This window comes from Panthera leo, chromosome B2 (genome assembly GCF_018350215.1).
Source record: "Panthera leo isolate Ple1 chromosome B2, P.leo_Ple1_pat1.1, whole genome shotgun sequence".
Taxonomy (NCBI): domain Eukaryota; kingdom Metazoa; phylum Chordata; class Mammalia; order Carnivora; family Felidae; genus Panthera; species Panthera leo.
The window spans coordinates 29563556-29629639 of NC_056683.1; the positions used below are offsets into that span (position 1 = coordinate 29563556).

General features: G+C 40.7%; 2 protein-coding genes across 2 annotated transcripts; both read left to right on the plus strand.

Annotated features, from left to right (window-relative positions):
- Window positions 1-17969: 17969 nt before the first annotated feature.
- On the plus strand, window positions 17970-35056 carry LOC122220649 (histidine-rich glycoprotein-like). The gene is made up of 3 exons (XM_042940365.1): window positions 17970-18048; window positions 18932-18951; window positions 34064-35056. The coding sequence occupies exons 1-3, from the start codon at window positions 17970-17972 to the stop codon at window positions 35054-35056; spliced, it is 1092 nt and encodes a 363-aa protein (XP_042796299.1).
- A 6785-nt stretch (window positions 35057-41841) lies between these two features.
- Window positions 41842-43843, plus strand: LOC122220650 (protein PBMUCL2-like). Its single transcript, XM_042940366.1, is given in 4 exon segments — window positions 41842-41952; window positions 41955-42042; window positions 43057-43265; window positions 43400-43843. Coding segments are annotated over 4 exon segments (852 nt in total).
- Window positions 43844-66084: the final 22241 nt, after the last annotated feature.

The window sequence follows — 66084 nt, forward strand, 5'->3', positions numbered from 1 at the left end:
TGATTCAATATTTGCAAATCAATCAACATGATACATCACATCAATAAGAGAAAGGATAAAAAACTATATGATCACTTCAATAGATGCAGAAAAAACATTTGATAAAATACAACATCCATCCATTCATGATAAAACCCCTCAACAAAGTAGGTTTGGAGGGAACATACCTCAACGTAATAATGAAATATAAGAAAAACCCACAGCAAACATCATACACAGTGTTGAAAAACTGAAAGCCTTTCCCCTAGGATCAGGAACAAGACAAGGATGTCCATTGTCACCACTTTTATTCAACATAGTGTGGGGCGCCTGGGTGGCTCAGTCGGTTGGGCATCCGACTTCAGCTCAGGTCATGATCTCGCAGTCCCTGAGTTCGAGCCCCGCATCAGGCTCTGGCCTGACAGCTCAGAGCCTGGAGCCTGTTTTGGATTCTGTGTCTCCCTCTCTCTCTGACCCTCCCCTGCTCATGCTCTGTCTCTCTCTGTCTCAAAAATAAATAAATGTTAAAAAAATTGTTTTTAATTAAAAAAATAAAAACATAGTGCTGGAAGTCCTAGCCACAGCAATTGGACAACAAAAAGAAATGAAAGGCATCCCAATTGGTAAAGAAGAAGTAAAACTTTCACTATGACAGATAACATGATACTATATATAGAAAACCCCAAAGACTCCACCAAGAAACTACTAGAACTGACAAGTGAATTTAGTAAAGTCACAGTATAAAAAATCAGCATGCAGAAACCTATTGCATTTCTATACATTAACAATGAAGCAGCAGAAAGAGAAATTAAGAAAACAATCCCATTTACAATTGCACCAAAAATAATAAAGTATCTAGGAATGAACTTAACCAAAGACCTGTACTCTGAATACTAAAGAACTGATGAAATGGAAGATAACAAAAAGAAATGGAAAGACATTCTATGCTTATAGATTGGAATAACAAACATTGTTAAAATGTCTATGCCCCCCAAAGCAATTTACATATTTAATGCAGTCCCTATCAAAATACCAGTAGCAGGGCACCTGGGTGGCTCAGTTGATCGAGTGTCTGATTCTTGATTTAGGCTCAGGTCATGATCCCAGAATTATGGAATAGAACCCCACATTAGGCTCTGCACTGAGCATGGAACATGCTTAAAATTCTCTCTCTCTCTCTCTCTCTCTCTCTCTCTGGCCCTCTCCCCCATTCTTTCTCTCTCTCTAAAAACAAACAGGGGCACCTGGGCAGCTCAATGGGTTGAGTGTCTCATGGTTCATGAGTCACAGGTTCATGAGAGCCTGTGTCAGGCTCTGTGCTGACAGCTCAGAGCCTGGAGCCTGCTTCAGATCCTGTGTCTCCCTCTCGCTCTGCCCCTCTCCCACTTGTAGTCTGCCTCTCTCTCTCTCTCAAAAATAAACATTAAAATTAAAAAAAAAAAAAAACAAAGAAAAAACACACAAAACACACAAAAAAACCAGTAGGATTTTTCACAGAACTAGAACAATCTTAAAATTTGTATGGGACCACAAAAGGCCTCAACTAGCCAAAGCAATCTTGAAAAAGAAAAACAAAGCTGGAGGTATCACAATTCCAGACTTCAAGTTATACTACAAACCTGTAGTAATCAAATCAGTATGGTACTAGCACAAAAATAGACACATAGATCAATGGAACAGAATAGAAAATCCAGAAATAAACCTACAATTATATGGTCAATTATCTTCGAAAAAGAGGAATGGATATCCAATGGGAAAAAGAGTCTCTTCAACAAATTGGTGTTAGGAAAACTGGACAGCTACATGCAAAAGAATGAAACTGGACCACTTTATTACACCACACACAAAAATAAATTAAAAATGAATTAAAGACCTCAATGTGAGGCCTAAAACCATAAAATTTCTAGAAGAGAACACAGGCAGTAATTTCTTTGATATCAGCCATAGCAACATTTTTCTAGATATGTCTACTGAGGCAAGGGAAACAAAAGCAAAATGAACTCTTGGGACTCCATCAAAATAAAAAGCTTCTGCACAGCAAATTAAACAATTAACAAAAGTAAAAGGCAACTAGTGAATGAGAGAAGATATTTGCAAATAACATATCCAAAATATATAAAGAACTCATACAACTCACCACCCAAAAAACAAATAATCCAATTTAAAAATGGGCGGAAGACATGAATCAACATTTCTCCAAAGAAGATATATATATGGCCAACAGATGCATGAAAACATGCTCAACATCACTCATCATCAAGGAAATGCAAATCCAAACTACAATGAGATATCACTTCATGAACTTAGGAGAATGGCTAAAATAAAAAATACACACAAAAAACCAACAGGTGTGGTGAAGAGGTGAAGAAAAAAGAAAACTTATGCACTGTTTGTGGGAATGCAGACTGGTGAAGCCATGCTGGAAAACAGTGTGGTGTTTCCTCAAAAGTTAAAAATAGAGCTAGGATCCAGTAATTTCACTACTGGGTATTTATCAAAAAAAAAAAAAAAAAAACAAAAACACAAATTCAAAGGGATAAATGCACCCCTATCTCTATTGCAGCATTATTTACAATAGCCAAATTATGGACGTGGTCCAAGTGTCCATCAAGAGATGAACGGATAAAGAAGAGGTGATATATTTATACAATGGAATATTACTCAGCCATCAAAAAGAAAGAAATCTTGCCATTTACAATGACATGCATGAACTAGAGAACATAATGGTAAGTGAAATGTCAGACAGAGAGAGACGAATGCAGTATGATTTCACTCATATGTGGAATTTAAAAAAGAAAACAAACAAGTAAAGGGAAAAAAAGAGAGAGAGATAAACCAAGAGACAAACTCTTAACTACAGAGAACAAATAGAGGAGAGATAGGTGGTGGGATGGGTGAAATAGGTGATGGGGATTAAGCAGTGTGCTTGTCGTGATAAGCAGCCTGTGATGTATGGAAGTGTTGGATCACTATATTGTACAGCTGAAAGTAATGTAACAATGTATGTTAACTATACAGGGATTAGAATTAAAACAATATAAAAAATGCTATGCATATTTGTATGTTGTTATTTTGAAATAATACAATGATAGTTTGAAAATTATCGAGGCATAGCATTTTGCATAGCATTTTCTTTTTTTTTTTCTTTTTTCTTTTGAAAGAGAGTGACCAGGGGAGGAGCAGAGAGACAGGGGGAGAGAGAATCCCAAGCAGGCTCTGCACTGTCAGTGGGGAGCCTGGTGAGGAGCTCAATCCCACAAACTGTGAGAAAATGACCTGAGCCAAAAATCAAGAACCACCTAGGTTCTCCTGAAGGCATAGCATTTCCTAATCGTAAAACAAATCTTATAAATTTAGTATCACTGCTTTTTCCACTGAGGTTGCAAATTGTAATTTGTTCAATAAAACATATATTACCAAATAGTTACAGGTAAATTCAAGTTTAGTAGTTTAAATTCACAAGTTCAGATGTCTACATTTATTAGTAATGGTATCTTTTAGTGTGTTTCCTTTTTATTTATTTTTATTTTTGGTTTGTCAGTCAAATCCTTATTTTATTCTGATAGAAGATTCGATATTGTATAACTACGTTTCAAGCATGTTAGTGAAAATATTTGTACATTGACAAATTAAATAACGCTTCGTTTTTTTACTGTCTTTGTTTTCCTTTCACTTGATTTCTTATTTAAAATTGTAATGAAGTAATAGCTAGAGGTACATGTTTTACTTCAACAATTCATACACAGATTTCAAAGTCAACCCAAAAGCCAATCCAGAGAGAGACAGATTGTGAGCAGAGAGGGGTAGAGAGAGAGGGAGACACAGAATCCAAAGCAGGTTCCAGGCTCCGAATGGTCAGCACAGAGCCCAATGTGGGACTCAAACTCATGAATGGCAAGAGCTTGACCTGAGCCGAAGTCGGATGCTTAACCAGCTGAGCCATTCAGGCGCCCCTCATCCAGATTTTTTAAAATGTTTATTTATTTTTGAGAGAGAGAGAGACAGAGCACGAGTGGGGGAGGGGCAGAGAGAGAGAGAGAGAGAGAGAGGAAGACACAGAATCCAAAGCAGGCTCCAGGCTCTGAGCTGTCAGCACAGAGCCTGATGCGGGGTTTCAACTCATGAGCTATAAGATCATGACCTGAGCCAAAGTCAGATGCTTAACCAACTGAACCACCCAAGCACCCCCAAAATTATTTTTTAAATAAAAAAATATTTTCCTCAATAATTTCCTTGTACGTCAAAAGTTCAAGTTCATTGGTTATGTGGGCTGCTGTATAAGTAGGATGGTTACAAGAATTAAGTCTTGGATATGAACAGATTTAGTTGCTGATTGACTACATGATCTTAGCCAATATATTTATTTTTTAAGTCTTGTTTTCTTTACAGAAAGGGAACTTTAAAATCTTTTTTTGTCTTTCATGATTTTATTTAAATTCAAGTTACCTTGGCAATGAGAAAGAATGAAATATGGCCTTTTGTAGCAACGTGGATGGAACTGGAGAGTGTTATGCTAAGTGAAATAAGTCATACAGAGAAAGACAGATACCATATATTTTCACTCTTATGTGGATCCTGAGAAACTTAACAGAAGACCATGGTGGAGGGCAGGGGGGAAAAAGTTACAGAGAGGGAAGGAGGCAAACCATAAGAGACTCTTAAAAACTGAAAATAAACTGAGGGTTGATGGGGGGTGGGAGGGAGGGGAAAGTGGGTGATGGGCATTGAGGAGGGCACCTGTTGAGCACTGGGTGTTGTATGGAAACCAATTTGACAATAAATTTCATATTAAAAAAATTCAAGTTACTTAACATATACTACAGCATTAGCTTCATGGGTAGAATTTAGTGATTAATCACTTGCATATAATACCCAGTGTTCATTACAACAAGTGCCCTCCTTAATGCCCATCACACATTTACCCTATCACCCCATCCACCTCCCCTGCAGCAACCCTCAGTTTGTTCCCTATAGTTATTAGTGTCTTATGGTTTGCTTCCCTCTCTGTTTTTATCTTATTTTACTTTTTATCCCCTTCCCCTATGTTCATCTGTTTTGCTTCTTAAATTCCACATGAGTGAAATCATATGGTATTTGTCTTTCTCTAACAGACATATTTCACTTAGCATAGTACACTCTAGTTCCATCCATGTCATTGCAAATGGCAAGATGTCATTCTTTTTGATGGCTGAGTAATATTCCATCACATATATATCTCACATCTTCTTTATCCATTATGTCAGTCAATGCACATAGGCTCTTTCCCTATTTTCTTCCCATATTTTGGTTACTGTGGATAGTGCTGCTATAAACATTGGGGTGCATGTGCCCCCTTGAATCACTATTTTTTTATCCTTTGGATAAATACCTAGCAGTGTAATTGCTGGGTCATATGGCAGTCCTATTTTTAACTTTTTGAAGAACCACCATACTGTTTTCCAGAGTAAACTGGCTGCACCAGTTTGCATTCCCACCAACAGTGCAAGAGGTTCTCCTTCCTTCCTCTGCATCCTCACCAACATCTGTTGTTTCCTGAGTTGTTCATTTTAGCCATTCTGACAGGTGTGAGGTGGTATCTCATCATGGTTTTGATTTGTATTTTGTATTTGTATTTTAATTTGATGATGAGCGATATTGTGTATCTTTTCATGTGTGTATTAGCCATCTGGATATCTTCTTTGGAAAAGTGTCTATTCATGTCTTCTGCCCATTTCTTCACTGGATTTTTTATTTTTGTGTGTTGAGTTTGGTAAGTTCTTTATAGATTTTGGATACTAGCCCTTTATCTGACATGTCATTTGAAAATATCTTCTCTCCATCCCCTCCCCCCGCAAAAAAAAGAAAAAGAAAATATCTCCCATTTGGTTGGTTGCCTTTTAGTTTTGTTGATTGTTTTCTTTGCTGTGCAGAAGTTTTTTTTATCTTGATGAAGTCCCAAGAGTTTATTTTTGCTTTTGTTTCCCTTGTCTCTGGCACATATCTACTAAGAAGTTGCTGCGGCCAAGGTCAAAGAGGTTGTTGCCTGTGTTCTCCTCTAAGATTTTGATGGTTTCCTGTCTCACACTTAGGCCTTTTATCCATTGTGAACTTATTTTTGTGTATGGTGTAAGAAAGTGGTCCACGTTCATTCTTCTGCATGTCACTGTCCGGTTTTCCCAACACCATTTGCTGAAGAGACTGTCTTTTTTCCATTGGATATTCTTTCTTGTTTGTTGAAGATTAGCTGACCATATAATTGTTGGTCCATTTCTGGGTTCTCTATTCTGTTCTGTTGATCTGTGTGCCTGTTTTTGTGCCAGTGCTGTACTATCTTGATGATTACAGCTTTGTAATACAGCTTGAAGTCCAGAATTGTGATGCCTCCAGCTTTGATTTTCTTTTTTAACATTACATTGGCTATTTTAGGTCTTTTCTGGTTCCATACAAAACAATTTTTTAATATAATTTATTGTCAAATTGGCTGACATACAGTGTGTAAAGTGTGCTCCTCGTTTTGGGGGTAGATTCCTGTGGTTCATCGCTTACATACAAAACCCAGTGCTCATCCCAACAAGTGCCCTCCTCAATGCCCATCACCCATTTTCCCCTCTCCCCCACCATCCATCCACCCTCAGTTTGTTCTCTGTATTTAAAAGTCTTTTATGGTTTGCCTCCCTCCCTCTCTGTTTGTAACTATTTTTTCCCCTTCCCTTCTCCCATGGTCTTCTGTTAAGTTTCTCAAGATCCACATATGAGTGAAAATATATGCTATCTGTCCTTCTCTGACTGACTTATTTCACTCAGCATAATACCTTCCAGTTCCCTCCATACAAATTTTAGAATGTTTGTTCTAGCTCTGTGGAAAGTACTGGTGTTATTTTGATAGGGATTGCATTGGATGTGTAGATTGCTTTGGGTAGTATAGACATTTTTACAATATTTGTTCTCGCAATCCATGAACATGGAATGCTTTAGCATTTTTTTGTGTCTTCTTCAATTTCATTTATAAGTGCTCTATAGTTTTCACCATACAGATCTTTTACTTCTTTGGTTAAGTTTATTCCTAGGTATCTTATGGTTTTTCATGTAATTGTAAAGGGATTGATTTCTTGATTTATCTTTCTGTTACTTCATTGTTGGTGTTTAGAAATACAACAGACTTCTGTGCATTGATTTTATACCCTGAAGCTTTTATGAGTTCATGTATCAGTTCTAGCATTTTTTTGTGTGAAGTGTTGCAGGTTTTCCGTGTGGAGTATCATGTTGTGTGTGAAGAGTGAAAGTTTGACTTCTTCCTTGCCAATTTGGATGTCTTTTATTTCTTTTTGTTGTCTGAATTCTGAGGTTAGGACTTCCAGTACTATGTTGAACAACAGCGGTGGGAGTGGACATCCCTGTTGTGTTCCTGACCTTAGGTGAAAAGCTCTCAGTTTTTCCCCATTGAGGATTATATTAACTGTGGGTCTTTCATATATGGCCTTTATGATATTGATGTATGTTCCTTCTATTCCTACTTTATTGAGGGTTTTTATCAAGAAAGAATGCTGTATTTTTCAAATGCTTTTTTTGCATCTATTGAGAGGATCATATGTTTCTTATTCTTTCTTTTATTAATGTGGTGTATCACAGTGATTGATTTGTGGATATTGAACCACCCCAGCAGCCCAGGAGTAAATCCCACTTGATTGTAGTGAATAACCCTTTTAATGTACTGTTGGATTCTATTAGAGCTAGTATCTTGTTGAGAATTTTTGCATTCATGTTCATCAGGGAAATTGGTCTGCAGTTCTCCTTTTTAGTGGGGTCTTTGGTTTTAGAATCAAAGTAATGCTGACATCATAGAATGAGTTGGGAAGTTTTCCTTCCATTTCTATTCTTTGCAATGATTTCAGAAGAATAGGTATTGCTTCTTTTTAAAATGTTTGGTAGAATTCCCCTGGGAAGCCATCTGGACTCTTGTTTGTTGGGATATTTTTGATTACTGATTCAATTTCTTTGCTGATTATGGGTCTGCCAGATTTTCTATTTCTTCCTGTTTCAGTTTGGGTAGTTTATATGTTTCTAGGAGTTGATTCATTTCTTTCAGATTGCCTAATTTGGCATATAATTGCTCATAATATTATCTTGTAATTGTCTGCATTTCTGTGGTGTTGGTTGTGATCTCTCCTCTTTCATTCATGGGAGGTGCAGAGAGAGAAGGAGAGAGAGAAGCTCAAGCAGGCTCCATGTTGTCAGCCCAGAGCCTGACACAGAGCTTGAATCCCTCAAACTGTGAGATCACGACCAGAGCTGAAATCAAGAATCAGATGCTCAACCAACTGAGCCACCCAGATACCCCTCTATATTCATTTTGATAAGTCTGGCTAGGGGATTATCAATTTTGTTAATTCTTTCAAAGAACCATCTCCTACTTTCATTGATCTGTTCTACTGTTTTTTTTCTATGTCATTTATTTCTGCTCTAATCTTTATTATTTCCCTTCTCCTGTTAGATTTAGTTTTTATTTGCCTCCTGCTGGATTTAATATTTTTTTGCTGTTCTTTATCCAGCTTCTTTAGGTGTAAGGTTAGGTTGCATATTTGAGACTTTTCTTGCTTCTTGAGGAAGACCTGTATTGCTAAAGTTCACTCCTAGGACAGTCTTTTCTGAATCCCAAAGGTTTTGGATTGTCGTGTTTTCATTTTCATTTGCTTCCATGTATTTTTAAAATTCTCCTTTGGGCTCATGGGTGGCTCAGTCGGTTAAGCGTCTGACTTCAGCTCAGGTCATGATCTCGTGGTCTGTGAGTTTGAGCCTCGCATCAGGCTCTATGCTGATGCAGCTCAGAGCCTGGAGCCTGCTTCGGATTCTGTGTCTGCTTCTCTCTCTGCCCCCCCCCCCCCCACTTGTGCTCTTTCTCTCTCTATCAAAAATAAGTAAATGTAAAAAATTTTTTAAATTCTCCTTTAATTTCCTAGTTAATCCATTCATTCTTTAGTAGGGGATGTTCTTTACCCCCCATGTATTTGTGGTCTTTCCAATTTTTTTGTTGTGGTTGACTTCAAGTTTCATAGCATTGTGGTCTGGAAATATGCATGGTATGGTCTCAATCTTTTTGTAATTATTGAGGGTTGATTTGTGACCCAGTATATGATCTATTCTGGAGAATGTTCCATGTGCACTTGAAAAGAATGTGGATTCTGCTGCTTTAAGATAAAATGCTCTGAATTTGTTTGTTAAGTCCATCTGGTCCAGTACATCATTCAAAGCCATTGTTTCCTTGTTGATCTGCTTAGATGATCTGTCCATTATTGTGAGAGTTGTGTTAAAGTCCTCTACATTATTGTATTATTATCAATGAATTTCTTTAAGTTTGTTATTAATTGATTTATATATTTGGCTTCTTTCAAGTTAGGAGCATAAATATTTACAATTGTTAGATCTTCTTGTTACATAAACCCCTTTATTATGATATAGTGCCCTTCTTCATCTCCTATTACAGTCTTTGGTTTAACATATAACTTGTCTGATATAAGTGTGGCTACTCCAGCTTTCTTTTGATGTCCATTAGCATGATAAATAATTGCCACCCCTACACTTTCAATCTGGAGGTGACTTTGGGTCTAAAATGAGTCTCCTGTAAGCAGCCTATCAGTGCATCTTTTGTTTTTATCCATTCTGATACCCTATGCCTTTTGATTGGGGCATTTAGTCCATTTACATTCAGAATAATTATTGATAGATATGAATTTAGTACCATTGTATTAACTGTAAAATTGCTATTCCTGTAGATTGTCTCTGTTCCTTTCTAGTCTTTTTGCTTTTGGTCCTTCTTTCCCACTCAAAGTGTCTCCTTTAGTATTTTTTACAGAGCTGGTTTAGTGTTCACAAACCCTTTTAGTTTTCACTTGTCTTGGAAACTTTATCTCCTCTATTCTGAATGATAGCCTTGTGGATAAAATATTCTTGGCTGCATATTTTTCCCATTTAGCACATTGAATATTTCCTGCCACTCCCTTCTGGCCTGCCAAATTTCAGTCTGCTGCTAACCTTATTTGTCTACTCTTGTAGGTCAAGGACCTTTTGTCCCTAGCTGCTTTCAGAATTCTCTCTTTATCTTTGTATTTTGCAAGTTTCATTATGATATGCTGTTGTGTTGACCTGTTTTATTTTATTTTATTTTTTATTTTGAGGGGAGTTCTTGGTACCTCTTGGACTTGAATGCCTGTTTCCTTCCCCAGATTAGGGAAGTTCTCAACTATAATTTGTTCAAATAACCTTCCGCCCCTCTTTCCCCCACTCTTCTCTTTCTGAGGCTCATATAATAAGCATATTATTTCACTTTATGGAATAGCTGAGTTCCCTAAGTCTACCTTCATGATTTAATAGTTTTCTTTCCCTCTCTTTTCAGCTTCATTATAGTCCATAATTTTGTTTTCTCTATCACCTATTCTCTCCGCTGCTTCTTCAATCTTCATTGTGATTATATTCAGTACCTTTTGCATCTCAGTTAAAGCATTTTTTATTTCAGCCTGACTAGTTTTTTAGATCTTTTATCTCTGCAGCAATGGTTTCTCTGGTGTCCGCTATGCTTTTTTCAAACCCAGCTAGTTTGTCTTATGACAGTTGCTCTAAATTCTTGTTCAGATATATTGCTTATATCTGTTTTGAGCAAGTCCCTGGCTATGATTTCTTCTTGAGCTTACTTTTGGGCAGAATTACTCTGTCTTGTCATTTTGGCTAAGTTTCTGTCTCTTGCATGTTTTGAAAGCTTGTTATATTTCCTGCACCTTAGAGTGCAGTCATACATTGCCCAGGACCTGGCATTCAGGAAGTGTTTCTGGTGTATGCTGTGTGCACTCTGCTGTTGCATTTTGGCTGCTTTTTCCCACTGGTCAGTCCTCTGAAGAGCTCCTCTTTGCTTGCAGTGGGGAGTGTTTGGACCTGTACCCGCTTGATTTGTTTGTTAAATAAGCCTAGAAAAAAAGAAAAAAAGAGAAGGAAAAAAATCCTGATCCAAAAAAAAGAGAAAAGGAAAAGTAACAAAAAACCAACCAAACAAAAAACTATAAACCTGATTCCAAACAAAAAGAAAAAGAAAGAAAAAGAAAAGAATAAAAGAAGCCTGATCCAAAAAGGAGAAAAGGAAATGAAGCTAACAAATAAACAAAAAACTATAAGCCTGATTCTAAAGGAAAAAAAAAAAAAAAAAACCAGAAGAAAAAAGAAAAAAAAAGTAAGCCTGGTCCTATTTCCACCAAAACTTCAGGTGCCATTTTGAAGCACTTGATGTTCAGTACACTTGGTGTATTTTGGGGTGCTGGCTGTGGCGTTCTGGAGGACAGGCTCCCTGCACTGTCTCAGAGTCAGTCTTGCCCTCAGATGCCAGGCACAGCAAGGCTGGATTTGGTGTAAGCAGAGTGCAGCCTCAACTGGGGGCCACTTTGTTGCTCTTTGAAATCCCACCATGTTGGTGACAAGAGGAAAAATGGTGCCACTCCACTCTCTCATCCCTGGACAGGAGATCTCACACTTCCTGCTGCTTAGGGAGCACTCACAGAATAGCGAGGTCATCAGTGAACCCTGCGCCAAAGCTCTCCTGCGTTTTATCTTTGACGCATAGCTAGGATTCAACACTCCAAATCTTAAAGGACCCAGCATGGGGTAGACCCCCCATCCCTCCCCCCCCCCCAGTGTAGAGTCTCTCCATGCTCTGTCTGATGTCTTTTGTCCCAGCAAAATAGTCCCACATCTGCATGGTGTATGGAATTTATGGTGTAGCACTGTGAAAAGCAGCGACCAGGTTATCTACCCTCTGTGCATGCCTCAGTCCCCTGCTGATACAAGGCCATTTGCTGGCACCTGCTGGGTTTTTTGTCCTATGAAAGGCAATATAACCTCTTCCAAATGTTCTACAGGAAGGGGAATGTTCTTTCCCAGTGCGTCCTGGAGATCTCTACGCCATGCTATGCACTGTGGGGCCAGAGCCCTCCTTCTCTCCAGGAGCCCACTCCACGGCTCCGCTCCAGACAAAGCTGTGCACTTCCAACCTAAGAGTTTGAGTTCCACACAGTTTGCAAAAAACCTGCGATGATACTCAGTATCCCTTACTCCCTGGTCTGTGGTCCAGAGAGGTTTTTGTCTTGTGTGACCCAATGCCGCACTTTCTCAACCCCTCATTCTCTTCCTTTTCTCTCCACAGAAAGGGTTGCCTCTCCTCTGCAGCTCCACCACTTTTCTCTCCCCCAATTCACATCCACGCATCTCACGCCTGCCAAGCTGTCTCCCTCCAATGGTGGAGATCCTTCTGCCAGTCCTCAGATAGATTTCCTGGGTGTTCCAAGTGATCTGACCTCAATACATCTGTGTTTGAGGGACAAGGAAAGCAAGGAGTCCCCCTACTTCTCCATCATCTTAACTCATCCCTGTTTCCTTTTTAAATGGATGACAGAGCATAAACTGAGGATGGAAAACAAAAAGGACAACATGGTGAAAAAAACACACAAAGCATATCTTTAAAAAAAAATTTTTTTAACGTTTATTTATTTTTGAGACACAGAGAGACAGACCATGAATGGGGGAGTGTCAGAGAGAGAGGGAGACACAGAATCTGAAACAGGCTCCAGGCTCTGAGCTGTCAGCACAGAGCCCAACAGGGGGGCTCGAACTCACGGACCGCGAGATCATGACCTGAGCTGAAGTCGGAGGCTCAACCGACTGAGCCACCCAGGCACCCCAAAACATATCTTTTGGTGCATGGAAGCATGATATCACAGCCAATAAAACTCTTTCAAGCAAAACATATTAGAGTGGAATAAGGTGGAACAAGGAAAATATTCATGGCACAGAAGGAATTATGTGAGATTTTTATTGTTGAAGATAAACTTGCTTATATGCTATTAAAAAGGATATTGGTGACTATTGAGATGCTACAGTATTCAGAGTCTGAAACATTTTAAAAAGTAGTGAAACTTTTATTGTTTCAATGTTTATATTTACAATATGGTAGAAATTACATTATTTGCAATTACTAAACTTATTATTTAAACACTAGATTAAACAGAAACAGATGAGGGAATATACAGTTTTTCAAAATGCTTATTGAGAATATATGAGTGGAAAAGTTGAAGACCATTGCTCAAGCACACAAAGACATTTCCATACAGTGGCTCAAGGTATTTGATGAAGTCTTAACAAACTCATGAGAGAGCTTCACTCTCAAATCCAAGGATGACAGCTTCCATCAGGGGGCCAGCTTGTAGAACGATGGGTCACAGACTTAAATAATCTAGGTCTGTATTTCATAGAAGACTGTGTTTCTTTTTATGCTATTTTCTGATAAACCATATGTCATATGGAAAGACAGTTTTGTGACTCCTTATACTGACAAGAATTCTGCTGGAATTGAGGATTCAGAAAAAGAAAGGAGACTCTTGTCCATTCAGTTTGGAGAAGGACATGTTGAGGTTGGAAGACAGGCAGTGAGAAGCTGGAACTCAGGAATTTCCTAAATAAAATGCTCAGCACAAGAGAGAGAAGGAAGAATTTCACATCTGCACTAGGTCTTTACAAATCGCTCACTTGACATAAGTACTTGGTTCCAGAAATTCCTTAAGCTGTGATAAACTAATCTCTTACTCTGCAAAATAAACAGAAGTTCTAAGCCTTCAGCCTCTGCATTTTCTTTCCTTCATAGTCATCAGAACTGTCATCTCCAAACAGGCACTCAAAAAAATGACCTCTGACCAGGTAGCTGGTCCTAATGCATTAACTCAGGCAACTTACTCTTAACACATTAACTCTTCTGACCTGTGCCTTCTCATGACTATTTCATCTATTTTTTAATACACCACATGGCTGGGTCTCTCCAGCTTCTGTGGTCATATATTTTAGCTTTCCAAGAGTGACAGCTCCAGAATTTCTATATAGGGTGAGGTTGTGAATAGGCAACCTGACTGCAAGAAGATAGGTATAGAACCAACCAGACTTAAAGCCCTGTTTGTGCATGAAACACTAATGGCTAAAAGCACATAGTCTGAAGCTGGCTTCTTAGTTTACTTCCTGCTTATGGCACTTATTAGCTTTGTGAATTTGGCCAAGTTACTTGCTATCTCTGTGACTTAGTTTCCTCATTTATGAAATGAAGACAACAGTAGCACGGTGTCTTAGGGTTGTTGGATGCCAGCACAGGTTCCAACTGGCCAGATCAGATAAGAGCAAGCTGAAGAGAGACCTGCTTGAAGGACCCAAGTCTTTTCTCCACACTACCATTAGGAAATATAAATTCCCCTCAGAGGACATGTGGAAAAAAAGTGGAGGGGAGACTCCACTTGAAACTAGAAAAACAGAGAGGGGGCAATGTAATTAATATGGGCTGGAAATTTACCTACAAGAGTCCTTTAAGTTTTTCTTTTTTTTTAATTTTTAAATTGAGGCTAACATATATAAGGCTAACATAAAGTGGACACATCATAAGTATTCAAGTTGTTGAATTTTAACCTATGCTTAGACCTTTATATCCTCCATCCAGACCCTACTGTGAAGTATTCACATTGCTAAATGTAGTCCCCATCTGTCAGCATACAACATCTTATAATATTATTGACATATTTACTATGCTGTACCTTTCATCTCCATCACTTATTTATTTTATTACTGGAAGTTTGTATCTCTGAATCTCCTTTATCTATTTTACCCATATCCCCACCCACCTCCTCTCTAGCACCATCAGTTTGTTCTCTGTATTTAAGAATGTTTTTGTTTGGGGGCTCCTGAGTGGCTCAGTTGGTTGAGCATCTGACTCTTGGTTTTAGCTCATGGTTTGTGAGTTCACGTTGGGCTGTCTACTGCCAGTACAGCCTGCTTGGGTTTCTCTCTCTCTCTCTGTTGCTCACACACACAGTCTCTCTCTCTCTTTCTCTCAAAAGTAGATACGCTTTAAAAAATGTTTTTTGATTGTCCATTGTTGTTGCTTTTTAAATATTCCATTTATAAGTATGGCATTTGTCTTTCTCTGGCTTATTTTACTTAACATAATGCCTTCTAGGTCCATCCATGTTGTCACAAATGCCAAGATCTCATTGCTTATTATAACTAAGTAATATTCCCTACATATATATCCATATACTGTGTGTATGTGTGTGTGTTTGCATTGTATAACACAGGAGGCAAGGATATACAATGGAAAAAGACAGTTTTTTCAATAAATGGTGTGGGGAAAACTGGATAGTAACATGCAACAGAATGAAAATGGACCACTTTCTTACACCATACACAAAAATAAACTCAAAAATAGACTAAAGATCTAAATTTGAGACCTGAAACCATAAAACTCCTCTAAGAAAACATAAAAAGTAAGCTCTTGGATATTGCCCTTAGCAACATATTTATGGATATGTCTCCTCAGGCAAGAGAAACAAAAGCAAAAATAAACTATTGATTTGCTTTCATATCTTGGCTCTTTTAAATAATGCTGCAATGAACATAGTGGTGCATGTATTTTTCAAACTAGTGTTTTCATTTTCTTTGCATAAATATCCAGAAGTGGCCACTCAGCATTTAGCCTCATCTAAAAGCTACAACCTGACTGCCTTCATTTCATGCATAACAATCTGTGGGCTCTGCTCAGGCAGGGACAGTATGCTGAAGGTCCCAAAGAATCAAGGGGGGATTTGCACGTGAGGGTCTCAGCTCAAGTGTCCTACCGTTTTGGTGTGACCTCCCCTTTACTTTCACCCAGCTGAGGGAATGCTTCTGGGGATATCTGTCCAGATGACCTCTATGTTTTCAAACAACACATTTTCTCCTTCATCTGAGCTCCAACAATCCTTCATGTTAGAGAAATGATATGCAGTTTCTGTTTGTGTTGCCTCCTTAACATGTGTTAGATTTTAAGATTCACCTAGGCAAACAGCAACAAAAACCCCACAGAAACCAAAAGACTGAGGACCCTGATTAGCAAAATTCTTGAGGAAAGAAGAGTGTAGAGGTGATTGACCAAAAGATTCATTCAACACAGAAGCACAAGTGACTCAGCAGGCGTGCCCACAGCATCCACATTGGGGGTGGGGGGAGATTAACTGCAGTCTAGATACCAGTAGTTCTGCAGACTTAAAGGAAACAAGAATGACAAATTCGCACAATACTCTTAATTAAATATAAAAAATGCAAAAATTAGGGTTATTCCTGAATAAAAATTAATGTATTTTAGGGAGGACTACAACTCCTGGGTCCACCATAGCCTCTGAGCCCTCCATACCCTTGATCACAGCTGCCAGGCACACTACCAAGACAACCACGGCCTCAGGAGACACCACAGTGTGTGTGTCCACAATGGGCTCCTCCCACAGGTCCTCAGAGCAACTCAACGTCTCAGGCCATCGAGGTCTCCACCACAGCTTCTGAGACCACACAACCATCACCACAGCCTCTGAGGCCACCACACCCTCCACCACAGCATCTGTATCCACCATGACCTCTACCACAGCCTCTGAAACCACCACAGGCTCTGAGACTACCTCAGTCTCCCGTACAGTTTCTGAAACCATGAAGTCCTTCACTACACTGTCTGTGCCAATGATGGCCTGCACCCCAGCCTCTGAGACTACCGTGTCCTCCATAATAACCTCTGTGCCTACCATGGTCTACAACTCAGGCTCAAAGATTACAACAGCCTCTGAGACCATCATGGCCTCTACCACCACCTCTGAGACTACAATACCTGCCAACACAGCCTCTGATATCAGTACAGTTTCCACCAAAGCCCTTGTGACAATTTTGAAGTCTGTGCCTTTTGCAGTCACCCCAATAACTGCTGACGCCACAGCATCTCTGTCCTTCACAGCCTCTGGAAGCACTGCTCCCTCCATGACGACATCTGTGCCCACCACAGTCTTCACTACAACCTCTGAAATCATCACAGGCCCTAGAGCCACCATAGATTTCACCACAGCTCAAACACCACTGCAGAGTCTGTGTCCACCACAGGCTCTGAGATCACCATGCCCACAGTGGCCTCCTCCTTTGCCTCTGAAATCTCCATAAGCATGGACACCACCATAGCTTCTACTATAGCTACTGAGATCATCACACCTTCCGCTACAATGTCTGTGCCAACCACAGCCTTCAGCATAGCCTCTGAAGTCACCATCAGTTCTTCAACTACCCTAGTCTCTCAGATAACTTCTGAGGCCCTCAGGTCCACCACTGCAGCATCTGTGTCAATGATACCCTCTATCCCAGACTTTGAGGCCTCTGGAGTCTCTACCAAGGTCTCTGAGACCACCACAGCCTCCACAATTACATCTCTGCCCACCACAGGCTCTAAGAACACAGCTTTTGGGACTACCATGGCCTCCACCACCACTTCTGAGACCACCATGGCATCTACCACGACTGCTGATACCACTAAGGCCACCACTGATCTCTCTGACAGCAGTGTGGTGTCTACCTTGGGCCTCTGAGGCAATGACAGTATCCACTAAAGTCTCTGACACCAGAAGAATCTGTGCCCTCCACAGCTATTCCAATGTCTGGAGAGACCCTAACTGTCTCACCTACAGCTTCTTTTTTTTTCTTTAACTCACCCCTTTATTTTAAAAAAATATATTTATTTATTTTGAGAGTGAGAAGGAAAGAGAGATAAAGTGTTTAAGTAGGGGTGGGACAGGCAGAGAGGGAGAGAATCCCAAGCAGGCTATGTGCTGTCAGCATGGAGCCTGATGTGGGGCTCACACTCACAAACTGTGAGATCACGACCTGAGCAGAAATCAAGAGCCTGCACCTAACCAACTGAGCTACGCAGGCACCCCTCAATGACAGCTTCTATGGGCACCATAGTTTCTTTCTCAGAATCCGGGTCCATCATATATTCTTCAACAGATTCTGGCAACACCGAAGCCTCCACCTCACCTTTTGGACATACCACAGCCTCAGAGGTCACCACACCTTTTACTTTGGCCTTATCACCTACCTTGGCCTTTACCTCTGCCTCTGAGGTCCCCACAGTCTCTACCAGTGTCTCTGGACCTTTCATGGTCTCTTCTATCACCTTGGTGCCCACCAAGGTCACTGACTTTTCTACTCAGACCATCACCAACACAGCTTTATCAGGTACTGACCACCATGTCTTCTCTAAGCACACACATTTACCTCCAGTGACAACCATCACCTTTTTGCCTGTTTCTGTCATTTCTGCTCTAGACTCTAGTCAAGCCACCACTCCTCTTAGATATAATTCTGTTCCCTCTTTTTGAATCTTACTTATTTCTGTTCTGGTCTCACCTTCTTTTGCTCAGTGTCCCTCATTTCCATCCCAATCAGATTCTTTGCAAATAACCGTCCCCCCACCCCAACACACACACATTAATTATATTCCATCACTTCTGCCTAGAGGGAACTCACCTCAACTGCGACAAACATCTCAATTTGTTAGATGCTATCACTTCTGTGCCAAGCCCAATCAGCTCTGTCCCACCCACCGCCTGTGACATTGCCACCTCATCTTCAATGTATTGAGCGCTGGCCCAGGGGCTGCTAACTACACTTCATGGACCAAATCTGGCCTGTTACCTGCTTTCTCAAATGAGGTATTATTGGAGCACAGGTGCACGTACTCCTTTACGTCTATAGCTGCTTTCCAGCTACTTTGCATACTTGTGAGAGAGACTTTGTGACTCAAATAGCTTAAACATATGCCACCTGATGACACTTTACAAGAAGAAGTTTTCCAACCCTTGCTCCAAGTTTAAGACCAAAGTGATTTTTTTTCATATTCTTCCACTTGCTCTGAATAAAATCACCTCTGCACTTGCCATCAGCACTCATGGAAAATGTGATTCAACCCATTTTGTTCTGAGCCACTCACTGCTATTCCAGTGACTGACACTGCTCTTGTAACCACTTCCAGTCTAAGCACAACCCTTGCTGCCAATGCCACCTGCTGTATGTATTAGTTCCCCCAGCCTTATTCTGAGCCAGCCTCTCCTGTCCCTAGGGCCAGACTCCTCCCTGTGGGTCAGGTTCTTCCACATGAGTTCTGAGCATACTCACCTCACCTTTGTTGACCACCACGATTGTGTTAGATTATGTAACCTGTGCTCCCAGCCATGGCCACTGTCTCACCCCTGAGTAAATCTGAGTCCATCATCCCGTCCTCCAGCAATGTCCTTATGCCCAGTTGAGTACATCACAAGAATATCAGACTCTGCCCCTTTTATCCCTTCTCTATTTGGGTGATCACTTCTAAAATTGAATAAATCTTCTCCTACATCAATCACAGTCACATTTCCTCAGTCTTAGCCTTCACTATCACCAGTGGACATAGTCTACGTCCTCTTCTCTAAGACACTCACCTCTACTCTGGGGACCATGGCCTCAGGTGAATCACTTTCTAACATCTCTCCTCCCACCACAACAGCTCTTCTCAAACCACCACTCCCATTAGTGCGCTAGATCAACCTTTCTTCTCTAAGTACACCCGCCTCCCTTTTGATTACCTGTTTCCTAGGCACCAGGACTCTGGAATCAGGCCAACTACCCCCCCCCCCACCCCGTCACCATGGCCCTTGCAATGGACTCTACATCCCCTGCCACCAGGAATATCGTCCCTGAGAGAGCCCCAAATGCTCTGACCTGGGCACATCCACTATTGGAGCACCATCTACCACCTCTGTTCCAGGTACCAGGAACACCAGGATGAGATTCACCCAGGAGTCAATCTCCACTCTTGGAAGAAGCATTACCTCCCCCTAAATAGGCCCAGTCACCACAGGCACAAACACAGTTACCAAGAGTCAAATGCCAACAAATGAGAGTAAACAAGTGGATATTTGCACCCCTGGGGCATCATCCTCATCTCTCTGTCTGGAGTCATAGCGGCTATTGGACTGTTAGTGGGACTGAGTTTTGGGCTGGTGAGTATCAAGGTTGAGTTAATAGAGGAGCCTGCTAAGAAGGCAGAGTATGAATGGGAGAAGAATTCATGTAGATAGTGCCATTAAGATATCCAGAATGAGAGAGAAGAATAAATTGGTATGCTACGAGGAAAAGAATCACCTAGTACACTATAAAGACTACAGAGAATGATTAAATGAGGGAAAGTGATAAATTTAAGGAAGAAAAAGAAGAGAAAAATATAAAATTAGGACTAATGTGAAAGGATATTTTGTGAAAGGGGGAAAAACAGAAGGCATTTTTTCAGAAATCATGTCTCTTAATGAAACAAAATCTGGAAGTAAAGCTGTTTTAGCACTGGAAGAAGAATCTCCAGGGAGTAAGGGATGGTTAGGCCCTCACCTTGTTTACAAATTTCCACTGCAAATGTTAGTACTGGTTATCCAGGCAGAGATAGTCTACCTTGGCTTTTCTCAGCTCAGCTTTTAGGCTGGCAATGTCAAAACATTTCACTAAATCTGAGAGAGAACAGGAAAGAAATAAACATAAAGAAAACAGGAAACATGGGGATGTTCAGCCGCCCATAGTGCAGTTTTCCAATGTTATATACTAACAAGCACTCTGCAGTTCCTAGTTCTATCTGGGCTAGTCAATCTCTGACTTCCCACAGCATCTCTGCTTTCTGGTCTTTATCTTTCTGTAAATACATATTTGTACTATTCTGATTTTGAAATTTATTTATGCTTTTCCTGTTTTCTGTAGTTTCTGTTACTAAGCTCATATTTGAGGAATGATTCAGAGAACAATAGGTGGTGTGCAGAAGTATGTCACACTGCCTCACAAGAGACTGTGCATCTCTTCCCAACTCTGGGTTCAGGAATGTCACTTTGGTAGTTTAAAATATGCTGTGGTGGAAGTATTTATAGCCTAGAAACCAGAAAATTCTACATAATGTCTTTTAACCTCTGGAGAGCCAGTTGTTAAACAATCACCAGTAAAAATAAATGCAACACATTCTGCAGCCAAAAGCTGGCATAATCTAGTCAATTTACTAGCATTCTTTAGTTCAGAATTTTCAGTCTGCCTCCATACGTAGGCTAAAAAATAAAGTCCCATCATCCAGGAATGACTTCCTAAATTATTATTTTATGTGAAAAGTTAACATATAATGAGAACTAAATTTATTGAGTTTTTACTAAGCGTTAGGCTCAGGTCTGAGTGCTTAAAATGCATCATTTCATTTCATTTGCTCTACAGTCCTAAGGGGATATTATAGCCACCTGATAGACTAGGAGCCTGGAGCTCCATGATCTTAGTTATTTGCTCCAGCACATACAATCTCAAAGCTCTACATGAATATATTCTAAGGTCTCTCAATTCCATGCACCTGTCTTCAGCTTCCTTAGCTGACTAACAAATTGAAAGTCTCTCTTAAGTGAGTCTCCACAATTTCACATATAGATGTGCATTCACTTTTTTCTTGATAGTCCAATAGTGCATAAGCTTACCATGCTGGAAAGGATGTATTAATAAAGTGACAAGGAAAGTTGTTTACTCAGATAGAAATATGGGAGAGACAAAGACACAATAAGGATGGTAACAAGAGGAGAAAATAGGTGGCTCTGAAAAGTAAAAATCTGACAGTGAAAGAGATGATAAGGGAGATAAAGGAGAAGAGATAAGGTTGGTGATAAGAGAAAAGATAAATTAATTTTATAATATTATTATTTTTTTCTTTTTTAGACGGACTTTTACTTCCCCCTGATAAATAGTGGTACTTACTACCCTCATGACTACAGCCTTGACCTTGGTCTGGACCTGGATTATTCAGAACTGGGCTCTGGCATGTTCCACAGCCTGGAAAATGAATTGGTCCATGGAGGAGCACATGGCTTTGGACACAGAGTGGGCCATGGTATCAACCATAAATTGAGCCATAGCTGTCAGAGTGGTTATGGCATGAATCATGACAGAAGTTATGGACATAGAAGAAGCCATTACAATAGCCATTACCACAGAGGAGGCCACTGAGGAAGCCATGAAGTGGGCCACAAAGGAAGATATCATGGAAGCCATAGCAGGGCAAGATGGTCATGGCCATAAACTGGATAATATAGGAAAATATAGAAAACGAAAGGTTGAGAGGGTGTCATGGGGGAAAAATGATCATGAAATGATTAAAATGAAGTTATAGGGGCACTTGGATGGCTCAGTCAGCAGAGCATGAATTCAAGTCCCACATTGGGCACAGAGTCTACTTTTAAAAAAAAAGTTAAAATGGAGTATAAAAAGGTTCTCAAGGAGCAAGGAACAAGGTCAAGGTCAAAAAAGAATGAGCAAAAAGATCTCAGAGACCTTGACCAACATTGGGAAAAATCAAGCAAAGACTAGGTTTAGAGTAGATGCACAGCTTTACCAGGCTTGGAGATGACTTCAAGTCAAAGCTTTCTTGAGTTCTACCTGAGTCTCAGACTGTATTGTAGGGAGTCATAGTGATCATCCGCAGCACTTTTTCTCTCCTATCTCCCACCACCAAGTCATGGTCAGTGTTTCTCATCCCTATGTTTCCTCAGGGTGCTATAAATGTTACCACACAGTTCTAAGAAGCAAAAGCACAAAGTAAGTATATTATCAGGACTACAGGCTTATTTGGTTTCCTTGTTTTCCTGTTTGTTCTTTTAGTATTCACTGATTTTTTTTTTTTTTTTTTTTTTTTGTGACTGCTATGTTCCAGGAGCTATCCCAGGAGCATTTAAATACATCATCATTTAATCCTTAAAAAGTATGAGGATGAGGGAAGATGGCGGTGTAGGAGGATGCTGGGCTCACCACGTCCTGCTGATCACTCAGATTCCACCTACACCTGCCTAAATAACCCAGAAAACCACCGGAAGACTAGCAGAATGGATCCTCTGGAGCCAAGTGCAGACGAGAGGCCCACGGAAGAGGGTAGGAAGGGAGGAGAGGTGGTGCAAGATACACGGACTGGCGGGAGGGACCCGGGGTGGAGGGGCAGCCCGCTGGCCAAGCAAAGGCCCCAAATCTGGATTGCAAAAGTGGAGAGGCCAGATGGAGTGTGTTCTGACAGCAAGCAGGACTTAACATCTGGGAGGTTATAAGTTAACAGCTCTGCTCAGAGAGCGGGAAGGCTGAAGGACAACGGGAGGGAGAGTTGTTGAGCCCCGGATGACAGAGCTCAGCTTGGCAGGAAACAAAGGCGCTTGCCAGCGCCATCTCCCTCGCCCATCCCCCAGCCGAAATCCCAAAGGGAGCCAGTTCCTACCAGGGAACTTGCTTGCACTGCTCAATCACCCAACGCTGTGCTTCTGCGGATCCATCCCTCCAGCGGCGGGTCTGACTCTCTCCTGGGGCCGCAGGGCCCCTCCTGAAGTGGATCACTGAAGGATAAGCGAGCTGAGCCTACCCCTCCCGCCTGTGTGCACCTCGCCAATCCACCCCAGCTAATACACCAGATCCCCAGCACCACAAGCCTGGCAGTGTGCAAGTAGCCCAGATGAGCCACGCCATCCCACAGTGAATCCCGTCCCTAGGAGAGGGGAAGAGAAGGTACACACCAGTCTGACTGTGGCCCCAGCAGTGGGCTGGGGGCAGACATTAGGTCTGACTGCTGCCCTGCCCACCAACGCAAGTTATTCAAGACAGCACAGAGGAAGTGCCCTGCAGTTCTGCACCACTCCAGGGACTATCCAAAATGATGAAACGGAAGAATTCCCCTCAAAAGAATCTCCAGAAAATAACAACAGCTAATGAACTGATCAAAAAGGATTTAAACAATATAACAGAAAGTGAATTTAGAATAATAGTCATAAAATTAATCTCTGGGCTTGAAAACAGTATAGAGGACAGCAGAGAATCTATTGCTACAGAGATCAAGGGACTAAGGAACAGCCAGGAGGAGCTAAAAAATGCTATAAATGAACTGCAAAATAAAATGGAGACAACCACGGCTCGGATTGAAGAGGCAGAGGAGAGAATAGGTGAACTAGAAGATAAAATTATGGAAAAAGGGGAAGCTGAAAAAAAGAGAGAAAAAAATCCAGGAGTATGAGGGGAAAATTAGAGAACTAAGTGATGCACTAAAGAGAAATAATCTATGCATAATTGGTATGCCAGAGGAGGAAGAGAGAGGGAAAGGTGCTGAAGGTATACTTGAAGAAATAATAGCTGAGAACTTCCTGGATCTGGGGAAGGAAAAAGGCATTGAAATCCAAGAGGCACAGAGAACTCCCTTCAAGACGTAACTTGATCTTCTGCATGACATATCATAGTGAAACTGGCAAAATACAAGGATAAAGAGGAAATTCTGAAAGCAGCTAGGGATAAACGTGCTCTAACATATAAAGGGAGACCTGTAAGACTCGTGACCAATCTCTCTACTGAAACTTGGCAGGCCAGAAAGGAATGGCAGGAGATCTTCAATATGATAAACAGAAAAAATATGCAGCTGAGAATCCTTTATCTAGCAAGTCTGTCATTTAAAATAGAAGGAGAATAAAGGTCTTCCCAAACAAACAAAAACTGAAGGAATTCGTCACCACTAAACCAGCCCTACAAGAGATCCTAAGGGGGATCCTGTGAGACAAAGTACCAGAGACATTGCTACAAGCATGAAACCTACGGACATCACAATGACTCTAAACCCATATCTTTCTATAATAACACTGAATGTAAATGGACTAAATGCGCCAACCAAAAGACATAGGGTATCAGAATGGATAAAAAAAAAAAACAAGACCCATCTATTTGCTATCTACAAGAGACTCATTTTAGACCTGAGGACACCTTCAGATTGAAAGTGAGGGGATGGAGAACTATTTATCATGCTACTGGAAGTCAAAAGAAAGCTGGAGTAGCCATACTTCTATCAGACAAACTAGACATTAAATTAAAGGCTGTAACAAGAGATGAAGAAGGGCATTATATAATAATTACAGGGTCTATCCAACAGGAAGAGCTAACAATTATAAATGTCTATGCGCCAAATACAGGAGCCCCCAAATATATAAAACAATTACTCACAAACATAAGCAACCTTATTGATAAGAATGTGGTCATTGCAGGGGACTTTAACACTCCACCTACAAAAATGGATAGATCATCTAGACACACGGTCAATAAAGAAACAAGGGCCCTGAATGCTACACTGGATCAGATGGACTTGACAGATAAATTTAGAACTCTGCATCCCAAAGCAACAGAATATAGTTTCTTCACGAGTGCACATGAAACATTCTCCAAGATAGATCACATACTGGGTCACAAACAGCCCTTCATAAGTATACAAGAATTGAGATCATACCATGCATGCTTTCAGACCACAATGCTATGAAGCTTGAAATCAACCACGGGAAAAAGTCTGGAAAACCTCCAAAAGCATGGAGGTTAAAGAACACCCTACTAAAGAATGAGTGGGTCAACCAGGCAATTAGGGAAGAAATTAAAAAATATATGGAAACAAACGAAAATGAAAATACAACAATCCAAACGCTTTGGGATGCAGCGAAGGCAGTCCTGAGAGGAAACTACATTAATCCTTAAAAAGTTCTTGAGGATATTTTGAGGTAGGCAAAGGTATTTAAATAAGACACAAAAAAGCACTAACTGTAAAGGAATTTTGATGGTTTGGACTTCACTAAAGTCCAGTATCAGAATATACCTGAGGTACCTGGGTGGTTCACTTGGTTAAGCATCTGATTTCAGCTCAGGTCATGATATCACAGTTGGTGAGTTTGATTCCCATGTTGGGGAACTGTGCACCTACTCTGTGCTGAAGGCTCAGAGCCTGGAGCCTACTTTGGATTCTGTGTCTCCCCCTCTCCCTCTGCCACCTCCCCTCTTTGTGCTCTCTCTCCCCTTCCAAAATAAATAAATTAATTAAATTAAAAAAATTTTTTTAAAGTATATACCAGTAAGAGAATAAAAAGGAAAGCCAAAGATGGGATCATATATTATAATACATATATCTGACAAAAGACTCATATCCATAATATAAAAAGTACTACAAGTCAATAAGAAAAAAAAAACAATGCAATTAAAAGTTGGAAGAAGATTAGATAAATATTTAACAAAAGAGTATATCAAATACTTAATGAACATTTGAAAAGGTGCTCAACTGCTAGGAATTTACCCAAGGGATACAGGAGTACTGATGCATAGGGGCACTTGTACCCCAATGTTTATAGCAGCACTCTCAACAATAGCCAAATTATGGAAAGAGCCTAAATGTCCATCAACCGATGAATGGATAAAGAAATTGTGGTTTATATACACAATGGAGTACTACATGGCAATGAGAAAGAAGGAAATATGGCCCTTTGTAGCAACGTGGATGGAACTGGAGAGTGTGATGCTAAGTGAAATAAGCCATACAGAGAAAGACAGATACCATATGGTTTCACTCTTATGTGGATCCTGACAAACTTAACAGAAGACCATGGGGGAGGGGAAGGGAAAAAAAAAGGTTAGAGAGGGAGGGAGCCAAAACATAAGAGACTCTTAAAAACTGAGAACAAACTGAGGGTTGATGGGGGATGGGAGGGAGGGGAGGGTGGGTGATGGGTATTGAGGAGGGCACCTTTTGGGATGAGCACTGGGTGTTGTATGGAAACCAATTTGACAATAAATGTCATATATTTAAAAAAAAAAGGAAAATAAATAAATAAATAAATAAATAAATAAAAGACAGCCACAGTTTTTCAGGCTTAGAAATGACCTCAAGTAACTGTATTTCCTGGACTCTCCCATAAATCAGAATCTCAAGATCAAGGAGTTTGCTGGCCCTTGATAGGAGTGGGGATGGGTACTGTGACTGCACTCAACACAGCATTCCAGTACCCTCCATAGCTTGACTTTGTGTTTGAGAAGAGTCTTCTTCTCTTCTTTTGTGTCTTCTTCAGATGTTGTATGACTAAGAAGAGAATTACTAGATACTCTAAGGAATAAAAATTCATTAACATATGTGGTATCCAGATTAAATGCTTATCTTTTAAATTTTATTGGTTTGGCCTTGTCCTTTGTTTCTGAGTGACTGCCTGTGCCACTCAGTGTGCTAAGAGCTTTTACATGTACCATCATCTGGCCCTCACAACAATCCTATGAAGTCCAGATTACAATCCCCACTAAGCAGAGGAGAAAACTGCAACTCAGAAAAAAAGTTAAGTGAATAAAATTACACTGTAAGACAAGTTCTCTAACTCCAACTCCAACTGGTTCTGTGGTAGGGAGGGGATATTTTTCTATTTAGAAGTATTATAGGGATTTTTACCCTTAGAGCAGAGTACTGAGATCCTAGTACCAACTTGTGACTGACCACACCACTCATCCATCCCCCTCATGGAACTTCCCACTACAGACAATAGTCAGATCAACTGCCAAGCCCAGGGCATCCTAGAATCCAGAGTCCTGACCTCTCCCCTTTCAACACCTCATTTTCTACTGCAGCTCATTCTCTTATAGCTTCTAGAACTCAAGTCATTCACAGTTCTTTCATATCTTAAGATAAAAACTCCCCCAAAACATAAGTTTATGTTTTGTTTTTTTTGGAGTACAATGTCCAGCACATAGCAGGCAACAACTAAGTATTTGTGGGATGAATCCCCAACTACATCCTGTTAGGTCATTTCCACCAGGCTTCATGTGTCATGAATAGTCTTCCACCCAATGTCTAAATGATCTGAAATGGCTCCTCTGCCAGGAAACCTTGCTAGATTTTTGGAGGGAGTGGAAACAGCTTGTTTTGACTACATATAGCATAAAATTAAAACTTTCACAGGGTCTATTCCTAATTTTCTTGCCATGAACTGTAGACGAAGGAACTGTGAATCCCGTTAGCTCATTACTATCTTTGTTTTGTTTTCTTTGTTCAGCTGTCTATGCATCATTTCTGTTGGCTCCATCTAAGTGTCTAAACAAAATGTACTTCAAGCCTCAGTTCCCCAGCAGACTGTCAGTGTTTTTCTTGATGATTCAGCTTATCTAGCTTATATAACTGATGAGAAAAGCAGCTGAAGTTCCCCAGAATGTGAAAATTCCTATGAATTCTTCAAAAATAAGAGAGGGGTGCCTGGGTGGCTCAGTCGGTTAAGCATCTGACTCTTCATTTTGTGCAGGCCACAAACTCACAGATAGTGAGTTCATGCCCTGCATTGGGCACTAGATTCTCCCTCTCTCTCTCAGCCCCTCCCCCACTCTCTCTCTGTCTCTCAATGAATATATATATATTTTTAATTTAATTTTTAACTTTTATTTTTTATTTTTTAAAATTTACATCCAAATTAGTTAGCACATACTGCAACAATGATTTCAGGAGTAGATTCCTTAATGCCTCTTACCCATTTAGCCCATCCCCCCTCCCATAACCCCTCCAGCAACCCTCAGTTTGTTCTCCATATTTATGAGTCTCTTCTGTTTTGTCCCCCTCCCTGTTTTTATATTATTTTTGCTTCCCTTCCCTTATATTCATCTGTTTTGTCTCTTAAAGTCCTCATATGAGTGAAGTCATATGGTATTTGCCTTTCTCTGACTAATTTCACTGAGCATAATACATTCCAGTTCCATCCATGTTGTTGCAAATGGCAAGATTTCATTCTTTTTGATTTCTGAGTAATACTCCATTGTATATATATACCACATTTTCTTTACCCATTCATGCATCGATGGACATTTGGGCTCTTTCCATACTTTGGCTATTATTGATAGTGCTGCTATAAACATGGGGGTGCATGTGTCCCTCCGAAACAGCACACCTGTATCCCTTGGATAAATGCCTGGTAGTGCAATTGCTGGGTTGTAGGGTAGTTCTATTTTTAGTTTTTTGAGGAACCTCTATACTGTTTTCCAGAGTGGCTGCACCAGCTTCATTCCCACCAACAATGCAAAAGAGATCCTCTTTGCATCCTCGCCAACATATGCTGTTGCCTGAGTTATTAATGTTAGCCATTCTGACAGGTGTAAGGTGGTATCTCATGGTGGTTTTGATTTATATTTCCCTGATGATGAGTGATTTGAGCATTTTTTTGTGTGTCAATTGGCCATCTGGATGTCTTCTTTGGAGAAGTGTCTATTCATGTCTTTTGCCCATTTCTTCACTGGATTATTTGTTTTTTAGGTGTTGAGTTGATAAGTTCTTTATAGATTTTGGATACCAACCCTTTATCTGATATGTCATTTGCAAATATCTTCCCCCATTCTGTCAGTTGCCTTTTAGTTTTGCTGATTGTTTCCTTCACTGTACAGAAGATTTTTGTTTTGATGAGGTCCCAATAGTTCATTTTTGCTTTTGTTTCCCTTGCCTCTGGAGACATGTTGAGTTAGAAGTTGATGCAGCCAAGGTCAAAGGGGTTTTTGCCTGCTTTCTCTTCGAGGATTTTGATGGCTTCCTGTTTATGTTTAAGTCTTTCATCCATTTTGAGTTTATTTTTGGGTATGGTGTAAGAAAGTGGTCCAGGTTCATTGTTCTGCATGTCACTGTCCAGTGTTCCCAACACCACTTGCTGAAGAAAGTGTCTTTATTCCGTTGGATATTCTTTCCTGCTTTGTCAAAGATTAGTTGGTCATACACCAATGCACAGAAATCAATACATTCCAATACACCAACAATGAAGCAACGGAAAGAGAAATCAAGGAATCGATCCCATGAACAGTTGCACCAAAACCCATAAAATACCTAGGAATAAATCTAACTAAAGAGGTGAAAAATCTATACACTGAGAACTATAGAAAGCCTATGAAAGAAATTGAAGAAGACACAAAAAAATGGGGAAAGATTCCATGCTCTTGGGTAGGAAGAACAAATGTTGTTAAAATGTCGATACTACCCAAAGCAATCTACATATTCAAAGCAATCCCTATAAAAATAACACCAGCATTCTTCACAGAGCTAGAACAAATAATCCTAAAATTTGTATGGAACCAGAAAAGACCCTGAATAGCCAAAGCAATTTTGAAAAATAAAACCAAAGCAGGAGGCATCACAATCCCAGACTTCAAGCTATACTACAAGGTTGTAGTCATCAAGACAGTATGGTACTGGCACAAGAACAGACACTCAGATCAATGGAACAGAATGGAGAACCCAGAAATGTGTGGCCAACTAATCAAAATATATTTTTTATTTTTATTTTTATTTTTTATGTCTTTTTATTTCTTTTATTTTTATTTTTATTTTTTATTTGCACATAATTGACACACAGTGGATAGAACTAGTTTTGTATAGATTGTTTACAAGGTCTTCTCTCAGTCCTCTTACAGTATGAGTTTTTGTAATCTTGAAATTATATTGCAACAAAATTGAAGTAAACAACCCTATTTTTTCTTATAATTAGCCTTTTCAAGTGTTTTCAAAAATTTACATCTGAGAAGAGTCAGTGCAAAAGTTCAAATCTCCCAGATACTCATACTGGCTATAGATGAACTCAAACTTCCTTTTAGTTAAGCAATGCCCCTGGTCAATTGTGTGCTCTACATGCATTCCTTAATCTTCACCACCAGCATCTCCACTGTGATCCAACAAATATGCCTGTCTTTGTGAAGCTTACATTCTAGCAGGGAACAGGAAAGAAAGAAAGAAGAAAGAAAGAAAGAAAGAAAGAAAGGAAGAAAGAAGTCTATTTTAATAAAAGGAGCATGGCTGAATGGGGATGCACAGTTAAATTAATTTTTTTGTAAAATGAAGATCAAATAGAAACTCATTTTTTCTCAATCTTTGATGAAAATATATCTCAAAAGCGTACAGCTACTCTCCTACTTTAATACTGAACATGCATAGGTTAGCTTGACTTAGTGCTGATTCTGGGACTAATCTGAAAATCAAAGAATATATGTATATATATATATATATATATTTTTTTTTTTTAATATATGAAATTTATTGTCAAATTGGTTTCCATACAACACCCAGTGCTCATCCCAAAAGACGCCCTCTTCAATACCTATCACCCACCCTCCCCTCCCTCCCACCCCCCATCAGCTCTCAGTTTGTCCTCATTTTTTAAGAGTCTCTTATGCTTTGGCTCTCTCCCACTCTAACCTCTCTCTCTCTCCCTTTTTTTCCTTCCCCTCCCCATGGGTTCCTGTTAAGTTTCTCAGGATCCACATGAGAGTGAAAACATATGGTATCTGTCTTTCTCTGTATGGCTTATTTCACTTAGCATAACACTCTCCAGTTCCGTCAAAAAATATTTTTTAAAAAAGAGAGAGGAATATCCCTATGAAGGGGGTTTGAAAGCAGAAACATTCTTCTCCAGTTGTTACTCTCTGTAGGTCTCATCCAGTGTGTGTACTGGTAAATGTTTAACGACCAGTTTTCTGTGGTGCAAATGCTCCCACCATAGCTCATTTCAGGTTACCAATGTGACATCAATGAAAAGGAGATTGAGAAGAGATGTACACACACCATTATACACTATTTCCACGAGATACAATAGATGTACATAACTTCATGAGCATAGATAATAGTAAAATGTAGCAAAATAATTAGGAATTAATGAGTTTTGAGTATTTTTACCATTGTTTTAAATATAATTTAGTTCACAGTAAGCTAAATGTTTAAGTGGCTGTGTTGCAAAAAATCCTGAAAATGCAACAATTTAGGGACCTTGAAAACAGGTATGCACTGACACCAGGATACCACAGGTCTCATCTCCACAATAGTCCACAGCCCCACTCCTTCCACCCCCACCTCCCATGCCCCAGATATTCTAAAGACTGTCCTTGAGTCTCCTGCCTCATTCAAGATGTGTCTTACATGCCTATGTATGCTCAGCAGCTCCCAGAGGTCCAGTCCCCAGTTCCAATTCACATTGAATCTCACTTGATATGCCCTTCCTACTAAATTCTGTTCATGAGGGCCTACTTCTAACACCCAGGCACTCAGGACTTCACATCCAGGAAACAAGGTGCTGAGTCAGAATAGGTTTTCAGCCCCATCTCTGCCTCAGAGGGTGCGTCCCCTCCACTTTGACAACTTGATCCTCTTGAACTGTCCTACTTCCTGTTCCTCCCCAGGCCCTGCCTAATGGGATCATGTCATTCTCCATTCTCATGTACCTCCTGACCTCTGTACCCTTCCTTTCTGAGTTTGAGTATACTGTCACCTGCTTACATCTAGAAAAACAACAAGCCACATATCCTGCTCCTGCCCAGCCCAGATGATACTATAAAGACTCTCTTTGAAACATAAAGAAAGAGGTGACATTCTATGGAGGAAACCCAAGGCGCACCAGGCACCAGCATCCCCACTCTGCAGCCCTAAGTGCTCTTTCCTTGTGGTTTGCTTTAGGTTAAGGACACATTCTTTGAAGACTCAAACTGCCAGCACTCCAGCCTCAGATCTCTACCTATTCTCTCTCAATACCCTCTGTTGTGTTTTTTTTCTTTCCCTTCTAAGCTTTAGTCATATCTGGGACTCAGGAGTCCCCCTTCTAGGCTTCACAGGCAGATTATCTCAAGATTAAGAGAAAAACATTTTCCTTTGCATGTTGGCCATTGTTTCACCTTCTTCTACTTTTAGGAAATGGTGAGTTATTTTGTTTAAAAAAGGATGTTCTTGGAGTTTAAATACAGTTTGAGGAAATTTGTGACAACCCCTGGGATGCACACTCTGTCTTGTTAGTTCCCACTTTCCAAAAAAGGGTTAAGGCCATTATCTTGCTCTATTCTCTCCAATTCACCCCAGCATTTATTCTCCATTCTGTTTCCAGTAGCAGCTCTTCTGCCCAGAAATCTGGCCTATTTCCTCTTTCCTAAATCAATATCAAATGGAGACATATTAGAGTTGGCAGAGATCTTAAAGTTACTCTCTGACCACCTACAGTAGGCAGGGATCCATCTCCAGTATCTCTGACCCTAGTCACCAAGCCTCTAGTTGAATATGTCAGGAGCAATGCTGTTCCACACTTGCATAGCTTTAATTTTTTCTAGAGTTTCCTCCATCCTATCTTTGATTCATTTGTTTTGTGCCCCTGAATGACACAAAATAAATCTACTCCCTCTCAGAAACCAGCTATTCATCTCAATTTCTCACTTAGTTTCTCCATACTCTAACCCTAACCCACTTAGAGGCATTAACACAGACTTTTGGATTCTTCCCCCAAATCTAAATTTGCAATCCTTACATTAGTCCAGACAACACACACACACACACACACACACACACACACACACACACGGGTAGGGTGAAGGGAAGAAAATCTAAATCCCAGTGGAAGAACAGGGCCATAAATGAACCATGGATATATAGACATATGGGAGGTCAAGTTGTTATTGGGATGGAAAATCAGGGGGTAGAAGGTAGTCATGAGATACAGGGAAAAAGTATGGCTTCACATTAACTCTAACTCACTAACCAAGAAGGTTTAGCCCCTTTCTTGAATCACAGATTATCTATTTGAGCTACATGTGGCTAGTTCTTTGATAGACTAAGTACCAAGGCCATTTGGATCCCTTAACTGGTGGTCCCAAAATTTTGTGTGCATAAAAATTACCTGATAGTAGTAAAATGTCCATCACTGTCCTTTCCCAAACTGATTCCCGTTGATTACCTTTCCCACAGAAAAAGGGTATAATTCTATTTGGAGACTTAATATGTATACACAGTCCTACTAACTTTCTCTTTTACATTCTGTATCTGGAGAGTATCATGAATAGTCAGAGGAGAAATAATACCATCTTCTTGTGACCTCAGGTCATGTGACTCCTCAATACCTAGGATGTGGAATAGTATATGGGCTAAGAACTGGCTCTGTGTCAGACTGCTATGGTTTAAATCCCTGTCTAGGGTGGCTGGCTGGCTCAGTCAGTGGAGCATGCAACTCTTGATCTCAGGATTGTGAGTTCAAGTCCCACATTGGGCATGCACATTGGGCATTTATGCACAAATAAATCCCTGTTCCATGATCTGCTAGCTACATAACCTGGGACCAATTGCTTAACTTCTCTAAACCTCAATTTCCCTAACCATAAAATGTGAGTAATAACAGTCTCTATATCATGGTCGTATTGTGAGGATTTGAAATACTAATTCATATATGGCACCTAAAACAATGCCTGAAACATAGTGACCACTCAATAATGATAGTTATTATAATTATCATTAGTAGTAGTAGTTGAAGAACCAAGGTTTCCAAAGGAACTAACATGCCATCCTTTCTTAATAAGCTGTAACTTCCAATGTTAATGCTACAACGACCTACCCTGTATCAACCACACCATCCAGCAGGACCATCACAACCACCCACCCCGGAACAACTGCACCACCCAGAGGGACCATCACAACCACTCACCCTGGAACAACCACACCATCGAGCGGGACCATCACAACCACCCACCCTGTATCAACCACACCATCGAGTGGGACCATCACAACCACTCACCCTGTATCAACCACACCATCGAGCGTGACCATCACAACCACTCACCCTGGAACAACTGCACCACCCAGTGGGACCATCACAACCACCTACCCTGGAACAACTGCACCACCCAGCGGGACCATCACAACCACCCACCATGTATCAACCACACTATCGAGTGGGACCGTCACAACCAACCACCCTGGAACAACCGCACCACCCAGCAGGACCATCACAACCACCCACCCTGGAACAACTGCACCACCCAGCGGGACTGTCACAACCACCCACCCTGTAGCAATCACACCACCCAGCGGGACCATCACAACCACCCACCATGTATCAACCACACCATTGAGTGGGACCGTCACAACCAACCACCCTGGAAAAACCACACCATCCAGCAGGACCATCACAACCACCCACCCCGGAACAACTGCACCACCCAGAGGGACCATCACAACCACTCACCCTGGAACAACCACACCATCCAGTGGGACCATCACAACCACCCACCCCGGAACAACTGCACCACCCAGAGGGACCGTCACAACCAACCACCCTGGAACAACCACACCATCCAGCAGGACCATCACAACCACCCACCCCGGAACAACTGCATCACCCAGAGGGACCATCACAACCACCCACCCCGGAACAACTGCACCACCCAGAGGGACCATCACAACCCCTCACCCTGGAACAGCCACACCACCCAGTGGGACCATCACAACCACCTACCCCAGAACAACCACATCATCCAGCAGAACCATCACAACCACCTACTCCGGAACAGCCACAGCCTCCAGCAGGACCATCACAACCACCCACCCTGGAACAACCACACCACCCAGTAGGATCATCACAACCACCCACCTTGGAACAACCACACTATCCAGTGGAACTAAAATAATACCTATGGCCTCTAATGTCACCAGCACAAGCACTGCCACTCCAGAGAATGAGGAAAATACTAACAGATACTTCAGGCCATGGGAAATTTCCCTAATCACCTGGCCTCCATTGGAATGGCTGTGATCCTCTTCACTGGGCTCCTCTTCTGCTTTGTGAGTGCCTGAAGTACAGGAACCTCTTTTCCTGAGAAAAAGAGAGCAGGAAAGTGAGGAAGGAAATATAGTAAAGAGAGCAGGGTCACTGTAGGGATATTAGGGAGTGGGAAATCAGTAGATAGAAAGCAAGACTTAGAAACAGCAGGTTAGAACCAGCAAGACAGATGGTTAGAAAAGCTAAGACATATTCAGAGGAGATGAGAGAAAGATGGAGTCAAAAAGAGCAATGGGGAGTAGTGCTGGCAGGGAGGAGGATGCTTGGGACTGGAGAACACTGGAAGAGGGGGCATAACTCAGAAATGATTCATCCTTTTGTTTTCTGGAGAAACTTTCTATGCCTAAGAAAACTTTTCAACACAGATATCTACTACTCCTATGTTTCCAACCTTGGTCCACATCTTATAGCTTTTATGGAGTCCATCATGGGTCTGTGATTGAGTCCAGTGGAGACCAGTCTCCCCCTGCAGCCATGTAGCTGACTGAGAGACACAAGTGGCCCTGAATATCCCTGAAGGCAGAAGCATCACCTCAGGGGGAGAGAGAAAGCTGACCTGGATGACTGGAGGGTCTGACTTATGTCCTATATGCCCCCAGGGCTGCTCCTCCCAGCTCTAACACTCCTCCCTCTCACTGTTTTTTTCCAAACCATGAAAAAGAGGCTGTAGCTGTAACTGAATTATTAAATTAATGTGTCAAATACATGTGATAGCCAAACAGTATGTGTCAGTGTTTATATATTGCTGTGAGTAGAGGTTCCCTGTATCCCAAAGACCACTCTTTCCTGTATCCTCTCAGCTCTTAAGTCCCTAGAGTGAAATCCAGAGACCTTATAGCTGCCCCATTTTCTTCTCTGTCTTGTCCCCATTCCCTTAAGTCCTCTAGGTTGATGGAAGAATTGAATCAGGAAAAATGAGGGAAGGCAAGTGTTGGACTTCACAGATTTGTGTTGCACAATGAAGAGATGGTCTCTGTGTGAGCTTAGAGTGTGAAGGGTTGGGGTTGCTGTGAGGTAAAGACTTAACAGTTAATGGGGCTAATCCCAGGAATGGCCACATTGACTGTTCATATATGCTATGGGCTTGGACTCTTTACTGAAAAGACAGGTTTGAGTTGCCACCTTTCTCTCCTGTGGTCTGCCAGCCTCAAGAGGGCTACCAGACAAGGAGACCATGCTCCCAGTTTCTGCAAGGATGGGCCCAGCCTGCCCTGCCAGGAGCTGGAAACTCAGCATCCCCTGCAAAACCAGGCCTCAAAGCAGAGACACAAAGCTTATGTATTAACACCATGCTCTTGCTGAAGGCCACCGCCTTGTTAAGGCTTCTGGTGCAACTTGCTCCTCACACACATTCCACTAACCCTCCTGGCAGCAAATGAATCACTCACTTTAACTTAACCTTGTGTCTTAACCCTAAGTCTCTTCAGCCTCTATCATTCTCAAAGTCTGGATCTTTGCCAGAGCCTTTTTAACAGGACCAAAGCTGTTTATGTACATTTTATAACACTGTTAACAAAATAGTTTTAAAATGCTATATAGAAGCCAAATGCAAAAGAATGCCTATTGTTTGATTACATTTCTTTCAATTTCAAGAATAAACAGAACTAACCTATAGTGACAGAGATTAGATCACTGATTTCCCATGGAGGTGAGAATTTTTATAAAGGGAAAATTTCTGGGTGATAGAAATGTTTTATATCTTGGTTGGTCTTTTGGTTACACATGTAAATATATCTATTAAAACTCATCTGAGTACTTAAGATATGTGCATTTAACTGTCTGTAAATTTTACCTAAACAAAACTATATGGTAGTTAGGGTTGTGTTTTTTACCACATAACAGTTTAATGCTACACAATTCTTTTTTTTTTTTTATTTTTAATTTTTTTTTTCAACGTTTTTTATTTTTTATTTTTGGGACAGAGAGAGACAGAGCATGAATGGGGGAGGGGCAGAGAGAGAGGGAGACACAGAATCGGAAACAGGCTCCAGGCTCCGAGCCATCAGCCCAGAGCCTGACGCGGGGCTCGAACTCACGGACCGCGAGATCGTGACCTGGCTGAAGTCGGACGCTTAACCGACTGCGCCACCCAGGCGCCCCGCTACACAATTCTTAAAATAAATTATACCATATAATTTTACTATATAGTGGTTTTATACCCAAAGGTTCTAACTAGTTATCTCTTCAGTTTTAATAGTCCCCAGTCCTTTGTCTTAAAGTAATTATCACATTTCTCATTCATTTCTTCATTCATTCATTAATTCACCATATTTACTCAGCATGTGCTGAGTGCCAGGTCTAGAGAAGTTGGGGAGACAAGGATGAATGTGTAGGTCACAATTTGATAAAGGGGACACACTTGTAGACATAAGTTTAGGCCAATGCATCAAGTACTATTAATTAAGGTACTCCAAGAAAAAACATGGAACTTGACCAAGGGAAGAGGGGCTGACTCACATAAATGACTTTGATTCAGATCATAAAGAGCTGGCAGGCATTTATAAGGAGGAAAAGGAGAAATATCAAGCAAACAATCACCTTGTGCAAGACGAGGTGTGGCACTGCTAGTGAATGGTCAAAAGAACTGTAGGTAGGACAGCACAGGGAAATGAGGCCAGAGAATTAACTATGTGGTTTTGGATGCCACAACAAGGTAGTGAGATTTCCTTCTGTAACACCAGGAAGCCAACAGATTGTTTTAAGGTGTTGTGGAATTAAATATTTTTTCCAAACAAGAACATTCTGCCTGAGTGAGTAGAAAATAGAGGCTGGAATCCAGTAGGGACTGAAATTCAAAAGCTCTTGTAATGTCCCAGCAAAGAAACAAACAAATCCAAGAGCACAATTGGAAATAGGAATCAAGAATAAAAGTGGATTTCAAGACGTTTCTGCCTAGCAGTTTTTTAAAAATCCCCTTCTCCAGAGCCCATAGTGACTTTTTTTTAGAAGTCCTGTTTCAGGGAGGTCCTCTTCTAACAGCTGTAGGCAATTTTCTTAGAATTAATTTATCAAATGATTAATTCTTTGAATTTTTTAATTGTCTTTGAAAAAAAATCAACATGTCTCCCACCTGCTGTAGCTAGAGCCTGGACTGGGGGACAGGCAGAGGGGAGACTGAAGAATATCTTGCTGCTTATGACATGTTTTATAGACAAGAATACAATGAAACCTTGGTTTGTGAGCATAATTTGTTCTGGAAACATGCTTGTAATCCAAAGCATCTGTATCTCGTATATCAAAGCAAATCTCAAGAATCATTGACTCAGTTGTTTTCATGTAACATTCGGTGTTACATACTACTCATATTGCAAGATGTCACTTGTTTATCAAGTTAAAATTTATTAGAAATATTTGCTAATCTTGTGGAACACTCACAGAACAAATTACTTGCAATCCAAGGTTTTACTATATACTCAAGAAGATATATTTATTTATAAAAATCTTCATATAAAACACTATATTCAAGAACATATGCAAGAAAATAGTTTATTCTTGGGGCACCTGGGTGGCTCAGTCAGTTGAGCGTCTGACTTCAGCTCAGGTCATGATCTCACGGTTTAGGAGTTCAAGCCCGGAGTCAGGCTCTGTGCTGACAGCTCAGAGTCTGGAACCTGCTTCAGATTCTGTGTCCCTCTCTCTGCCCCTTCCCTGCTCATCCTCTGTCTCTCTCTGTCTCTCAAAAATGAATAAACATTAAAAAAAAACAAAATAGTTTACTCTTGACTAATGAATAATTGCGAACATTATTTCCATGTATAATATATAGATGATGGTAAAACCAATAAGGCTACAGGCTATATAATTTCATTCATACAACTTTCTGGAAATAGAAAAATTATGGGGACAGAAACCAGGTCTGTTTTGCCAAAATCTGGGAGTCAGGGTAATTGAGGTAGGGTTGACTATTAAGGAACAGCATAGGAAGGGTTTGGGGGGGGTGAGGAAATATTTCAGAGTGGTGAAGACATGACTCTATAATTTATCAAAATCCATACAATTGTACCCTACAAAGAGTAAATTTTACTGTGTGGAAATTTAGCAAATCAAGCAGGGTGTAGGGGGAGAGGTGGAATGCAGACTCTGACAAGCGAATCACATAACCATATCGAATGAGATAGGGAAGGAGCTGACCTCAGTAACTTTGAAAAACAGTGTTTTGACTGTTAGACTAAAGACACAAAGAATTGTGCACAAATACAGTACTCCAGCTGACAAATTTGTCTTCTCACATGGGTGTGGATTAGCAATTCCAAAACTACTGTTTAATAGGCATGAATAAATAAGTACTGGAAATATTGTAGGGACACCTGGCTGGCTCAGTCAGTAAAGCATTGTGAGTTGTGAGTTTGAGGTTGTGAGTTTGAGCACCATGTCGGGTGTATACATTATTTAAAAATAAAATATTTAAAAAAATTTTAACGTTTATTATTTATTCTTGAGAGAGTTAGAAAAACAGAGACAGGGGGAGGGGCAGAGAGACAGGGAGACAAAGCCCGACACAGGGCTTGAACCCACAAACCATGAGATCATGACCTGAGCCAAAGTCAGATGCTCATCTGACTGAGCCACCCAGACACCCCTAAAAATAAAATATTAAAAAAAATAAATATTGTAAATATTGCAAGCAATGTCAGAGAAAGAAATTACAAATAAGGGAAGGGGAGAGGGTAGAATGAACTCTGTGTTACTAGACTGGAGCTAGAGGTATCTTAACTGACTGAGCCACCCAGGCCACCCTGGAGCTAAAGGTATCAAACTGGACTCATGTTTGTGTTTAATATATTTGCAGATAGATAATACAGAAATAAATACAGGTATGTGTTTACGTATGAGTTAGCATTTATTTATTTATTTGTTTATTTATTTATTTATTTATTTCCTGGCTCTACTGTGACAGACAAGAAGCAGCAATTCCTAATTAACAATGAACACACCTAGTGCCCAGATCTTGGTTTCTAAATATTTTTCCCTAATAAACAGAACCAGAGTTGCATGGAGAAATGGTTGATTCCAGGGCCTGGGCAGAGAATATACAAAATAAGCATGGAGCATTTTGTGATGACAGAATGTAAGAAAATACTTTAAAAGAGGGCGCTGGTTAGCTCAGTCAGTAGAATATGCAACTCTTGAGCTCAGGGTCATGAGTTTGAGCCCCACGTTGGGCGTAGAGCCTACTTAAAAAAAAAAAAAGAATATTTGCATAGTCTCAAAACATCTCCCCCAAAATATTTAGTGATTACAAAGGGAAAAATAGTAAATTTACAGTGGGGATCCTGTCAGGCACCACCTTAACAGAGTGTTCAATGTTAACATCACCAGTAATAAGTCACATTGATATCATGATCTCCCTGATACAAGGCACCGAGAAGGGCACAGCACCTTTGTGGTATACCTCCCAATAATTCATAACACCAATTTAATCATAGGATATCAAATAAATGATAAGAAATCAGACAAACTGAGGCATCTAGGTTAGTCAGTCAAGCATCCAACTTTAGTTCAGGTCATGATCTCATGGTTCTGGGTTTGAGCCCTGCATTGGGTTGTCTGCTCTCAGCACAGAGCCCACTTATGATCTTCTGTACCCCTCTCACTCTGCCCCTCTCCCACTTGTGCTCTCTTTTCCTAAAAAATGAATAAACATTAAAAAAAATCAGACAAACCAAAATTGTGGGGCATTCTATAAAATGTGCGACCATTGCTCTGCATGAAAAACAAAGAAAGAGAGAAACTATCACAGATTGTAGGAAGGAGACTAAGGAAAGCTGATGAGTGAGTGCCATGTGGAATCCTGGATGCAGGTCAGAGAAGGAAGAAATATGAGCATTCTCATTCCAGGCCTGAAGGAACCTTTGGAGGTGAGCTAATTTCATCTAGTAATTGAGACAATCTTGATAGCATGAGGGCACTGAAGCAGTAGGAACCAGGAGCCCAGCATCTGTGGGCTGCAGACAAGGCAATGAAAAGGATCTGTGTGATGACTGAGAGAAGAGAGTGGTTTTAAGACAGTGAGATCAGGTGTTTATGTCCCCCTCATCAATGTCACTCCTTTCCTTGGTCCTTTGTAGGACCAAGGTGCCCTAAACCCTCTGACATCTAGTTCTTGTACCATGCATTATCTCCCCAAGAGAGGCCTGGCTTATACCTTCCTTGTCCACCTCGACCTTACCACTCCCACCTGTGGAAGGGAAATCCTCGCCCCTCTCTGAGGGCTGAGACATTGTGTGGAGAACAGCTTTCATCCAGGGCTCTACATCAGAAAGTGATGCCACCCATGCTGATAAGCTTGATATCATTACTGTTGAACTCTGGGCTCTGGGCCAGAGCCAAGAGCCCCTTTTGCACCAGCGACATCTCTCTTCTTCCCTGCCACTTCACTATATCAGAGCCTGACTGACAGAGAGTAACGGAGCAGGCTGCTCCTCCCTGCAAGAAGACAAAGGAGTACTGGATTCCCTTGGCAGCAGCACATTTAAATTCCACAGCCACTGTGGGCTTAAGGAGAAGGAAAGAGAGAGAGAGAGTAGAAGGAAGGAGGGAGGAAAAAGTGTTTCCAGCCCTTGTGGTTTCTCTTGAGATGAAAAGAAGAAACTGCTCTGCCACATCCCTTCTCCTGCTACTCCTGCTTCTACTTGGGGGTTCAGAAATGGGTGAGTGAATTAACTTTGAAGAAGATGCAAAGGCTCCTCAGGGCCTGCAGAAAGAGGGGTTGGGATCCGTGGAGAAAAAAGATCCTGGGACTCAGGCAGGGCCAGTTGTGAGCAAAGCTATGGAATAAGTAAATGAACCTTGGGAAGTTCTGGACCCTGCTATCTGCCCCCAACCTCCTGTCACAGGAAAGCAGGGCTCCCAGGGACCTGTTAATTCTCTTTCTCACATCCTCTTTCAAGGAAATGGTCTACTTTTGATTACTTACACTTTATTTAAGTTTCTCTATTTCAATTCTCCTAAGAAATAAAGGATTTGAGCCTTATTAGAGGAATTTGGGGAATCAGCAGCAGATAGGGAGGAATTCTTTTGGACAGAAAGACCCAAAACTCCAAAAGTAATGCCATGTAGGCTGCATTTATTCATAAGAATAAATACTCCCAGTTCTGATTCCCTGCAGGTGGGGGCAGTGGGAGGTGCAGATGCTTCATGTCTTCCTTCTACTTATACCCAGCTCAGTGCAGCTGTCAACCTCAATCAGCTCACACATCCCTCATGATTCATGCAACCCAAGCAACCTTGAATCTTACCTGCCTCCAGTCTTTCCACCTCAGCATCAGAACAGAACCAGGAACTGATTTAGAAATCACACACCAAGCCATGACCTGAATTTAATCTCTAGTATGAATCACAGGTCCCGCCTCATTTGTTTACCAGAGCCCCAGACAGAACTGAATGAGAGGCAACACATACAAACACAGAGTAAGAATACCTAATTTGCTGAACTACTATCCCCGGGGGCAGGAGTGCAAGGGAAGAGTGACCTTAAGGAAGAATCGGGTTTACTATTCCACAGAAAGAGACTAGAACTGCAAAAAGTAAAATCAAAGGCTGGTGAGCAGACCTTGTATGGTTATGACTTAGCTCTGGATACTCCATATTATAAAACAAGAGGAAGCCTTGTGGAATATGTTTTATCAGAATTAAATCCAAAATACCAAATGATCCTTAACACGAATAAGTCCAACCACATTATATGGGGAGACCAGTTATATAAATGGGAGGATAACTATTAAAAACATTAAGCTGAGCAGATGATGACAGGCCATCAAAGATCCACTTAAAAGAGATTATTTTTTAGTAGGAACAAGCCAAAATGTTTCTACTAAGGACCCAGTGGGTAGCCCTGATGACTCACAAACAAAAGAAAAATATACCAGTGATGACCTGAGGACCATTGAGGACTACACTACTGAACACGTGGTGACCCCTGAGGACTACACCTCTGTAGATGCAGGGGCCACCCAGGACTCTACCACTATAGATCTGGGGATCACCAAGGACCCTACCACTGTAGACCCAGGGAACACCTAGGACTCTACCATTAGACCTGGGGACCACTGAGGACTATACCATTGTAGATCCGAAGACCACCAAGGGCTACACCACTGTAGATCTGAGGGCCACCCAGGACTCGACCAGTGTAGATTCAGAGACCACCGAGGACTCTACCATTAGACCTAGGGACCACTGAGGACTATACCTCTATAGATCCAGGGACCACTGAGAACTATAGCACTGTAGATCCAGAGACCACAGAGAACTACACCACTACAGGTCCAGGGACCACTGACTGCAGACCGAAGACCACCAAGGACTATAGCACTGTAGATCTGGGGACCACAGATGACTATTTCACTGAAGACCTGAGGGTCACCAAGTGGTATTTCACTACAGACCTGGGGTCCACCAAGGAGTACTTCACTGCAGACCCAGGGACCACAGAGGAGTATATCACTGATGACCTGGCGACCAGTGAGGATCATGTCATTGAGGGCCCGGCATCACCGAAGACTACACCACTAAACACCTGGATATACCTGAGGACTACATTTCTTCAGGCCTGGGAGCAGCAAGCTCTACACCACTAAACATCCAGACACTCATCCTGAGGGAACAGATTCAGGAACCTCAGTGAACCCCACTGGATTGCTGACACCTATCAGAATCATCCTCATTTCCCTGGCTGCCACCACAGTGGCAGTTGCATTCTTTGTTGGACTCAACTTCTTTGTGGTGACTATCCGCCCAGGAATGTGAAAGACATGGGAACGAGAGTATTGAGGAGGAGGATGTGGGCATGAGTTGAGGCATGATAAATTGTCAGAGGTGAGGGAACCTACCATAGAGCTTTGGAAAGACACAAAGAGAGACAGAGATGGAGAGAAAGGAGAGGAGCAGGTAACATAAAAAGGACAGAACTAAGGGAGAGAGGAAGTTGTTAGAGACAGAGGGAGAAGGAGAGAAAGAGAGAAGGAGAAAAGAGTATGGAGGAAAATAAAGCAGACAGAAGGAAGAATATAAAAATACAAATATAGTAAGGTATGGTGAGAGCTAGAGCAAGGTATAAACCATTAAGTAAAGATAGATGTAAAAATTTGGAAATTTTCATAAAAAGACAAGAAATTGGTGGTAAGAGGAGAGAAGGAAATAGAGACATTCTGAATGGCCCACTCATCTCAAAAATGATATTATTTTGTGTTGATTGCTACCCACTCTGAAATTCTGCAAAAGATTTTTTAAAACCAGGTTTGGGTAGGTTTTATGAACATGGGCTACAAAATATCAGAGAGACAATTGGTAAGAGCTCTCAAAATGGGGTCTCTATGTATTTTTATGCCTCTGCCATTGCTTCTACAGGGAAGATAAGAAGACTCCACACCAGCCTTGTGGTTTGCTCTTACTGACTTTTGGTTAAAACCTAAGCCTTCAATGTTTGACTTCTGCTGAATGGGAAAAGGCTGGTCCTTTTTGGCCATACTGACCTAAGGATTAAGTTCCTGTTGAAATCTTTAACAAGTGGTGGCTTACATGCCAGCTCATGCAGGTCATTAAAGCCCCATTAATTCATTGATGCCACTGTGCATTGACCCCAAGAGGCAAACCCACAGCTTGGAATCAGTTTGGAAGTGTGATTTAAGTAAAAAATAATGCATTATTCAGTTGAGGTGTTCATGTTTAATTCCACCAAAAACACTATGAAATTTGAACATTCTGATGGATGGCTGACAAGAGGAAAAGGGGAATAATAGCCTCCATATGTACTTGACACACACATGAGTCACATTCAGTATTCACCAGTAGAGGGAGGACCTCCTTGACTTCACTGTTACACAAACAAGTGGATTTTTAATTACGTGGATCAGGATGAAAAGCCAGACACTCTTGCTCCAGGTTGGTGGATACTCTTCTGCCTCCAAACCAGACCTCTAAGTGCTGATACAGAGTAATCACTAACAATGGCACCTTCTTAACCTCTTGTAGAGACTAAAAATGAGATGGCTAAAAAGGCTCAGAGTACAGAGAGTAAGAGGAAATTCTGTGTTCCCAAACTTGCTAAAATTTTAACTTTAAAAAATTTAAAAATATTTTTATTTATTTTTGAGACAGAGACAGAGCATGAGCAGGGGAGGGGCAGAGAGAGAGAGACACAGACTCCAAAGCAGGCTCCAGGCTCTGAGCTATCAGCACAGAGCCCGACGTGGGGCTTGAACTCGCAGACCGTGAGATCATGACCTGAGCCAAAGTCTGACATTTAACTGACTGAGCCACCCAGGCGCCCCTAAAATTTTAACTTTTAAACATTTAACCAAAAATGTTTATGGGGTGGCTGGGTGGCTCAGTCGGTGAAGCATCGGACTTCAGCTCAGGTCATGATCTCACAGTCCATGAGTTCTAGCCCTGGGTTGGGCCCTGTGCTGACAGCTCTCTTCCCCTCCCCCACTCATCCTCTGTCTCTCAAAAAATGAATAAACGTTAAAAAAATATTTTTAATGTTTAAAAGATAAGAATTATCTATATTTTCATCTCTCCCCCTAATTCTATTTATCAAAACAGTTTTATTTTCCCTACATGACTTCAATATTTTTGGAAATTATATATCTCTAGGGGTAAGTGTCAAGATCTAAAGAAAATGGTGATACAGGAAGGAGTCATAGAGCTGAGAAGAGGAGATGGACTGATCTTGATAATTCACACATCAGTTAAGAAAGAAACTGTCTTAAAACCAAACCACTTCCTTCTCCTCTATAAAAATTGATTCCTGGAGTCATTAAATCCATCCACCAGAGTTATTTATTTTCCCCATGCCATGGATTTTAGTGCACCATGAAAAAGATAACAGCAATAACTATAATGGGTTCTAGAGCAAATCAATTTAGACCCTGGTCAGTCTCTGCAGGACCATGAAGTGGATCCTCAGACTTCTACTTTTCTACCCCATTCCAAAGCCCTGGGACCACCAGATGAGGAAGGCAGCTGGCCCCGGGAATAAGCACATCAGGGGCACCCAGAAGGATGCCTGTCTGCTCTGAGTATCCCCTAATTCTGACTGGCCATAGTTGCTTCCTCAGGAAAATTGCCTTTCCCTGTCTACCAGGTTTAGTCATGAAAGCTATTTGAAGGAGACAGACAAAACTCAGCTAGAAGAGATATTCATTAATTCTGATCAAAGGAATAAAGCAAATGTTCATCTATTTCTGTCCAGGTCTCATATCTAAATTTAACAAAATGGTGAAGTACCAGGCAGAGGCCACTCTATGCCTTTCTGTCTGTCCAATTTGAATCTGTGTACCTGAAGGATACAGCTTTCTGGTCTCTCAAGAGCACTACACTCAAGTCCTGTGCACACCCAGGCCAAAGGATTATGTTTACAGGATGTAGCTAACTGGTCACTCAGCAAGTATCAAGTGAGCACCTACTGTAGGGATGGGCCACCATAGCAAATAACTGAGTTTCATTTCAGTCATGGTGTGAAATGAGCGACAAAGTCCTGATCTGACCTCTCACAGGAGAATAGCTGTTCCTTTATGGGTCACACAGAGAGAAATTCATGGAAAAACCTACAAATGATATGTAAGATGGCTAAGACCACAAACAAGGCCAAAGTATCAAACATAACAGCTCCATGAGGAGTTTAGGATAAAAAGCCAAGAGAAAAATATTTGAAGATAGCTGATTGTTGGTTGTCCACCCAGCCACTATTTTCAGCATCACCACCACCGTTTAATAATGGAATTGTGGTATGGAGTTCCTTGGTGGCTCAGTCGGTTAAGCATCCAACTCTTGGTTTTCACTCAGATCTCACAATTCATGAGATCAAGCCCTGCTTTAGGCTCTGCACTGACAGTGTACTGAAGTCTACTTGGATTCTCTCTTTCTCTCTCTCTCTCTCTGTCTCTGCCCTCCCCTGCTTGCACATCCTCTCTCTCACTCTCTCTCTCTTTCTCAAAATAAATAAACATTTTTTAAAAGATAATGGAATGATGGCAGTATGGTATATAATCAGAAACACAGAATAATAAATTAAAATATTAGACTCCATTTTAAGTATGTTTCCGAGATTTAGAAAGCAAAGCAAATCTCCTTTGCCATGTGATGTCTCTGTTCTTCCATGGGTTTTCCTGGGCAAACTATCTCAAAACCTTCAGTCTCTCAATGAGTTATCAGATTGTCTGGCATTCACTTAAGGCAAAGGCATCATTTAAATGTTAAGACAGTCCTTGTTCTATTCTTGTTAGCCTGTGAAAATTGTAATATCTAACAATTTCTATTAACTTTATGTTGGTTTTATATTGGTCATAATAGGATCCAGAAAATGTTTACATTATGGGGATTTTAAAGATTACCATCTAAAGAAAACACATGTAGGGCACTTGGCTGGCTCAGTCAATAGAGCATGTGACTCTTGATCTCAGGGTCATGAGTTCAAGCTCCACATTGGTTGTGGAGCCTACTTAAAAATATAATTTAAAAAATAAAACACATTGGCATAAACACTTATTTGCTATCCAAATTCCATTCTCCCTTTCTTTCATACTTAGGGAACCCAAGTTTGTGTGGGGCGGCAATGTACCCAGCTGAAAATACCCCATTTCTCAATCTCCCTTGCAGCCATAATGGTGATGAGATACAGTTCTGACCAATGAGATGCAGGCAGAGCCTCTGGGGACAGTGTTCCTTCTGAAATGAAAAGGCAGAGAGAGACCAGGAGAAAGCACTTCACCCTTCAGCCTTCACTGTTATTCCTGCCTGGAGTGTAAGTATGAGAACTGGAGATGCAGCAAACATGCTGAGACCAAGTGGAGACAAGCAGGAAGGTGAAGGGCACCATGCTGAGAGTGGAGTAGAGGAAAGAAATCACTTGGGTTCTGATGGTGCTTCTGTGGCCTGACTGCTGCTCCCAGACCTTTTGTATATGAGACGAGTAATGTGCTGCAGCTCAGTTAGGTGACATTCTGTAATTCCAGCCCAATGGGATCCTAACTGATATGACATGCTTTTAAATTATCATGGAGAACATATGGACTACCATAGACACCATTTAAGGAAAAACTGTGTTAGGTCCTTCTAGTGCTAAATGCTAATCCATATTATACGCATTGTATACTCACTTATGATTTGTTGCATGTATCTAATCATGCCCTCTCTTTAGTGAATGTATACAGCTCATCCTATCATGTGAGTCCAGCCCCCCTCAACTAATCCTCCTATTTTCTTTATAAAGTCCAGTATTGAGAGGAATTCTTTAGGTATTGTTTAGGAGTGGTGCCAAATCCAGATGACCCCAAGTGGCACATGCTATTACTATACTACCCAGATTAAGAAGACCAGGCAAGCACATACCTTACAGAATTGTGCCTGAACAGGATTTATGCCTGTTTGGGCATGCCACCCCTCACAAAAATGTCTGTGAATGTACATTCTGGTCCAGTAACCTGTCTTTACAAACAAGAATGTTTGTGAAGTTATCCAGCAATATTGATTCAGCATTCTCCCTACAGAAGTGTTGTGTGATACCTTAGTAAACACATAATTATTTCTCAAATCTAGCCATGCCCATTTCTGTGATTTATTTACAACTTTTCTCTGTAGTCTCTATATGTCACCATATTTACTTCCCTTATGGAGTGATAACAAGCTGAGCTTATCTTTATGTTTTGATTTATTTGTTCTCTGTCTTCTTCCACTAGAATCTCAGTTCCTTGAGATCCTAAGATGCTTAGGATCCTTAATCCTAAAATGCACATTCTTCCCCATTGCATATAGTTTAATATGGAGTCTAACATGGAAATGTGTCTTACCACTGATGGCATGTCATAGTTGGCAGCACTTTTTCTTTCTTAGTGGGACATAATATGGTACATATTGAACTCAGTATCATCTTAGATTTGATTAAATATTTTTGGAATAAATGAATGCATAATTTATTTTGATGCTATCCCTTTGGTTTTCATCTTGTTTGGAAACAAAGAAGTTAAAACTCCTTTAATGAGTGTCTAGTATGTGCTAGGAATTCTTTTGAGAACATAGATGGCAGACTAACATATGTGAATTACATAGTCCACTTAAAGTTTTTGAGGCAGCAGCCCTGAATCAAGGCGCTTTAAGGTATTTGTGAATTTTTCTACACAGGAGTGTTTTTTAGTTTGTATACTCTACACATTGTGGAATGTGATGATTTATTTAACCATCCATCAGGTCTTTACTGAGTATACATATGCAAGTTACTGTGTGTGGCTCTGAGGACATAGTGGAAAACCATAGAAAGATCTACCATCAAGGTGTCTGGTGGAAGCTAATGAACATTTCTGTCATGTAAATGCAAAAGTTGTGAAATACCTCAGTGTTCCACACCCTCTTTGGGAACCTTTAAAAAATTCAAGACTTTAAGGAGTGACATTTATCATCAGCAATGTAATCATATGGTGCATCAAGCAAGGTGAACTACAGATACACCCCTGAGCAGAGGCATTCATGCTGAGACCACAGCAGACCCATCCTTTCTCATTTTGATTAGTATTCACTGCTGTGTCTAGCTGCTTGTAGTTGATATCTGATTTGTAAGTGGAATGCAGTGTTAGATACTGGATCAGAGGCTGCAACTATTTTATTTTATTATTTTATTTTTTATTTTAGAGAGAGAGAGATAGAGCATGAGTGAGGGAGAGGGGCAAAGAGAGAGAATCTTAAGCAGCAAAGGGAGAGAGACCCTGGGATCACGGCCTAAGCCAAAATCAAGAGTCAGATGCTCATCCAACTGAGTCATCTAGGCGCCCCTAGCTGCAACTATTTTAAAAAGCAGAACTCATGGGGAGGCCTAGGTGGTTCAGTTGGTAGAGCATGCAACTCTTGATCTTGGGGCTCTGGGTTTGAGTCCCACGTTGGGCATAGAGATTGCTTTAAAAACTTTTTAAAAATATTTTTATTTATTTTTGAGACAGAGAGAGACAGAGCATGAGCAGGGGAGGGTCAGAGAGAGAGGGAGACACAGAATCTGAAGCAAGCACCAGGCTCTGAGCTGTTGGCACAGAGCCCGACGCAGGGCTTGAACTCACAGACTGTGAGATCATGACCTGAGCTGAAGTCAGACGCTTCACCAACTGAGCCATGCAGGCACCCCAAGATTGCTTTAAAAAAAAACAGAACTCACTAATAAAGTCAAATAAATACCATAAATATCACAGTTAGTGAAAAATGGCTGTCAGAAAACTTTGGATATTGTTAAATTGTTAAACTGACATGGATGAAGATTTAATTAGACTATATATTCAGCATGGGAGAAGAGATAATAGGGAGGAATGCAATGACAGTCTAAAGGTCGAAGCAACTGCAGAAATGGTATCCATGGCAACAAATGGCCAGGACAGAAGAAAGACTCCTAGACTACCTGTATCTTCCTGATGGTTTTTTTAAAATTAAGATATAATTGACATATAGCATTATATTAGTTTCAAGTATACAACATAAGAATTCTATATTTGTATATATTGTGAAATGATCACCACAATAAGTCTGGTTAACCTCCATCACCACACACAGCTACAAATTTTTTTGTGTGTTGAGAACTTTTAAGATCTACTCTCTTAGCAACTTTCAAATATGTAATACAGTATTATTAACTATAGTCATCATGCTGTACATTACATCCCCAGGACTTACTCATTTTATCACTGAAAGTTGGTACCTTTTGGCCATCTTCATCCATTTCACCCACCACCCACCCCCTGCCTCTAGCAACCACCAATCTATTCCCTGTGTCTATGAGTTTAATTTTTTTGTTTTGTTTTGTTTTTTGTTTTATTGTTTTTTTTAGATTTCACATATAAGTGAGATCATATGGTATTTGTCTTTCTCTATCTGGCTTACTTGACTTAGCCCTCAAGGTCCATCCATTATTGTCACAATGGCAGGATTTCCTTCTTTTTACGGATGAATAATATTCCATTGTCTTATATAGCATAGCTTCTTTATCCATTCATCTTTTGATGGACACTTAGGTTGTTTCCATATCTTGGCTATTGTAAATAATGATGCAATAAATATAAGTGTTCAATATCTTTTCAATTTAGTGTTTTCATTTCTTTTGGATAAGTACCCAGAAGTGGAATTGCTGGATCATATAATAGCTCTATTTTTAATTTTTCGAGAAACCTCCCTACTGGATGCACCAATTTATCTTCCCACCGACAATGAAACAAGGGTCCCTTTTTCTCCACATCCTTGGCAACACTTGTTATTTATTGCCTTTTTAGTTATTCACAGATGTGAATTGATGTCTTGTTGTGGTTTTGATTTGCATTTCCCTGATGAACACCTTTTCATGTACAAATTGGCCATCTGTATGTCTTCTCTGGAAAAATGTCTATTCAAATCCTCTGCCCATTTTTTAATTGGATTGTTTAGTTTTTGATATTGAGTTGTATGAGTTATTTATACATTTTGTATATTAACCCCTTACCAGATATATGGTTTGTCAATATTTGCTCCCATTCAGTAGGTTGCCTTTTCATTTACTTGATGGTTTCATTTGCTCTGCAGAATGAAATATCTTGATGAGCCCTCTAGTGGCAATGGCTGGGTAGTATCCCTCTAAGAGATGAGCACCTCGTGGAAATTGCCTGTTCTGAATGTCTCAGGGGAAGTTGGCTTGCAACTCTTGCTGAGCACTGAGGCACAGCATATGTCTATAAAGAACTACAATTTTGGCAAGGGAATTAAAAGCAAAAATGAACTACTGGGACCTTATGAAGATAAAAAGCTTCTGCACAGCAAAGGAAACAACCAACAAAATTAAAAGGCAACCAACAGAATGGGAAAAGATATTTGCAAATGACATATCGGACAAAAGGCTAGTATCCAAAATCTATAAAGAGCTCACCAAACTCCACACCTGAAAAACAAATAACCCAGTGAAGAAATGGGCAGAAAACATGAATACACACTTTTCTAAAGAAGACATCCAGAGGGCCAACAGGCACATGAAAAGATGCTCAACGTCGTTCCTCATCAGGGAAATACAAATCAAAACCACACTCAGATATCACCTCACGCCAGTCAGAGTGGCCAAAATAAACAAATCAGGAGACTATTGATGCTGGAGAGGATGTGGAGAAACGGGAACCCTCTTGCACTGTTGGTGGGAATGCAAATTGGTGCAGCCACTCTGGAAATCAGTGTGGAGGTTCCTCAAAAAATTAAAAATAGACCTACCCTATGACCCAGCAATAGCACTGGTAGGAATTTACCCAAAGGATACAGGAGTACTGATGCATAGGGGCACTTGTACCCCAATGTTTATAGCAGCACTCTCAACAATAGCCAAATTATGGAAAGAGCTTTAATGTCCATCAACTGATGAATGGATAACGAAATTGTGGTTTATATACACAATGGAATACTACGTGGCAATGAGAAAGAATGAAATATGGCCCTTTGTAGCAATGTGGATGGAACTGAAGACTGTTATGCTAAGTGAAATAAGCCATACAGAGAAAGACAGATACCATATGTTTTCACTCCTATGTGGATCTTGAGAAACTTAACAGAAACCCATGGGTAAGGGGAAGGAAAAAAAAGAGGTTAGAGTGGGAGAGAGCCAAAGCATAAGAGACTCTTAAAAACGGAGAACAAACTGAGGGTTGATGGGGGCTGGGAGGGAGGGGAGGGTGGGTGATGGGTATTGAGGAGGGCACCTTTTGGGATGAGCACTGGGTGTTTTGTGGAAACCAATTTGACAATAAATTTCATATATTGAAAAAAACCCAAAACAAACAAACAAAAAATAAAATAGCTTATAATAAAAACACAATTATGATGGGACACAGTGAAGGCGGTCATAAGAGGAAGAAAGATCCCAGATACACAACCTAACCTTACGCCTTATGGAGCTGGAAAAAGAACAGCAAATAATGCCCCAAACCAGCAGAAGACAGGAAATAATAAAGATTAGAGCAGAAATTAATGCTATAGAAACCAAAAACCAAAAACTAAAAACCAAAAACAAACAAACAAACAGTAGAACAGATCAATGAAAACAGAAGCTGGTTTTTTGAAAGAATTAGCAAAATTGATAAACCACTAGCCAATCTGATCAAAAAGAAAAAGGAAAGGAACCAAATAAACAAAATCAAGAATGAAACAGGAGAGATCACAACCAACACAGCAGAAATAAAAACAATATTAAGAGAATATCATGAGCAATTATATGCCAATACAATGGGCAATATGGAAGAAATGGACAAATTCCTAGACACATATACACTACCAAAACTGAAACAGGAAGAAATAGAAAAATTTAACAGGCCCATAGCCAGTAAGGAAATAGAGTTAGTAACCAAAAATCTGCCAAAAAACAAGAGTCAAGGGCCAGATGCCTTGCCAGGGGAATTCTACCAAACATTTAAGGAAGAGTTAACACCTATTCTCTTGAAGCTGATCCAAAAAATAGAAATGGAAGGAAAACTTCCAAACTCACTCTATGAAGCCGACATTACCTTGATTCCAAAACCAGACAGAGACCCCACTAAAAAGGAGAACTATAGACCAATTTCCCTGATGAACATGGATACAAAAATCCTCAACAAGACATTAGCCAGCCAGCTCCAACAATACACTAAAAAAATTATTCACCACAACCAAGAGGGATTTATACCTGGGATGCAAGGCTGGTTCAATATCCACAAAACAATTAACGTGATTCATCACATCAATAAAAGAAAGGACAAGAACCATATGATCTTCTCAATAGATGCAGAGAAAGCATTTGACAAAATACAGCATCCTTTCTTGATAAAAACCCTCAAGAAAGTAGGAATAGAAGGAGCATACCTCGAGATCATAAAAGCCATATATCAATGATCCAATGCTAATATCATCCTCAATGGGGGAAAACTGAGAGCTTTCCCCTTAAGGTCATGAACAAGACAGGGATGTCCACTCTCACCACTGTTATTCAACGTAGTATTGGAAGTCTTAGCCTCTACAATCAGACAACACAAAGAAATAAAAGGCATCCAAATTGGCCGGGAGGAAGTCAAACTTTGACTCTTCTCAGATGACATGATACCGTATATGGAAAACCCAAAAGATTCCACCAAAAACTGCTAGAACTGATTCATGAATTCAGCAAAGCTGCAGGATATAAAATCAACGCACAGAAATCAGTTGCATTCCAATACACCAACAACGAAGTGACAGAAAGAGAAATCAAGGAATCAATCCCATTTACAGTTGCACAAACCATAAAATACCTAGCAATAAATCTAACCAAAGAGGTAAAAAAAAATCTATACATTGAAAACTATAGAAAGCTTATGAAAGAAATTGAAGAAGACACAAAGAAATGGAAAAAGATTCCATGCTCCTTGATAGGAAGAACAAATACTGTTAAAATGTTGATACTACCCAAAGCAATCTACATATTCAATACAAAGCCTATCAAAATAACACCAGCATTTTTCGCAGAGCTAGAACAAACAATCTTAAAATTTGTATGGAACCAGAAAAGACCCTGAATAGCCAAAGCAATTTTGAAAAAGAAAACCAAAGCTGGAGGCATCACAATCCTGGGGTTCAAGCTATATTACAAAGCTGTAATTATCAAAACAGCATGGTACTGGCACAAAAACTGACACTCAGATCAATGGAACAGAAGAGAAAACCTAGAAATGGACCCACGAACATATGGCCAACTAATCTTTGACAAAGCAGGCAAGAATATCCAATGGAATAAAGACAGTCTCTTCAGCAAGTTGTGCTGGGAAAACTGGACAGCGACATGCAGAAGAATGAACATGGACCACTTTCTTACACTCTACACAAAAAGAAACTCAAATGGATGAAAGACCTCAATATAAGACAGGAAGCCATGAAAATCCTCAAGGAGAAAGCAGGCAAATCCTCTTTGATCTTGGCCGCAGCAACTTCTTACTCAACACTTTTCCAGAGGCAAGGGAAACAAAAGCAAAAATGAACTACTGGGACCTCATCAAAATAAAAAGCTTCTGCACAACAAAGGAAACAATCAGCAAAACTAAAAGGCAACTGACAGAATGGGGGAAGATATTTGCAAACGACATATCAGATAAAGGGTTGGTATCCAAAATCTATAAAGAACTTATCCAACTCAACACCCAAAAAACAAATAATCCAGGGAAGAAATGGGCAAAAGACATGAATAGACACTTCTCCAAAGAAGACATCCAGATGGCCAACTGACACGTGAAAACATGCTCAACATCACTCATCATCAAGGAAATACAAATCAAAACCACCATGAGATACCACCTTACACCTGTCAGAATGGCTAACATTAACAACTCAGGCAACAACAGATGTTCGCAAGGATGAGGAGAAAGAGGATTTTGCATTGTTGGTGGGAATGCAAGCTGGTGCGGCCACTCTGGAAAACAGTATGGAGGTTCCTCAAAATATTAAAAATAGAACTACCCTACACCCCAGTAATTGTACTACTAGGTATTTATCCAAGGTGTGCTGTTTCGAAGGGACACATGCACCCCAATGCTTATAGTAGTGGTATCAACAATAGCCAAAGTATGGAAAGAGCCCAAATGTCCATCAATGGATGAATGGATAAAGAAAATATGGTATATATATATACAATGGAGTATTACTTGGCAATCAAAAAGAATGAAATCTTGCCATTTGTAACTATGTGGATGGAACTGGAGGGTAGTATGGTAAGTGAAATTAATCAGGCAGAGAAAGACAAAAATTGTATGACTTCACTCAAATGAGGACTTTAAGAGACAAAACAGATGAACATAAGGGAAGGGAAACAAAAATAATATAAAAACAGGGAGGGGGACAAAACAGAAGAGAATCATAAATATGGAGAACAAACTGAGGGTTACTGGAGGGGTTGTGGGAGGGGGGATGAGTTAAATGGGTAAGGGCACTAAGGAATCTACTCCTAAAATCATTGTTGCACTATATGCTAACTAATTTGGATGTAAATTTTTAAAAAATAAAAAATAAAATAAAATAAAAAGGAAGTGGTATACACACACACACACACACACACACACACACACACAATGGAGTATTACTCGGCAATCAAAAAGAATGAAATCTTGCCATTTACAACTATATGGATGGAACTGGAGGGTATTATGCTCAGTGAAATTAGTCAGTCAGAGAAAGACAAATATCATATGACTTCACTCATATGAGGACTTTAAAAGACAAAACAGATGAACATAAGGGAAGGGAAACAAAAATAATATAAAAACAGGGAGGGAGAAAAGCATAAGACCTCATAAATATGGAGAACAAACAGAGGGTCACTGGAGGGGGTAAGGAGGGGGGATGGGCTAAATGGGTGAGGGGTATTAAGGAATCATTGAAATCATTGTTGCACTATACACTAACTAATTTGGAAGTAAATTTTAAAAAATAAAATTTAAAAAAAGGAAACCGATTTGACAATAAACTATATTAAAAAAATAAAAGTAAATAAAATATATAACAAAATAAAAAATAATAATAAAAAGAAAATAGATTAAACAAAAATGACAGCTAAGTGAAGTAAGTCAGTTGGAGAAAGACAAATATCATATGATTTCACTCCTGTGTGGAATTTAAGATACAAAACAGATTAACATAAGGGAAGGGAAGCAAAAATAATATAAACATAGAAAGGGGTCATAAGAGACCCTTAAATACAGAGAACAAACTGAGGGTGGCTGCCAGGGTGTTAGGTTGGGGGAAAGAAGGGCTAAGAGGGTGAGGGACATTAAGGGGGACACTGGTTGGGATGAGCACTGGGTGTTATATGTAAGTGATGAATTACTAAATTCTATTTCTTAAAAAAGTATATATATATATATATATATTATTAAAAATAAATAAAAATTTAAAAATACAACTAAGGGGGTGCTTGGCTAGCTCAGTCAGTAAGAGCATGTGACTTTTGATCTTGGGATTGTAAGTCTGAGCCCCATGTGTTATGGGGTATTGGGAGGGCTCAATCAGTTAAGCATCTGACTGTTGGTATTGGCTCATGTTGTGAATCTCATGGTGGTGACACTGAGCCCCACGTTCTGCTCCATGTTGGGCATGGAGCCTGCTTGGGATTCTCTCTCTCTCTCTCTCTCTCTCTGCTCCTTCCCTTCTTGTTCTCTCTCTCTCTAAATAAACATTAAAAAAAAAGACACTTGCCTTTGCATTTTAAAAAATTAAAAAAAAATAAAAATCTTACAAAAGAATTACTAGGGAAAATGAAAAGTTAGAAAAATCAGATAAAATGAAGAGTACAAACATGCTGGGAAGAGGTCCACATATTCAGAACTTTCCTTTCCTAGATCCCATAGAGGCCACCCTCCTCTGCAGCTACATTCTTTCTTCAGATGGGGCCCAGAACCATGGATTCCGTTTTCTCTTCCTGAGTCATGGTATCCATCCAGGCATACTTTCCCGGGTTACCCTTTGGACTTGATTATTCCCAAATTTCCTTAGCATCACCCAACCTAGATGGTTCCTCTCATTCATGGTGTGCACATTTGCCACAACTTTCCCTCATGGGGTGATGAACTTCCAGCTAACTTCCTAGGAAGCCCTTTACTAGCTGTGTGACTTTAGGCAAACTACTAAACCTCTCTGGGCCATATTTTCCTCATTTCTAATATTGATAATGCCTATCTTGGGAGGTTGTTTGGAATTAGAGTGAATTGTAATAATGTAACAGCAATTTGTTGAGTTCTTATTGTACTGGACTCAATGCTCAGCACTAAACATGCAATTATTTGATTGGGTCATATCTACAACCTTAGCTCAGAGACCAAAAAAGGAGACCAAGCTGTGTATCTATATTATTTCTTTTTCTGTTTTTTTTTCTTTCCTGATTTTCACTGAAAGGATTGCTTTCTGTGCTGTCATTTCAGATCATCCATTGGTTTAAACATGGACCTTTAAGTTCTAGTGGAATGTGTGGTTACCCTTAAATTTTTAACAAAGCTATTTAAAGTTATATTTTCATTTAACATCAAAGATATAATCAGTACATTGAGTCTTTCCCCTCCTATTCCCCCACTGTAACCTCCCAGGATTCCCCAGGTTTTGTTAAAATCTTTTGGAACTGGACTCTCCTGTGTTTGAACGGACCATTTAGCAGGCAGAGAAGGAAGAGGTGGATGTGAAGCGGGAGCAAGGCCTTAGAGTGGCCAAGGGCTTGAGGGCTGGGCACCCGTAGATGGGCTGGGCAGGGGTTTGGTGCATGAGTATATGAACTCATTGCTTCTGCAGACCCTCTCTGAGTTCCACTGGTGATGTCTCAGACAGCACAGAGTAGGACCCACGGATGAGGTTGAGGAGAAGAGGAAGCCAAAATCCAGAGGGGCAGTTGGCCACACAGGAATGACCTTCAGTGCAAGTTCCAGGCTCTACAACAGCTGATAATTGAGTAGGGGAGTGGTCTGACAGAAACCAAATTTGTGTATGTGTATTAAAATACACACAACACAAAATTTACCCTCTTGACCATTATTAAGCGTACAGTTCAGTAATAGTAAATCCATTCACACTGTTGGGCAGCCCTCACCACCATCCATCCCCATAACTCTTTTCATCTTGTAAATGTGAAAGTCTGTTAAACAGTAACTATGACTCCCCCCGCCCCGCCCCCCGCAGCTTGAGCTGAATTTAGGATGGGCTGGAGAAGGTGAAGCTTATGGCTTTAAGGTCAATTAGGAGTTGCTGTAACCACCCAGGCAGGAGGCCAAGAGGCCATGTGAGAAAGAAGGGCAGAAACAGGAAACAAACTTAATAATTAAACAGAAGCACCTCCTTGTACGCGAAGCATGCACAGCACCATTCAGCCATTGGAGGAGTCATTTCCTGTCAGGGTGACTTGCCCTGCTGGCATCAGCCCCTGGCAAATACAGAGCATCTTATCTTGCCGTCAGTGCTCTAAACAGCCCTTTCCTGCACTCATTTTTCATATTATTGAAAGTCCCCAGATGGTCAAAATCTATCCCTTATTAGCTCATCTACTGCCATTCTCCTTCAATTCCTTCTCCATCCAGAGAAATCATTTTAAAAGGCAAATATGATCCCATTATTCTCCCCCCCCCACTTCAAACTGTGAATTCAGATACAGATAAAACCCAAAATCTTTAAGAGGTGCTACAAGGCTCCCCACAGGATCTGCTTCTGCCCCTCCCCTCCCCTTAGCCTCCCTCTGTGGCCCTCAGGCTTCCTTAAGTTGTGCAGATGCTCCAGGGTCCACCCACAGGGTTTCATTTCGATGTTCCTTCTACTGGGAAGGTGTCTCACCACAGCTGCCATTACCCAAACCCTTTTACACACACACACACACACACACACACACTGGCGCATCTGTTCTAAATAAAATATTCTGAAGAATATTTTAGATTCAGTATTCTTTACCTATGAGATCATTTTCTTCTCCTCCATTCGCCTGTAACTTCCAGGAGGTAAGGACCATGTGAATCGTGTTCCCTACTGCAGTCACAGTACCTGCACATAGTAAGTGCCCAATATTAACAGTGAAATGAGGGGCTCCTGGGTGGCTCAGTCAGTTAAGTGTCCAACTTCAGCTCAGGTCATGATCTCACAGCTTGTGAGTTCAAGCCCCATGTCAGGCTCTGTGCTGACAGCTCAGAACCTGGAGCCTGCTTTGGATTCTGTGTCTCCCTCTCTCTCTCTCTGCCCCTCCCCTGTTTGCTCTCTCTCTCTCTCCTTCAAAATAAATAAATATTTTTTAAAAGTAAAAAACAAACAGTGAAATGAGTGAATAATGTAACTCTCTCCTGATCTCAAAAAAGTATCTTAAAGCCAGTTACACTTAGTTGCAGGTGACTCATGACAACTTCGGTGATGATCCTGGAGAGAAGGTCAGAGAGGTGTATGTTAAAGGGTTTGTAATTAATTTTCTCAGGCTGCCATAACAAAGTACTACAAACTGGGTGGCTGAAACAACAGAAATTTGTTGTCTCTGCATTCTGGAGTTAGAAGGCTGAACTCAAAGTATCAGCAAGGTTTGGTTCCTTCTGAGGGCTGTGAAGCAGAATGTGTTTCGTGCCTGTCTCCTGGCTTCTGGTGGCCTTAGGCGTTCATTGGTTTCTAGATGACATTATCCTTGTGTCTTCACATTGTCTTCCATCTGTGTGTGTCTGTGTCCAAATTCCCCCCCCCACATCTATTTTTATTTTTCATTTTTTTGAGAAAGAGAGAGTAGGGGAGGGGCAGAGGGAGAGAGAGAGAGAGAGAGAGAGAGAGGGAGAGAATCTTAAGCAGGTTCAACGCTCAGAGCAGAGCCCAACATGGGGCTCAATTTCATGACTATGAGATCATGACTATGAGATCATGACCTGAGTTGAAACAAAGAATCGGACGCTTAACCAACTGAGCTACCCAGTCGCCCCTCCCCCACCTTAAAAAAAATTTTATAGATGACATTTTATTATTTTTATTTATTTTTGAGAGTGCAAGTTGGGGAGGGGCAGAGAGAGAAGGAAACACAGAATCTGAAGCAGGCTCCAGGCTCTGAGCTCTCAGCACAGAGCCTAACACAGGGCTCAAACTCACCAACTGTGAGATCATGACCTGAGCTGAAGTCAGATGCTTAACCGACTGAGCCACCCAGGCACACCCCAAAAAGATTTAAGTAATCTCCACACCCAATGTAGGGGTCCAACTCACAACCCCAAACCCAGAGTCACGTGCTCTACTGACTGAACCAGCCACGTGCCCTTTCCCCTTTTTATAAAGGCACCAGTCCTATTGGATTAAGACCCATCCTAATTACCTCATTTTACCTTGATTACTTCTATAAAGACCCTCTTTCCAAATAAGATAATATCCTTAGGTACTGGCAATTAGGACTTCCACATATCTGGGACATATTTCAACCCATAACAGGGTTTAATATGGTCTCATACCAAATGAGTACAGCTCAAACAGGCCCTACCAAGTGGAAATATCACTGAGCACTTCACCCTGTCCCAATATGATCACTTCAAAATCTCTGCAGTGAACTGGCTCCCAATACTAACCTTAGTTTACTTGAGTGTGCCTAATTCACATCCTCCAACCTTCTCCACACCTACATTAGCCTCCACATGTGCCTTCACTTCACGTGAAGTGAAGTGCCTGGTGCCTCGTCCAGAGTGTGTTCTCCTCCTTTAGTCTCTTGGTGATGTCAAAATCTTCATGGTTTAATGACACACAGATCAGATAAAAGTAGGAAACAATTGACATATCATGTTAAGTTAGCAAACTCAATGTAAACTGTGTATCTTAAAAGTGGCCAACAGGGGCGCCTGGGTGGCTCAGTTGGTTAAGCGGCCGACTTCAGCTAAGGTCATGATCTCGCGGTCCGTGAGGGCTGTGAGTTCGAGCCCCGCGTCGGGCTCTGTGCTGACAGCTCAGAGCCTGGAGCCTGTTTCAGATTCTGTGTCTCCCTCTCTCTGACCCTCCCCTGTTCATGCTCTGTCTCTCTGTCTCAAAAATAAATAAATGTTAAAAAAAAATTTTAAAAAAGTGGCCAACAGAGGACATAGCATTTTTTAAAGTTTTTTTATTTATTTTGGGGTGGGGAAGGGAAGAGAGAGGGAGAGAATCCCAAGCAGGCTCCATGCTGTCAGTGAGGAGCCTGATGTGGGTCTTGATCTCACAAACCATGAAATCATGACCTGAGCTGAAATCAAGAGTCAGATGCTTAACTGACTGAACCATCGAGGTGCCCCATACCTTAGTATTTTGGGGGCGGGGAGAAGAGTCAGAGAGAGAGTGCATGCAGGGAAGGGGCAGAGAGAGAAGGAAAGAATCTTACGCAGGCTCCATGCCTACCACAGAGCCCAACCAGGGGCTTTATCCCACGACCCTGGGATCATGATCTGAGGAGAAATCAAGAGTCAGACGCTCAACCCGCTTAGCCACCCAGGCACCCCAAGAAGGTAGCATTTTTAATCAACTCTCATATGGACATCCAACACCTTGCCTTTGATTTCAAAGACTGTTCTTTCCTGAAAGAAACTAGGACCCCTTTGAATGCAAGGCTTGGTTGATACCTGGTCCATGTCTCAGGGAAGAGAAGAATCAGGACAGTACTTGAAAGTTCTGTTGTTACCAGGAATCAAGAATGCCTCAAGCATAGCAAAGAACGTGCTAAAAAGGACAAAGGAAAGTGAAGGGATGGAACTCTTCAATAAACAGTGTTAGGAAAACTGGACAGCCATATGCAAAAGAAAGAAACTAGACCACTTTTTTGTACCATACACAAAAATAAATTCAAAATAGAACAGTAAAATCCTTAGAAGAAAACATAGGCAATAACTCAAAGGGAACAAAACCTCTAACTCAAAAAGATACGTGTGCCCCTATGTTTACTACAGAATTATTTACAACAGCCAAGATATGGAAGCAACTTAAGTGTCCAGCAGTAGATGAATGGATAAAGAAGATGTGGTACATACACACACACACACACACACACAGGAAATGGAATGTTACTCAGCTATAAAAAAAATAATAAGGTCTTGCCATTTACAATAAGGTGGATGGATCTAAAAGGTATAATGCTAAGTAAAATAAGTCAAAGAGAGGCAAATACCATATAGTTTCATTTGTGTGGAGTCTAAGAAACAAATGAAAAAAGGGGAAAAAAGAGACAAACCAAGAGACAGGCTTTTTCCCCCCTTACATTTCTTTCTTTATCTTGAGGGAGAGAATATGCATGCATGAGTCGGGGAGGGGCAGAGAGAGAATCTTAGGCAGGATCTGCACTGTCAGTGCAGAACCTGATGCAGGGCTCAAATCCACATACCGTGATTCATGACTGGAGTCTAAATTAAGAGTTGGATGCTTAACTGACTGAGCCACTAGGGTGCCTGCAGACTCTTAGCTGTAGAGAACAATCTAATGGCTACAGGGGTGGGGTGGGGTTGGTGTGGTTGGGCAAAACAGGTGATAGGGATTAAGGAGTGCACTTGTGATGAACACCAGGTGTTGAATCAGTATATTGTACACCTGAAACTAATATAACACAACGTTAATTATACTTGAAATTCTTTAAAGGTTAAATCAATAAATAAAATAAAAAGACAAAGGAGACAACTTAAAGGAGCTCCCATTGTTCGCCTGAAGACAGTTAAACATGAGAAGAGAATGAGGGGAAACATGATAATTAGGGGTTATTGAAGTAAATTGATGCTGTAGAAGGCCATGAGATCATTACAGTATTCAAAAGATAAAAGTTAATATAAAGTGCACAAAAGAAAGCTTGTAATAGAGTAGAATTGTGTTCTTAAAAATTGATATTAATAAAAAGGGAATTGTTCATTTTGTTTCTTCTATCAGTTATGTCTCTGTTCTGTTTATGAAGCAGAGAGAGATGCACTTTCATCTATGTAAGTAGAAAAGAATTCTGAGGAAGCCAAGAAGCCCCACAGTAAATAGGAACTTTAACAGAAATGAGAATGTCTGACAAAGGGTGAGGTCAGAGGCAACAATGAAAGAGATGGTGGTTTCAACAGTAGATACCAAGACAATAAATTAACCAAAACATCACTAAAAAAGAGAGCTAAAAGAGAGCTAATAAAGTCAACCCAACTCCTCACCTCCTAGAAGATTCTAGATTGCCTTACTAATTACAATAAAGTATAAGTAAGAAATACAAAAGATTTAATAATGCTAATAGATCTAGTGAGTATATCATAATGAGAGAAAACTGGTCAAAAGGGATTTTTTTTAATGTTTACCTATTTATTTTGAGAGGGAGAGAGAGCATGCATGTGCAGGGAAGGGCAGACAGAGAGGCAGAGAGAGAATTCCAAGCAGGCTCCCCACTGTCAGTGAAGAGCCCCACTTGGGTCTTGATCCCATGAACTGTGAGATCACGACCTGAGCCAAAACCAAGAGTCCGACACTCAACTGACTAAGCCACCTATGTGCCCCAAGAGGGATTTAACTATGTTACATTAAGGCAAGAAAATGGGTTGCAAATTTCTAAAATCGATTCACTTTAAAAGGTTTGTTCTCCAGTGAGACACAATTTCACATCCATAAGCCCAGCTATAACAAAATGTAATAACAAGTGCTGACAGGAATATGAAAAACTTGGAAGCTTCATACACAGCTGAGGGGAATGTGAGACGCTGCAAAGGCTTTGCAGTGTAGTCATAGAGTTCTTCAAAAGGGGAAGGAGAGTGAGCAGAAAGAATAGCAGTTCATACTGGTTACTAGCAGCCCAGATTTGAATTGCAAGCCATGTAACCAACCAGCCTCAGTTCTGGCCAAAACTCAGGTGGTCAAAATGCAGATCCCAAGATTATTGGAACCTCAGGATGGCATAAAAATAAAAAATACTGACATCCTAGAAAGGTAGTCCAAGAATGGAAGAGGAAAGAGAAGAAGAATAATGAAGGCACACTGGGTGGCTCAGTCGGTTAAGCATCTGACTCTTGATTTTGGCTCAGGTCATGATCTCATGGTTCCTGGGATCAAGTCCCACATTGGGCTCTGCAATGATAGCATGGAGTCTGCTTGGGATTCTCTCTCTCTGCCCCTCCCTTGCTTGTGCTCTCTCTCTCTAAATAAATACACTTTAAAAAGAAGAAGAAGAATGAAGAAATGAGTTTAAGTCCATAGAGCTAGCTTTCTGATTTTTAAAAATTTTTAATGTTTATTTATTTTTGAGACACAGAGAGAGACAGAGTGCAAGTGGAGGAGGGGCAGAGAGAGGGAGAGAGAGGATCCCAAGCAGGTCCCTCATTTTCAGTGCAGATCCCAATGTGGGGCTTGATGCCATAGACCATGAGATCATGACCTGAGTCAGATGTTCAACCAATTGAGCCACTCAGGCACCCCTAGCTTTCTGATTTTTAGTGGAAGTGAAGTTATCAGTGTTATCAACTTTATAACTTTTGCATTTGTTTGTTTCATTGGGGGTTTAAGACATTTAAGAGCATCTTACATATCAGACTTGAAATTTTCATTAAATGCATGAGTTAGTGTAAATGTGAACCAGTATTTAATGTTTGCATAAATTTGGTTTATTAAATGAGTAAGTTTTTATGTAGGAGTTGTGTAAGTAGTACATAAACTGAGCAATGTTATTTAATGCCGTTAATTGTTTAATAAATTCATAAGGGTAACAAATTTTACATTAAAGTGCCTTGAAGTCCTTTAGACAATGGCAGGAGGAGAGGGGTCCTGAGTTTGCAGCCTGGGAGACACACAGCTAAGGGTCCACTAACATAGACTGTTTTTCTAGATTCATCACCTTTGCCCCTGTTGATCACTAACATGGTTAATTCTTCTGAATTCAGCATATTACAGTGTCACAGTGAACAGAAAGCCCCCAAAGCAACGGGTATAGGAGCAGTGGGTTTTGATGGGTTAAGGCAACAGGGAAAGTGCCTCACATGGGATGGACAGTCAGACCCAGCCAGAGAGGAATACTGATGGGTGGCCCTTGGTAGCCAGGGGCAGTTTGAGCACAGAAAAGGAGATGGAGGGACAGCTTCCACTCCATCGGTTATGACCACCATGCTGAGGCCAAGAAGGACTAAATGGCCTTAAAACTATTTCACAATTTGTTTCTCCCACATTTCCACAGTAGGGCTTGCCAAGGTGGGCACCTTCTGGGATCAGAAATCTTTTCATACCAGTCTAGTCTGCTCCTTTAGAACAAATAACACCTATAGCACCAGCTTAACTACCAGATTGGGTTAAACCGTATCCACCCCCTTGATCTCTGTCTACACAGGGCCTAAACAACCTGTAGAAGAGCCATTGCTACTGAAAGCATGAAAGTGGCCATTCCTACGCTGGTCACAACCACTTCTCTGAG

What these genes read in the sequence shown, in the direction of transcription:
- LOC122220649 (XM_042940365.1), top strand. Translation starts at nt 17,970, where the DNA reads ATGGTCTCTTCTATCACCTTGGTGCCCACCAAGGTCACTGACTTTTCT. An exon ending in CACCAACACAGCTTTATCAG is followed by an intron (nt 18,049 to 18,931) that starts GTACTGACCACC and finishes TCCTGTCCCTAG; the next exon opens with GGCCAGACTCCTCCCTGTGG. An exon ending in GGCCAGACTCCTCCCTGTGG is followed by an intron (nt 18,952 to 34,063) that starts GTCAGGTTCTTC and finishes CACACCATCCAG; the next exon opens with CAGGACCATCACAACCACCC.